This window comes from Haemorhous mexicanus, chromosome 5 (assembly GCF_027477595.1).
Source record: "Haemorhous mexicanus isolate bHaeMex1 chromosome 5, bHaeMex1.pri, whole genome shotgun sequence".
Taxonomy (NCBI): Eukaryota; Metazoa; Chordata; class Aves; order Passeriformes; family Fringillidae; genus Haemorhous; species Haemorhous mexicanus.
In genome coordinates this window covers 76258696-76330784 of record NC_082345.1, presented here as the reverse complement: position 1 = coordinate 76330784, position 72089 = coordinate 76258696, and the positions used below count along the sequence as shown (strand labels likewise).

The following is a 72089-nucleotide window of genomic DNA, read 5'->3' as shown; positions in this document are numbered from 1 at the left end:
GTCTAATTTTATCACTGCAGGGAGAATTCTGTAGGAAAGTGTCTGATGAGCAGCGACAAGGGCTTCACTCCCTGCTACGCAGCCTGCAACACCCTTGAGAGAGCAGAGCAGCAAAATCACCAAACTCTTCTTGCCGTGGGGCAGGGTAGAAGATCACTGTGGGAGGCACATAAAAAGAGGGGAAATGCTCTATAAATGCACAGACATTTGATTTCAGAAGCCCAGAGATAAGGATGTTCTCTAGGAAGCCAGACGTGACATGATATTTCTAAGATTTTCTTCTTCATTGAAGGAAATCTATGTGTATATATACACACTTACAAATGATTGCGTGAGGTTTTTTTTTTTTTTTTCTTTTGAAGCTCCAAGAATGATTTCCCATCTTGAGTCACTCAGGAAGAAATGGCCCCTGTGACTCAGGACAGAAGGGCTGCCTGCTCTTTTGATCATGACAGCTTTTGGGTGTACCCGGGAAGCAGGAGCAGCAGCCAGAGCTGAGGCTCAGCAGAGGCTGACCCCGGCCAGCCCCTTCCTCACTTCCCTGTGTCACAACCCTTCCAGGCAGAAGGACGCAAAGCAGGTTACGATTTCTCTCCTAGATATGTTTTTCGAAAATAATACTTCCAGGGGTGATCACAACGGGGGCACAGAAAAACACAAAGAATGAAAAGTACCGTGTTTGGTGTTTTAGCAAACGGTGTGTCTTCCCTACCATGTCCGGAAGCTGGATCGATGCACCAAACTTTTCACTGCACCCTTGTCCTTGCTTCTGCGCCATCTTCACCAGCTGCTCTTGGGAAGTGCTTGTATTGCCCTGGAAAGGTGATCACCCTGCACGAAACTGGAGGCTGAGCTTTCGGCCTCTGGAGGAGGGAGCTGCGCCGTGGATCCCGTCCCGATGGCGCTGCAGACGCCAGCACCCGCGGGAGGACTGGGGGGACTCCGAGCTCCACCTCTCTCTGCCCAGGCCCTGGGGAAGATGGGGGAGCTATTCTCCAGAAGCATCGCCCCTGCAATCATCACCTCCATCAACATTCTGAGAGCGCTTTTGGTTTTAACAAAGAGCAACCCTGATTTGCCATTTGCAGATCACAATGGGAATGAACCTGGAAGACAAAACACAAGATCAATTCACAGCTGGACGTTCAAATCTTTTTCTCCAAAACCCAATCAACGTGCAGCTTTTCCCTTAAGCTGAAGTACGGACCAAAGTCATAGAATCGTTCAGGTCAGAAAGGACCTTCAGGCAGCGAAGATGAGCATTTAGGTGTGGCATGAAGCTTGGGGAGCACTGAAGAAGCTGTAAAAGTCAACTGATATTCTTTGGAAATTAAAAACAAAACGAGGTAATTAACTAACAAGGAATCCTCTGCGGGGAAACGACACACGGGACGGCCTGCGGGGGAGATGCCCGAAAGCCAAAGCTGCGCTTCAGTGGCATCTAAGGTGGGAATTTTGCAGAGTGCCTGTACACAAGTTTGTTTTCACTGGGATCAGTGAGCAGTGGCCACCGCAGAGCAGGAGGTGCTGTGGCTCAGAAGACCTGGCTGTGAAAAGTACAGGTTATTGTCCCCAAGCACATGCCAGCGGTCTGGAAAAGGGTGATCCGGCTTGACACTGCCGGTGTGCTTGCTAAAGGGGGGGAGCGGCTCAGTCCTCGTCACTCACCTGATGCTCCCAGTCGGGGCGCAGTCGAACGGCACCACTTGGCCGGGCTTCACCTCCCTGGCTATTTTCTGTGCAGGGAACTGCAATGCCATTGCAACTTTTCTGTTCTCGCATCATTCTTCTAGAAAAAAAAAAACAATACGTTGAAGGGGAAACTGCCTTGTCACCGTCCCAAAATCCTTTATCGCTCGTGGTAACCCACGGCACGCTCCCTGCCCGTGTTATCTTCACCTTAACTCTGTTTACAAGTGCCGTGAATAAACCCAAATCCAACTGAGAAAGCTCCTCTTTGCTCACATTTCAATACAAGGCTGGAACTATCACCTTGCAAAGAACTTTCCTCTACCGGTGCTAGATGCAAAAGAAAAAAAGCCAACCCAGGAATGCCTGCCACACCGGAGTACACAAAGCTGCTGCTGCTGCTTCCAATGGCTTAGGCTGAGGGCTTCTCTGTTCTTCTTTTGCCCTTCTCACGGGAAGGACTGGCTTTGACTGTCTTTGAACTAGCTACAGATACGAAAGATTTAGTAAACAAGTATTCTTTATCCCATTTCTCTTAAGAGTGTTTCCTGACAGATGTCTTCTTCCTCCTGAGGTTTAGACCACTGTTTGATCTTTTTTTCTTTTCCCCCCCGCTTTTTTCCCCCCCTTTATTCCCTGAAGCATTTCACACCATGATGGGCAAAGGCCCAGCAGGAATTAGACTGGACACGGAGACAAAAGAAAAGGCTGGAAGTTACTCTTGTTCTCCAGGCTGGCACTGCCAGCTCCTGAGGGCTCAGTCAGGACAGTCAACATTTCTGAGAGTACCTGTACACAGGCGTGTGCAGACCTTGGGTCCTGCTGCGGCTCGCAGCTGCAGGCTCAGACACGCGCGCCGAGCTCCTGGATCCTCCACGACAGAGCCGCCTCTCCCTGCTGATCCCGTGCTGTGCCTGCGGAGCAGGGAGGGAAGGAGAGGCACGCAGGGTAGCACAGTGGCAGTGCACAAGCTGCCAGGCCTCACCCATCGGACCTGCACCGAAGAGGAAATCTTACTTTTCAAAACTCTCCATCGTGCCATACAAAACACTGAATCCTTCCCAATCTGGAAGGGACAGCCTGGCATGATGCCCCTCAGGTCACATCTTACATAAAGGGTTCTTCTTCTCCTGCACAATGCTCTATAGTCTACTTTTACTTTTTATCTTTCTATAGATATAAAAATACCTACAGAAACTATCGATATTCACCAAGCGACCTTCAATCGTAACAGCCAGGCCTCCGCATGACTGCGCTTAACTCCTGCTCAGCTCAGGGCATCTCCCTGTTCCTCAGGCTCCAGAAACCACTGAAACTCCCCTGTTTTCCCCGGGGGGCTGCCTGCTGGCAGCCGCCCTCCTCTCTCCAACGCGGTCACCTGCCAGGCTGTAATATTGACATTGGTGTGACTATCGAGTCATTGGAGACTCATCCACGCTTAAATAAAATAAACCCCCTACTTTTAAGCACTAAATTCCCTACCAAAGCAAGCGTTTTACTGACGCCTACACGGGCATACCGGGCAGCTTATTTTCATTCGGAAAAATAAAATAAGCTTCCCCAGTACAAAAGCCCCCTCCAGCAGCAGCAGAGGATGCACCCTGAGTACCTCGGCGAAGAGAGGCCACCACGCCAGTGCCCGTCAGCGGCCCCCCAAAACCCGCCCGCCCGCCCGCGGCGCTGCCGAGCCCACAGCCCGCCAGCCCCGCACCGGAACCACCGCGGAAAGCCCCGACGGGCCGGCGCCGCCACGGGGGCGCCGTGCGGGCAGCGCAGCGAACGGACCGCGAGCCTCGACTGCGCCCCCCTTCGTGCCGCCATCTTGGGAAGGTCACCCGGCTCCCGGCCGAGCCTCTCCCGAGTCCCGGGACGGCGGCGGCTGCGGGTCCCCGGCAGAGAGAGGCGTCCGTGCCATTGCCTGTCGGCGCCCGCCCGCCACCCGCCCGCCAGCGGCGCCACTGACCCAGGGCCCGTGTGCCCGGCGCTGCATACCTCACGGAAAATCCCGCCGGGCCGGCGGGCAGGCAGTCTGGTATACAGACCGCGGTGCTCCTTTTTCCCGCCCTTTTGGCCGCCATCTTGGGAAGGTCAAGCGCGTCCCGGCCGAGCCGCCCCCCAGGGCGCGATCGCGCGCGGGCCTCGGCACGGACGCGTCCCGGCCGCTGCCCGTCCGGGGGGCGGGACCGCGCTCGGCTGCGGGCGGGGAAGGCGGGCAAAAAACCGGTTGCCATCCCCCAGAAAATCCTCTGAAATAAACGCCGAAAACCTGCCTCTTAGCCAACAGGAACGAAACAAGCGCCCTTTCTTTAAAACCATATTTAAATCTATTTTAGATTTAAATGTTTCATGTTTACATTCACATGCATCTTTATACCGGACATTGATGCGTTAGGTAATTTGTATAATATATTACATCTACTCCGATGGTTTGTATTTATTTATGTTTTGCGTTTTTATACATATCTGTCTATATCGATGGTATATTTCTTTCTTTAGATTTCTATTTATATAATACTTCTATTATTCAAAATAAAAACCCTGTCTCTAACAAAATAAATACAACCCCCCCTTATTTTAAACGCCATTGAAGTATTTTTATTTCTACTTCCTAAAATTATATTCACATATGATTCTTTCGTTTCTTTTGATGCATTATAATAGTGATTACATATAAGATATATAATATTCTAAAAAAGTATTTAAATTATTATTTCTATTATGTATCATATCTACTGCTACAACTGATTTTTTCTTATATTTTTAAATTTTATATATATCTGTATGTATTTATGATATATTTCTATCCTTAGATTTCTACCTTTATATTATTTGTATCTAAAATTTTTACAATCAAAACTCTGCCTATTGACAAAGAAAAACCCCGCTTTACTATTTAAAAATATTTTTATATTTATAATTTTCATATTTATATTTATAATTTGTTATATAGTATACGATAACATATTGATGTACTCTACTTATATATATCCAATACACATTTCCTATAATATATTATCATAAGATATATACAGTATTACTTGTATTATGTATTGTATCGATTTTTATTATTCTGTATTTATAATTATCTTATATTGTTATATATGTCTGCATATATTTGTCATCCATTTCTATATTTATATTCTGATTGAGGCTTTGTTTCTATTTATAATCTAGATCTTTAGATATCTATAAACATATGTAATACTCTGTATTAAAAATTATAATAGCTTATTGTAATATATAATGATTCATGTTACATGTTTCACTTTTATATATTCGGTCTATATTTAAATTTTAAGGGGTTTTATTCCCATTTTTATACATCCATTTGTTTTGTTTCATTATCGTTATAGTTATAATTTTACATTTAAAATCCAATTCCTAAATAATAGGACAAAACAAACAGCATCAAATTCCCACCAATATCCTCCAAAAGCATCCAGATACCTCCACCAGCCAACCGACGGCCAGCAAAAAGCCACACAACGCTCTTTGCCGTAACAATTCTCATCACATCAGAAAAATGCAACGAATATAAAAGAAAACCCAACAGAAACGCACACAGCAAATCACAAAAACTACGAGGAAAAATTCAAACCACCTTACTAAACTCCAAACAGTGCCAATGACCCTGAACTTTACTAAAAAAAAAAAAAAAAAAAAAAAAAAGAAAAAAAATTCTACCTCTACACTAAGTCAAAGAATAACCAATACTCTGTAAAAATAACTTTAAAAACCGAACTAATTAACGAAATAGAAAAAAATCTCAACCACTACAAAATAAGAAAATAACTACCCAAATAAAAAAAACTACTTAAAAAGACCCACCCTATAAATACCCATGTTCCAAAAAAAAACCCCTGATAAACAACACCCAAATATATCAAAGGCCAAAAAAAAAAAAAAAAAAAAAAAAAAGCACCACCAAAAAAACCCAACCAAAAACCCAACCGAAAACTTAAATTTAAATAAACTTAAATTTACAACAACAACAAAAAAATCCTAACTGAATCAACCCATAGTGCCTCAATCTATCAAAATAAAACGCCGCCTAGAAATGAACACAAAGCCTAAAAAGAAACGGAACCATAAACAATATCTCCCAAATGATCCGTCACAATAAAACGTACGCTACAATCGAACAAACCAAATAAATGAAAGCCCTGTAAGACGATAAACACAAACGCAATTATCAATATCTTTAAAACCCCGCTGCTATTAACTACCTGACGCTACCTCAAGCCCACCAGAACAAACGCTACACACTCACGCTACTAAAAGCCACCACAACAGAATTAAACGCCTAACCTCTACTTCACGCTACGACCCATAAAAACCATCGCACACCTTTAGAAAACATCGCACACCCCGGCAAAAAAAAAAAAAAAAAAAAAAAAAAAAAAAAAAAAAAAAAAATCCGACAACAAAACTCCATTCAAAACAAACCTTTATCGTCACCACCTGAACCGAGATCCACAGCATTCAGGAAAAACACCCTATCCCTTAGCATCCAGCAACTGCAACCTGCGAACGCTGCGAGAGCTGGAGGTGCCCGCAATTGTACCCCGAAACGGACGCCGCGGGCGGGGCTCACCTCGCTTCAACAAGGGCGAATAAACGTGTGTTCTCCCCTTCAGTTTCATCCCCTGTCATAACAGAAAATAAGGGGTTCTCCTCAAATGAAAGCCTTCAACTGATGGCAAAGAGGGATTTTGACCCCAATTCGAACACTCGAGAAGGAGGGACAACAGGGCTGCCCCCTCAATTTAAACCTTAGGATGATGAAAATGGGGTGGCTGCCTTCAAATCAAACTCACAATACGACCACGATATTTTTCCAATTGCCCTTAAAACAGAACGCAGGGATTCCCTGTCGCCCCTGTGATACCCCTAACAGCCTGGAAAAGGCAGGTTTTCCTTCAATCAACACCCTTAAAACCGCAAGTGAAGGGGGATCCCCCCCCGGTTCAAACACAGACAATAACAGAAGAGTAGCTGCTTCCCTCTCCTTAATTTCTTTTGTCCTCATAAGCTCCATTTTTGTTCCTGGGGAACCGGGGAGGGACTGGCAAGATGAAATTGAGAAGGGAAAGGACAAAAGTCCCCGCTCCGAGTCCACACGGGCTCACCTGCTCGGCTGCCGCTTCCCGGCACAAAGCTCTGTCTCTCGGCACCTCCTTTAAGCAACGCTCCGCGTATCCAAGCGCGCATCCTGGTGCTCCCCCAGACCCCGGGAGAAGCTCTCACCGTCCTTCCACGAGACAGCCCCGGGAACGCCGCTACTCAGCAGCAGCACCATGCAAAAGGGAGCTGAGGCAAACCCTCCCCCTAAAACAGACCCCGGCAGGAGCCGGCCCCTCCTCATCCTCACACTCACACCTGGGGCTGCTCCGAGCCCTCATCATCGTCACACTCACACCTGGCGCTGGTGCCACTCTCCAACAGCGCCTCTCGGTGACCAGCGCAGAGCCCGCTTCTCACAGACCCAGAGCAAACAGAAATCTGCTACGGGTGTTGGCTTTTCTCATTCCGTCTGGTTCCACAACTAAAACGCGTTCGTGCGCTGATGGCATTGAGAGAAAGCTTTCCAGGGGAGAGAACTGTCATTCAGGTAGCACGCTTTGATACACCTTCAGAAAAAGCAGAATCAGCGCCAACTCCTAAGACCCCTGCTGAGGAACCCAGCCCTCCTTGGGACACCCAATGCACCTCGAAAAAGGAGGGGAGAAGTTCTTGTGCTGAACTCGGCACGGTTCGTCTAAACTCGGTCCTATTCGGTTCTTCGGCTGCACTCGGCAATTTTCGTCCACCCCCGGCTATTTTCGGTTCTTCGGCTGCACTCGGCTATTTCCGTCCACACTCGGCTATTTTCGGTTCTTCGGCTCCACTCGGCTCTTTCCGTCTACACTCGGCTATTTTCGGTTCTTCGGCTCCACTCGGCTATTGCCGGCTAACCTCGGGGGGCTGCAGTACCGCGCTCTGCCCACCAGGCGGCTAAAAAGCAAAAAAAAGTCAACAAAGAACAACCCAAGCCTTTCTTTTAAACAATATTTAAATATATTTTATTTTCAAATTTTTCATGTTTATACCCAAATTTCGATTTAGAATGTATATTGATGCATAATGTTGATTTCTATATTTATAATTTTCTATTGATATATACATTTATATTCTATATTTAATCGATTCCTATTACTTAGATTTATTAATATATTTTACATATTGATTATATATTTCTGGTTAAGATTTTATAATTCTGTAACAATCATATGATTTCAAATAAAACCCCTGCCTCTACCCAAATAAAAGCCAAAAAGAACCCCTTTCTTTTAAACTTTATTTAATTTTTTTAAAATTACATTTTTCATATTTATACTCCCATTTACAGTTTAAATGTGTATTCATGTATAGTGTCATTTGTGTTCTATATTACATCTCTTCCTATTATATTTATTTCTATTTTATATTTCTCTATCTATATATTTATATCCTGATTATATATTTCTATATTTAGAAATAGACAAAAATAATATCTATATTCATATTATTTAAAACAAAACCCCTGCCTCTAACCCAATAAAAACGAAAAAAAAAAAAAACCAAACCACCAACCCTTTGTTGTAAAAAATATTTGAATTTTTTTTTTTAGATTTATATTCATTTCTATTTAAAATGTATATTGATGTACAACGTTTATTTGTACATTTATGTTTATCGTTTTCTATCGGTCTATAAATTTATATTCTATATTACATACATTCCTATTGTTTATATTTATTTATATATTTTTATACATATGTTTTTATCTTGATTATATATGTCTGGTTAAGTTTTTTACTTCTGTAACACTTCTATTATTTAAAAAAATAAACCTGCCTCGAACCAAATAAAAGCCGAGAAGAACCACTTTTTTTTAACTGTATTTAATTTTTTTTTTACTTATGGTTTTTATATTTAGACTCACATTTACATTTCCAATGTATATTCATGTATATATTAATTATTTGTGCTCTCTATTACTTCTCTTCCTATTATTTCTATTGATTTATACTTTATATCTACATTTATATCCTGATTATATAGTTCTAGATTTAGAAATAGAAAACAATAATATCTATATTCATATTATTTAAAATAAAAGCCCTGCCTCTAACCAAATAAAAACGAAAAGAACCCTTTCTTTTAACCTATATTTACATATCTTTATATTTACAATTTTCATATTTATATACACATTCATACGAATTAATTATTTTGCCGCCTAATATTATTTATATTCTAAATGACACCTCTTCATATTACTTACATATATTCATATTTAAATTTAAATTTATCGTTTAGTTATAGGTGTATATCTTGATACATTTATTTTATCTTTCTCTATTTAGATATAGAAAATATTTCTAAAATATTTACATTATTTAAAATAAAACCCTTGCCTCTAACCAAATGAAAACCAGAAACACCCCTTTATTTACAACCTATTTAAAGATTTAAAAATAATTTTGTTCTGCATAATTATATTTACATGTCCATTTATAATTTTTATTCGTTATATTTATAGATGTGATATATAGTCTAGAGAAAACCTTTTGATCTATCAGATATATTATTTTTATAATAGGTATTTCTATAAGTTTAGTTTATTTATATTAGATATTTACAGGTATCGGTATATATAGTATATATTTGTATAGTCGGATTTATATTTTTATATTATTTATATTTATATTATTTTTCAAAAACTCCAGCCTATAACCTAATAAAAACCAAAAAAGCCCCAATTTATTTTCAACGACATTTAAATATTTTTCTGTTTACGATCCCTATTTCTATCTCTTTGTACAGATCTCTATCCCTCTACCGCCCTTTTTGCGGTCGCTTCCAACGCCGGGGATGGGCAGGGCGCTGGCTCGGGGGGGCTGCAGTACCGCTCTCTGTCCACAAGGCGGCAGACTTACCGGGAGGGGCGCTCTTCGATTTTCCCGCCCTTTATGCCGCCACCTTGAGAAGGTCAAGCGAGTCCGCGACATCCGCGACACTCCACTCCCAACATGGCGGCCAAACGAGGACCCCCCCCCCCCCCCACCGTGAGGCGTTTACGCAGATGCCTGTCAGAAACACGCCAAATTACAACCGTCCGCGACTCACCTGAGCTCACAGCCCGCGTCCGAGGCACTTGATACGCCACAAAAAATCCCGCCGTGGCCGCGCAGGCGTCAGGGTGCTGTGCAGGCAGTCCGGTTAGACGGACCGCGGGGCCTTCTTTTTCCCGCCCTTTTGCACCGCCATCTTGAGAAGGTCAGAGAAAGTCCGCGACATTCGCGACACGCCACTCCCAACATGGCGGCAGCGGGGATGCCCGCCCGTGCCGGGCTGCAGTACCGCGCTCTGCCCACAAGGCGGCAGCACCGCCGCGCGCCCCAGCCGGGGGCAGCCGCGCGCCTTGGGGCTGCGGGCAGGGAAGGCGGCGAGAGAGAACAGGGGCGGCCCCCGCCGAAAACTCCTCTGAAAGAAATGCCAAAAAATAAGCCGGAAGAAATTAAACCCTGCCTCTCACCCAATAAGAAACAAAAAGAACAACACAAAACAAAAAAAACCCCAAAAACCAGCCCAAACCCGAACATTCCTTTAAAACAGTATCTATTTTACTTTTTATATTTTTTCATATTTATATTCACATTTATATCTATCATGTATATATTGGTGTATCATGTAATTTAACAATTTATACTTACAAATTTCTATTTAGATAGAAATTGAATTTCTAGATTTCATCTGTTCCCATTACTTAGGTTTATTTCTATGGTTTTATACATGTTTTTATATACTGATTAGATATTTCGGGTTAAGATTTTTACTTCTGTAACACTTACATGATTTCTAATTAAACCCCTGCCTTTACCCAAACAAAAGCCAAAAAGAACCCCTTTCCATTAAAATGTATTTCATTATTTTTTATTTTATTTTTCATATTTATACTCATATACATATATATATCTTAATGTATGGTGTCATTTGTGTTCTATATTACACCTCTTCCTATTATCTATATATATTTCTAGCTTATATTTCTATATCTGTATTTTCATATCTTCTTTCTATATTTCTATATTTAGAAATATCAAACAATAATATCTATATTCATATTATTTAAAACAAAAACCCTGCCTCACACCAAATAAAAAAAGACCTTTCTTTTAAATTATATTTTTTATAGTAATATTTTTTGTATTGATTTTCCCATTTATATTTATAATTTCAATTGCCCTATAATGTTATTGATATTCTAGATTACATCTCTTCACATTACTTACACATATTTATATTTAGGTTTACATTTAGAGTTTAATTATAGTTACATATCTTTATATATTTATAATATATTTCTATATTTCGATTTACATTTCTATAATACTTGCCTTGTTTAAAATAAAGCCCCTGTCTCTAACCAAATAAAAACCAAAGACATCCCTTCAGTTAAACCGTATTTAAAAGTTTAAAAATAATTTCATTTTTCATCATTATATTCACATGTACATTTCTATTTTTTACTATATTTATAGATTATCTAGTATAGAGAATGCCTTGAAGAACAGATCTGTCTTTATACTATATATTTATATTACTTATATTTATTTTGTATTAAATATTTATAGGTATCAGTAGATATATTATAGATTTGTATAGTTGGATTTATAGTTTTATATTATTTATATTTCTACTATTTATAAAAGAACCCAGCCTATAACCTAATAAAAACAAAAAAAAATCCCCAATTTCTTTTAAACTATAGTGAATATTTTTATATTTACAATCTCTACTCATATACATTTGTGTATATATATTAGACTCTATTTTCCATATATGATAGTATGTCACAATAACATACATTATATGATCGTTTTATATATTTATCTGTTTTCCATGTTTATGTTTACAGTTATAGTTTTAGATTTCCTTTCAAATTTATTTTTATTTCTCTTTTGACCTGTCTAGTAAACCATATCAACTCACTCACCTGACCCGTCAGAACCACAGAAATCCCGACGCGCCTCGGTCAGCGCCGGCGCGCAGGGCACGCTCGTCCCATCGCAGCACATCCAAACAAAACCTATTTCTGCTACTAACAAAGAACAAAGGCCCCACTACATTTCACCCCTTTAAAAACTCACAGAAACCCAACTGGAAATAAATTTTAAAATCCCTCTATAACTAGCCCAAACCCCCCCATCCATTCCAATCCTAAACTTCCTCCCAAACCAGTAGCTCAGAAACCCAAAAAACTCAAACACACATTGAAAATGAAATAACTGCTAATAAAAACAAAAACCCATGAAAAAATAAACCAAACCGACTCACTGAACTCAAAACTGTGCAACTGACCCTAAACATTACTACAAAAAGCCCCCAAAGCTCCACCTTTATGCTAACTCACAAATAAGAACAAATAATCTATAAAAACTATCTTAAAAATTAAAAAAAACTAATTAAAAGCATACAAATAAAAAATCTAAACTATTAAAATACTAAAAATACCACTACCCAAATTTTAAAAAATGTTGCCTATAAAAACCCACCATAAAAATGCCCCTGTCCCCAAAGATAAAACTAAACAAAACCCATCACACCAGAAATAAATCGGAACTTGGGAAAGCTAAAACCGTAACACTCAAGAAGTACACCATATCCCTTCTCGTACACCAGCTACAAACAGCATAAAACAATACAATCAATTACTAAAAACCACCTTTAAACCACGACCTTTTTAAGAAAACTTTCAACAATTTAAAAACGGCTTTTAACAAAAGCCATCTAATAAATTAACACCCAAAACTCCAGCAGCCGAGCTAGCCCTACCAAATCTCTCTGTTTATACATCCAATAAACAAAACCAAAATCCCAACAATATCCCAAGTCTATTAAAGAAACCTACTGAAATTAATCCTACTCAAATACAAACCAACCCATCCATAAAGTTAGCCTCACTCAAAAAGAAAACAATGACAGAGAGTTAATAATACCAAGAAATAAAGCAACACACCATACACCACCAACGAATATAATATTCAAGGAAAAAAACCACCTTTTTTTTTTTTTTAATTTTTTTTTTTTTAACTAACTTCTTTTATTAGCTAGAACAAAGGATTTTGCCAGGACTGTAACACTGTAACAACAACTTCTTCTCCTCCTTCCTCTTCTTCTGAAACGTCCCATCTCATTCCCAAATTCCTTACAACTTTTGAGTTTCAATCCAAGCAAAAAGCAAAACTCGTGCACGTGTGCGTCGGATGCTCCTGCCAGGTTCTCCATTGCACCCCACATCTTCTTACACGTTCAGTCTTCGTGCTGTCCTGCCGGGGTGAGTTTCAGAGAAGGATTGGCACATGTGAAGAGAGGATTTCCCTCCCTCCCTCCCCCCCCAGAGCCGGTTTCCTTAGCACATTTCAATAAATTCCAAGCCTGCAATGATGCACACTCGTCCCAAGGCTCACAGCAAGCACGCAGGAGCTCAGGCTTACTTGCTTCCATGGCTCTGTGCCTGAGACAGCTGAGGAAATTTCCCGTGACCCTCTGTTGCAATAAACTGGAATGCAAACTCGGCTCCATCTCAGAGCCTCAGTGGGAGGCAGGAGCACATCTGGCTGACCCACAAAAATCCTTTCTTGGGCGGCGGCACCGCGCTGGAAAGGGGAAACACGTGCTAGTGAACAGCAGCTCAGAAACAATTCTTGTCCAATGTTACCTGCTCTACTTGGCAGCTCACTAACACAAGTCTCATTTTATCACTGCAGGGAGAATTCTGTAGGAAAGTGTCTGATGAGCAGCGACAAGGGCTTCACTCCCTGCTACGCAGCCTGCAACACCCTTGAGAGAGCAGAGCAGCAAAATCACCAAACTCTTCTTGCCGTGGGGCAGGGTAGAAGATCACTGTGGGAGGCACATAAAAAGAGGGGAAATGGTCTATAAATGCACAGACATTTGATTTCAGAAGCCCAGAGATAAGGATGTTCTCTAGGAAGCCAGACGTGACATGATATTTCTAAGATTTTCTTCTTCATTGAAGGAAATCTATGTGTATATATACACACTTACAAATGATTGCATGAGTTTTTTTTTTTTTTTCTTTTGACGCTCCAAGAATGATTTCCCATCTTGAGTCACTCAGGAAGAAATGGCCCCTGTGACTCAGGACAGAAGGGCTGCCTGCTCTTTTGATCATGACAGCTTTTGGCTGTACCCGGGAAGCAGGAGCAGCAGCCAGAGCTGAGGCTCAGCAGAGGCTGACCCCGGCCAGCCCCTTCCTCACTTCCCTGTGTCACAACCCTTCCAGGCAGAAGGACGCAAAGCAGGTTACGATTTCTCTCCTAGATATGTTTTTCGAAAATAATACTTCCAGGGGTGATCACAACGGGGGCACAGAAAAACACAAAGAATGAAAAGTACCGTGTTTGGTGTTTTAGCAAACGGTGTGTCTTCCCTACCATGTCCGGAAGCTGGATCGATGCACCAAACTTTTCACTGCACCCTTGTCCTTGCTTCTGCGCCATCTTCACCAGCTGCTCTTGGGAAGTGCTTGTATTGCCCTGGAAAGGTGATCACCCTGCACGAAACTGGAGGCTGAGCTTTCGGCCTCTGGAGGAGGGAGCTGCGCCGTGGATCCCGTCCCGATGGCGCTGCAGACGCCAGCACCCGCGGGAGGACTGGGGGGACTCCGAGCTCCACCTCTCTCTGCCCAGGCCCTGGGGAAGATGGGGGAGCTATTCTTCAGAAGCATCGCCCCTGCAATCATCACCTCCATCAACATTCTGAGAGCGCTTTTGGTTTTAACAAAGAGCAACCCTGATTTGCCATTTGCAGATCACAATGGGAATGAACCTGGAAGACAAAACACAAGATCAATTCACAGCTGGACGTTCAAATCTTTTTCTCCAAAACCCAATCAACGTGCAGCTTTTCCCTTAAGCTGAAGTACGGACCAAAGTCATAGAATCGTTCAGGTCAGAAAGGACCTTCAGGCAGCGAAGATGAGCATTTAGGTGTGGCATGAAGCTTGGGGAGCACTGAAGAAGCTGTAAAAGTCAACTGATATTCTTTGGAAATTAAAAACAAAACGAAGTAATTAGCTAACAAGGAATCCTCTGCGGAAACGACACACGGGGCGGCCTGCGGGGGAGATGCCCGAAAGCCAAAGCTGCGCTTCAGTGGCATCTAAGGTGGGAATTTTGCAGAGTGCCTGTACACAAGTTTGTTTTCACTGGGATCAGTGAGCAGTGGCCACCGCAGAGCAGGAGGTGCTGTGGCTCAGAAGACCTGGCTGTGAAAAGTACAGGTTATTGTCCCCAAGCACATGCCAGCGGTCTGGAAAAGGGTGATCCGGCTTGACACTGCCGGTGTGCTTGCTAAAGGGGGGGAGCGGCTCAGTCCTCGTCACTCACCTGATGCTCCCAGTCGGGGCGCAGTCGAACGGCACCACTGGGCCGGGCTTCACCTCCCTGGCTATTTTCTGTGCAGGGAACTGCAATGCCATTGCAACTTTTCTGTTCTCGCATCATTCTTCTAGAAAAAAAAAAACAATACGTTGAAGGGGAAACTGCCTTGTCACCGTCCCAAAATCCTTTATCGCTTGTGGTAACCCACGGCACACTCCCTGCCCGTGTTATCTTCACCTTAACTCTGTTTACAAGTGCCGTGAATAAACCCAAATCCAACTGAGGAAGCTCCTCTTTCCTCACATTTCAATTCAAGGCTGGAACGATCACCTTGCAAAGAACTTTCCTCTACCGGTGCTAGATGCAAAAGAAAAAAAGCCAACCCAGGAATGCCTGCCACACCAGAGTACACAAAGCTGCTGCTGCTGCTTCCAATGGCTTAGGCTGAGGGCTTCTCTGTTCTTCTTTTGCCCTTCTCACGGGAAGGACTGGCTTTGACTGTCTTTGAACTAGCTACAGATACGAAAGATTTAGTAAACAAGTATTCTTTATCCCATTGCTCTTAAGAGTGTGTCCTGACAGATGTCTTCTTCCTCCTGAGGTTTAGACCCCTGTTTGATCTTTTTTTCTTTTCCCCCCGCTTTTTTCCCCCCCTTTATTCCCTGAAGCATTTCACACCATGATGGGCAAAGGCCCAGCAGGAATTAGACTGAACATTGGACACGGAGACAAAAGAAAAGGCTGGAAGTTACTCTTGCTCTCCAGGCTGGCACTGCCAGCTCCTGAGGGCTCAGTCAGGACAGTCAACATTTCTGAGAGTACCTGTACACAGGCGTGTGCAGACCTTGGGTCCTGCCGCGGCTCGCAGCTGCAGGCTCAGACACGCACGCCGAGCTCCTGGATCCTCCACGACAGAGCCGCCTCTCCCTGCTGATCCCGTGCTGTGCCTGCGGAGCAGGGAGGGAAGGAGAGGCACGCAGGGTAGCACAGTGGCAGTGCACAAGCTGCCAGGCCTCACCCATCGGACCTGCACCGAAGAGGAAATCTCACTTTTCAAAACTCTCCATCGTGCCATACAAAACACTGAATCCTTCCCAGTCTGGAAGGGACAGCCTGGCATGATGCCCCTCAGGTCACATCTTACATAAAGGGTTCTTCTTCTCCTGCACAATGCTCTATAGTCTACTTTTACTTTTTATCTTTCTATAGATATAAAAATACCTACAGAAACTATCGATATTCACCAAGCGACCTTCGATCGTAACAGCCAGGCCTCCGCATGACTGCGCTTAACTCCTGCTCAGCTCAGGGCATCTCCCTGTTCCTCAGGCTCCAGAAACCACTGAAACTCCCCTGTTTTCCCCGGGGGGCTGCCTGCTGGCAGCCGCCCTCCTCTCTCCAACGCGGTCACCTGCCAGGCTGTAATATTGACATTGTTGCGACTATCGAGTCATTGGAGACTCATCCACGCTTAAATCAAATAAACCCCCTACTTTTAAGCACTAAATTCCCTACCAAAGCACGCGTTTTACTGACGCGTACACGGGCATACCGGGCAGCTTATTTTCATTCGGAAAAATAAAATAAGCTTCCCCAGTACAAAAGCCCCCTCCAGCAGCAGAGGATGCACCCTGAGTACCTCGGCGAAGAGAGGCCACCACGCCAGTGCCCGTCAGCGGCCCCCCAAAACCCGCCCGCCCGCCCGCGGCGCTGCCGAGCCCACAGCCCGCCAGCCCCGCACCGGAACCACCGCGGAAAGCCCCGACGGGCCGGCGCCGCCACGGGGGCGCCGTGCGGGCAGCGCAGCGAACGGACCGCGAGCCTCGACTGCGCCCCCCCTTCGTGCCGCCATCTTGGGAAGGTCACCCGGCTCCCGGCCGAGCCTCTCCCGAGTCCCGGGACGGCGGCGGCTGCGGGTCCCCGGCAGAGAGAGGCGTCCGTGCCATTGCCTGTCGGCGCCCGCCCGCCACCCGCCCGCCAGCGGCGCCACTGACCCAGGGCCCGTGTGCCCGGCGCTGCATACCTCACGGAAAATCCCGCCGGGCCGGCGGGCAGGCAGTCTGGTATACAGACCGCGGTGCTCCTTTTTCCCGCCCTTTTGGCCGCCATCTTGGGAAGGTCAAGCGCGTCCCGGCCGAGCCGCCCCCCAGGGCGCGATGGCGCGCGGGCCTCGGCACGGACGCGTCCCGGCCGCTGCCCGTCCGGGGGGCGGGACCGCGCTCGGCTGCGGGCGGGGAAGGCGGGCAAAAAACCGGTTGCCATCCCCCAGAAAATCCTCTGAAATAAACGCCGAAAACCTGCCTCTTACCCAACAGGAACGAAACAAGCGCCCTTTCTTTAAAACCCTATTTAAATCTATTTTAGATTTAAATGTTTCATGTTCACATTCACATGCATCTTTATACCGGACATTGATGCGTTAGGTAATTTGTATAATATATTACATCTACTCCTATGGTTTGTATTTATTTATGTTTTGCGTTTTGATACATATCTGTCTATATCGATTGTATATTTCTTTCTTTAGATTTCTATTTATATAATACTTCTATTATTCAAAATAAAAACCCTGTCTCTAACAAAATAAATACAACCCCCCCTTATTTTAAACGCCATTGAAATATTTTTATTTCTACTTCCTATAATTATATTCACATATGATTCTTTCGTTTCTTTTGATGCATTATAATAGTGATTACATATAAGACATATAATATTCTAAAAAAGTATTTAAATTATTATTTCTATTATGTATCATATCTACTGCTACAACTGATTTTTTCTTATATTTTTAAATTTTATATATATCTGTATGTATTTATGATATATTTCTATCCTAAGATTTCCCCCTTTATATTATTTGTATCTCAAATTTTTACAATCAAAACTCTGCCTATTGACAAAAAAAACCCCGCTTTACTATTTAAAAATATTTTTATATTTATAATTTTCATATTTATATTTATAATTTCTTATATAGTATACGATAACATATTGATGTACTCTACTTATATATATCCAATACATATTTCCTATAATCTATTATCATAAGATATATACAGTATTACTTGTATTATGTATTGTATCGGTTTTTATTATTCTGTATTTATAATTATCTTATATTGTTATATATGTCTGCATATATTTGTCATCCATTTCTATATTTATATTTTGATTGGGGCTTTGTTTCTATTTATAATCTAGATCTTTAGATATCTATAAACATATATAATACTCTGTATTAAAAATTATAATAGCTTATTGTAATATATAATGATTCATGTTACATGTTTCACTTTTATATATTCGGTCTATATTTAAATTTTAAGGGGTTTTATTCCCATTTTTATACATCTATTTGTTTTGTTTCATTATCGTTATAGTTATAATTTTACAGTTAAAATCCAATTCCTAAATAATAGGACAAAACAAACAGCATCAAATTCCCACCAATATCCTCCAAAAGCATCCAGATACCTCCACCAGCCAACCGACGGCCAGCAAAAAGCCACACAACGCTCTTTGCCGTAACAATTCTCATCACATCAGAAAAATGCAACGAATATAAAAGAAAACCCAATAGAAACGCACACAGCAAATCACAAAAACTACGAGGAAAAATTCAAACCACCTTACTAAACTCCAAACAGTGCCAATGACCCTGAACTTTACTTAAAAAAAAAAAAAAAAAAGAAAAAAAATTCTACCTCTACACTAAGTCAAAGAATAACCAATACTCTGTAAAAATAACTTTAAAAACCGAACTAATTAACGAAATAGAAAAAAATCTCAACCACTACAAAATAAGAAAATAACTACCCAAATAAAAAAAACTACTTAAAAAGACCCACCCTATAAATACCCATGTTCCAAAAAAAAACCCCTGATAAACAACACCCAAATATATCAAAGGCCAAAAAAAAAAAAAAAAAAAAAAAAAAGCACCACCAAAAAAACCCAACCAAAAACCCAACCGAAAACTTAAATTTAAATAAACTTAAATTTACAACAACAACAAAAAAATCCTAACTGAATCAACCCATAGTGCCTCAATCTATCAAAATAAAACGCCGCCTAGAAATGAACACAAAGCCTAAAAAGAAACGGAACCATAAACAATATCTCCCAAATGATCCGTCACAATAAAACGTACGCTACAATCGAACAAACCAAATAAATGAAAGCCCTGTAAGACGATAAACACAAACGCAATTATCAATATCTTTAAAACCCCGCTGCTATTAACTACCTGACGCTACCTCAAGCCCACCAGAACAAACGCTACACACTCACGCTACTAAAAGCCACCACAACAGAATTAAACGCCTAACCTCTACTTCACGCTACGACCCATAAAAACCATCGCACACCTTTAGAAAACATCGCACACCCCGGCAAAAAAAAAAAAAAAAAAAAAAAAAAAAAAAAAAAAAAAAAAAAAATCCGACAACAAAACTCCATTCAAAACAAACCTTTATCGTCACCACCTGAACCGAGATCCACAGCATTCAGGAAAAACACCCTATCCCTTAGCATCCAGCAACTGCAACCTGCGAACGCTGCGAGAGCTGGAGGTGCCCGCAATTGTACCCCGAAACGGACGCCGCGGGCGGGGCTCACCTCGCTTCAACAAGGGCGAATAAACGTGTGTTCTCCCCTTCAGTTTCATCCCCTGTCATAACAGAAAATAAGGGGTTCTCCTCAAATGAAAGCCTTCAACTGATGGCAAAGAGGGATTTTGACCCCAATTCGAACACTCGAGAAGGAGGGACAACAGGGCTGCCCCCTCAATTTAAACCTTAGGATGATGAAAATGGGGTGGCTGCCTTCAAATCAAACTCACAATACGACCACGATATTTTTCCAATTGCCCTTAAAACAGAACGCAGGGATTCCCTGTCGCCCCTGTGATACCCCTAACAGCCTGGAAAAGGCAGGTTTTCCTTCAATCAACACCCTTAAAACCGCAAGTGAAGGGGGATCCCCCCCCGGTTCAAACACAGACAATAACAGAAGAGTAGCTGCTTCCCTCTCCTTAATTTCTTTTGTCCTCATAAGCTCCATTTTTGTTCCTGGGGAACCGGGGAGGGACTGGCAAGATGAAATTGAGAAGGGAAAGGACAAAAGTCCCCGCTCCGAGTCCACACGGGCTCACCTGCTCGGCTGCCGCTTCCCGGCACAAAGCTCTGTCTCTCGGCACCTCCTTTAAGCAACGCTCCGCGTATCCAAGCGCGCATCCTGGTGCTCCCCCAGACCCCGGGAGAAGCTCTCACCGTCCTTCCACGAGACAGCCCCGGGAACGCCGCTACTCAGCAGCAGCACCATGCAAAAGGGAGCTGAGGCAAACCCTCCCCCTAAAACAGACCCCGGCAGGAGCCGGCCCCTCCTCATCGTCACACTCACACCTGGGGCTGCTCCGAGCCCTCATCATCGTCACACTCACACCTGGCGCTGGTGCCACTCTCCAACAGCGCCTCTCGGTGACCAGCGCAGAGCCCGCTTCTCACAGACCCAGAGCAAACAGAAATCTGCTACGGGTGTTGGCTTTTCTCATTCCGTCTGGTTCCACAACTAAAACGCGTTCGTGCGCTGATGGCATTGAGAGAAAGCTTTCCAGGGGAGAGAACTGTCATTCAGGTAGCACGCTTTGATACACCTTCAGAAAAAGCAGAATCAGCGCCAACTCCTAAGACCCCTGCTGAGGAACCCAGCCCTCCTTGGGACACCCAATGCACCTCGAAAAAGGAGGGGAGAAGTTCTTGTGCTGAACTCGGCACGGTTCGTCTAAACTCGGTCCTATTCGGTTCTTCGGCTGCACTCGGCAATTTTCGTCCACCCCCGGCTATTTTCGGTTCTTCGGCTGCACTCGGCTATTTCCGTCCACACTCGGCTATTTTCGGTTCTTCGGCTCCACTCGGCTCTTTCCGTCTACACTCGGCTATTTTCGGTTCTTCGGCTCCACTCGGCTATTGCCGGCTAACCTCGGGGGGCTGCAGTACCGCGCTCTGCCCACCAGGCGGCTAAAAAGCAAAAAAAAGTCAACAAAGAACAACCCAAGCCTTTCTTTTAAACAATATTTAAATATATTTTATTTTCAAATTTTTCATGTTTATACCCAAATTTCGATTTAGAATGTATATTGATGCATAATGTTGATTTCTATATTTATAATTTTCTATTGATATATACATTTATATTCTATATTTAATCGATTCCTATTACTTAGATTTATTAATATATTTTACATATTGATTATATATTTCTGGTTAAGATTTTATAATTCTGTAACAATCATATGATTTCAAATAAAACCCCTGCCTCTACCCAAATAAAAGCCAAAAAGAACCCCTTTCTTTTAAACTTTATTTAATTTTTTTAAAATTACATTTTTCATATTTATACTCCCATTTACAGTTTAAATGTGTATTCATGTATAGTGTCATTTGTGTTCTATATTACATCTCTTCCTATTATATTTATTTCTATTTTATATTTCTCTATCTATATATTTATATCCTGATTATATATTTCTATATTTAGAAATAGACAAAAATAATATCTATATTCATATTATTTAAAACAAAACCCCTGCCTCTAACCCAATAAAAACGAAAAAAAAAAAAAACCAAACCACCAACCCTTTGTTGTAAAAAATATTTGAATTTTTTTTTTTAGATTTATATTCATTTCTATTTAAAATGTATATTGATGTACAACGTTTATTTGTACATTTATGTTTATCGTTTTCTATCGGTCTATAAATTTATATTCTATATTACATACATTCCTATTGTTTATATTTATTTATATATTTTTATACATATGTTTTTATCTTGATTATATATGTCTGGTTAAGTTTTTTACTTCTGTAACACTTCTATTATTTAAAAAAATAAACCTGCCTCGAACCAAATAAAAGCCGAGAAGAACCACTTTTTTTTAACTGTATTTAATTTTTTTTTTACTTATGGTTTTTATATTTAGACTCACATTTACATTTCCAATGTATATTCATGTATATATTAATTATTTGTGCTCTCTATTACTTCTCTTCCTATTATTTCTATTGATTTATACTTTATATCTACATTTATATCCTGATTATATAGTTCTAGATTTAGAAATAGAAAACAATAATATCTATATTCATATTATTTAAAATAAAAGCCCTGCCTCTAACCAAATAAAAACGAAAAGAACCCTTTCTTTTAACCTATATTTACATATCTTTATATTTACAATTTTCATATTTATATACACATTCATACGAATTAATTATTTTGCCGCCTAATATTATTTATATTCTAAATGACACCTCTTCATATTACTTACATATATTCATATTTAAATTTAAATTTATCGTTTAGTTATAGGTGTATATCTTGATACATTTATTTTATCTTTCTCTATTTAGATATAGAAAATATTTCTAAAATATTTACATTATTTAAAATAAAACCCTTGCCTCTAACCAAATGAAAACCAGAAACACCCCTTTATTTACAACCTATTTAAAGATTTAAAAATAATTTTGTTCTGCATAATTATATTTACATGTCCATTTATAATTTTTATTCGTTATATTTATAGATGTGATATATAGTCTAGAGAAAACCTTTTGATCTATCAGATATATTATTTTTATAATAGGTATTTCTATAAGTTTAGTTTATTTATATTAGATATTTACAGGTATCGGTATATATAGTATATATTTGTATAGTCGGATTTATATTTTTATATTATTTATATTTATATTATTTTTCAAAAACTCCAGCCTATAACCTAATAAAAACCAAAAAAGCCCCAATTTATTTTCAACGACATTTAAATATTTTTCTGTTTACGATCCCTATTTCTATCTCTTTGTACAGATCTCTATCCCTCTACCGCCCTTTTTGCGGTCGCTTCCAACGCCGGGGATGGGCAGGGCGCTGGCTCGGGGGGGCTGCAGTACCGCTCTCTGTCCACAAGGCGGCAGACTTACCGGGAGGGGCGCTCTTCGATTTTCCCGCCCTTTATGCCGCCACCTTGAGAAGGTCAAGCGAGTCCGCGACATCCGCGACACTCCACTCCCAACATGGCGGCCAAACGAGGACCCCCCCCCCCCCCCCCACCGTGAGGCGTTTACGCAGATGCCTGTCAGAAACACGCCAAATTACAACCGTCCGCGACTCACCTGAGCTCACAGCCCGCGTCCGAGGCACTTGATACGCCACAAAAAATCCCGCCGTGGCCGCGCAGGCGTCAGGGTGCTGTGCAGGCAGTCCGGTTAGACGGACCGCGGGGCCTTCTTTTTCCCGCCCTTTTGCACCGCCATCTTGAGAAGGTCAGAGAAAGTCCGCGACATTCGCGACACGCCACTCCCAACATGGCGGCAGCGGGGATGCCCGCCCGTGCCGGGCTGCAGTACCGCGCTCTGCCCACAAGGCGGCAGCACCGCCGCGCGCCCCAGCCGGGGGCAGCCGCGCGCCTTGGGGCTGCGGGCAGGGAAGGCGGCGAGAGAGAACAGGGGCGGCCCCCGCCGAAAACTCCTCTGAAAGAAATGCCAAAAAATAAGCCGGAAGAAATTAAACCCTGCCTCTCACCCAATAAGAAACAAAAAGAACAACACAAAACAAAAAAAACCCCAAAAACCAGCCCAAACCCGAACATTCCTTTAAAACAGTATCTATTTTACTTTTTATATTTTTTCATATTTATATTCACATTTATATCTATCATGTATATATTGGTGTATCATGTAATTTAACAATTTATACTTACAAATTTCTATTTAGATAGAAATTGAATTTCTAGATTTCATCTGTTCCCATTACTTAGGTTTATTTCTATGGTTTTATACATGTTTTTATATACTGATTAGATATTTCGGGTTAAGATTTTTACTTCTGTAACACTTACATGATTTCTAATTAAACCCCTGCCTTTACCCAAACAAAAGCCAAAAAGAACCCCTTTCCATTAAAATGTATTTCATTATTTTTTATTTTATTTTTCATATTTATACTCATATACATATATATATCTTAATGTATGGTGTCATTTGTGTTCTATATTACACCTCTTCCTATTATCTATATATATTTCTAGCTTATATTTCTATATCTGTATTTTCATATCTTCTTTCTATATTTCTATATTTAGAAATATCAAACAATAATATCTATATTCATATTATTTAAAACAAAAACCCTGCCTCACACCAAATAAAAAAAGACCTTTCTTTTAAATTATATTTTTTATAGTAATATTTTTTGTATTGATTTTCCCATTTATATTTATAATTTCAATTGCCCTATAATGTTATTGATATTCTAGATTACATCTCTTCACATTACTTACACATATTTATATTTAGGTTTACATTTAGAGTTTAATTATAGTTACATATCTTTATATATTTATAATATATTTCTATATTTCGATTTACATTTCTATAATACTTGCCTTGTTTAAAATAAAGCCCCTGTCTCTAACCAAATAAAAACCAAAGACATCCCTTCAGTTAAACCGTATTTAAAAGTTTAAAAATAATTTCATTTTTCATCATTATATTCACATGTACATTTCTATTTTTTACTATATTTATAGATTATCTAGTATAGAGAATGCCTTGAAGAACAGATCTGTCTTTATACTATATATTTATATTACTTATATTTATTTTGTATTAAATATTTATAGGTATCAGTAGATATATTATAGATTTGTATAGTTGGATTTATAGTTTTATATTATTTATATTTCTACTATTTATAAAAGAACCCAGCCTATAACCTAATAAAAACAAAAAAAAATCCCCAATTTCTTTTAAACTATAGTGAATATTTTTATATTTACAATCTCTACTCATATACATTTGTGTATATATATTAGACTCTATTTTCCATATATGATAGTATGTCACAATAACATACATTATATGATCGTTTTATATATTTATCTGTTTTCCATGTTTATGTTTACAGTTATAGTTTTAGATTTCCTTTCAAATTTATTTTTATTTCTCTTTTGACCTGTCTAGTAAACCATATCAACTCACTCACCTGACCCGTCAGAACCACAGAAATCCCGACGCGCCTCGGTCAGCGCCGGCGCGCAGGGCACGCTCGTCCCATCGCAGCACATCCAAACAAAACCTATTTCTGCTACTAACAAAGAACAAAGGCCCCACTACATTTCACCCCTTTAAAAACTCACAGAAACCCAACTGGAAATAAATTTTAAAATCCCTCTATAACTAGCCCAAACCCCCCCATCCATTCCAATCCTAAACTTCCTCCCAAACCAGTAGCTCAGAAACCCAAAAAACTCAAACACACATTGAAAATGAAATAACTGCTAATAAAAACAAAAACCCATGAAAAAATAAACCAAACCGACTCACTGAACTCAAAACTGTGCAACTGACCCTAAACATTACTACAAAAAGCCCCCAAAGCTCCACCTTTATGCTAACTCACAAATAAGAACAAATAATCTATAAAAACTATCTTAAAAATTAAAAAAAACTAATTAAAAGCATACAAATAAAAAATCTAAACTATTAAAATACTAAAAATACCACTACCCAAATTTTAAAAAATGTTGCCTATAAAAACCCACCATAAAAATGCCCCTGTCCCCAAAGATAAAACTAAACAAAACCCATCACACCAGAAATAAATCGGAACTTGGGAAAGCTAAAACCGTAACACTCAAGAAGTACACCATATCCCTTCTCGTACACCAGCTACAAACAGCATAAAACAATACAATCAATTACTAAAAACCACCTTTAAACCACGACCTTTTTAAGAAAACTTTCAACAATTTAAAAACGGCTTTTAACAAAAGCCATCTAATAAATTAACACCCAAAACTCCAGCAGCCGAGCTAGCCCTACCAAATCTCTCTGTTTATACATCCAATAAACAAAACCAAAATCCCAACAATATCCCAAGTCTATTAAAGAAACCTACTGAAATTAATCCTACTCAAATACAAACCAACCCATCCATAAAGTTAGCCTCACTCAAAAAGAAAACAATGACAGAGAGTTAATAATACCAAGAAATAAAGCAACACACCATACACCACCAACGAATATAATATTCAAGGAAAAAAACCACCTTTTTTTTTTTTTTAATTTTTTTTTTTTTAACTAACTTCTTTTATTAGCTAGAACAAAGGATTTTGCCAGGACTGTAACACTGTAACAACAACTTCTTCTCCTCCTTCCTCTTCTTCTGAAACGTCCCATCTCATTCCCAAATTCCTTACAACTTTTGAGTTTCAATCCAAGCAAAAAGCAAAACTCGTGCACGTGTGCGTCGGATGCTCCTGCCAGGTTCTCCATTGCACCCCACATCTTCTTACACGTTCAGTCTTCGTGCTGTCCTGCCGGGGTGAGTTTCAGAGAAGGATTGGCACATGTGAAGAGAGGATTTCCCTCCCTCCCTCCCCCCCCAGAGCCGGTTTCCTTAGCACATTTCAATAAATTCCAAGCCTGCAATGATGCACACTCGTCCCAAGGCTCACAGCAAGCACGCAGGAGCTCAGGCTTACTTGCTTCCATGGCTCTGTGCCTGAGACAGCTGAGGAAATTTCCCGTGACCCTCTGTTGCAATAAACTGGAATGCAAACTCGGCTCCATCTCAGAGCCTCAGTGGGAGGCAGGAGCACATCTGGCTGACCCACAAAAATCCTTTCTTGGGCGGCGGCACCGCGCTGGAAAGGGGAAACACGTGCTAGTGAACAGCAGCTCAGAAACAATTCTTGTCCAATGTTACCTGCTCTACTTGGCAGCTCACTAACACAAGTCTCATTTTATCACTGCAGGGAGAATTCTGTAGGAAAGTGTCTGATGAGCAGCGACAAGGGCTTCACTCCCTGCTACGCAGCCTGCAACACCCTTGAGAGAGCAGAGCAGCAAAATCACCAAACTCTTCTTGCCGTGGGGCAGGGTAGAAGATCACTGTGGGAGGCACATAAAAAGAGGGGAAATGGTCTATAAATGCACAGACATTTGATTTCAGAAGCCCAGAGATAAGGATGTTCTCTAGGAAGCCAGACGTGACATGATATTTCTAAGATTTTCTTCTTCATTGAAGGAAATCTATGTGTATATATACACACTTACAAATGATTGCATGAGTTTTTTTTTTTTTTTCTTTTGACGCTCCAAGAATGATTTCCCATCTTGAGTCACTCAGGAAGAAATGGCCCCTGTGACTCAGGACAGAAGGGCTGCCTGCTCTTTTGATCATGACAGCTTTTGGCTGTACCCGGGAAGCAGGAGCAGCAGCCAGAGCTGAGGCTCAGCAGAGGCTGACCCCGGCCAGCCCCTTCCTCACTTCCCTGTGTCACAACCCTTCCAGGCAGAAGGACGCAAAGCAGGTTACGATTTCTCTCCTAGATATGTTTTTCGAAAATAATACTTCCAGGGGTGATCACAACGGGGGCACAGAAAAACACAAAGAATGAAAAGTACCGTGTTTGGTGTTTTAGCAAACGGTGTGTCTTCCCTACCATGTCCGGAAGCTGGATCGATGCACCAAACTTTTCACTGCACCCTTGTCCTTGCTTCTGCGCCATCTTCACCAGCTGCTCTTGGGAAGTGCTTGTATTGCCCTGGAAAGGTGATCACCCTGCACGAAACTGGAGGCTGAGCTTTCGGCCTCTGGAGGAGGGAGCTGCGCCGTGGATCCCGTCCCGATGGCGCTGCAGACGCCAGCACCCGCAGGAGGACTGGGGGGACTCCGAGCTCCACCTCTCTCTGCCCAGGCCCTGGGGAAGATGGGGGAGCTATTCTTCAGAAGCATCGCCCCTGCAATCATCACCTCCATCAACATTCTGAGAGCGCTTTTGGTTTTAACAAAGAGCAACCCTGATTTGCCATTTGCAGATCACAATGGGAATGAACCTGGAAGACAAAACACAAGATCAATTCACAGCTGGACGTTCAAATCTTTTTCTCCAAAACCCAATCAACGTGCAGCTTTTCCCTTAAGCTGAAGTACGGACCAAAGTCATAGAATCGTTCAGGTCAGAAAGGACCTTCAGGCAGCGAAGATGAGCATTTAGGTGTGGCATGAAGCTTGGGGAGCACTGAAGAAGCTGTAAAAGTCAACTGATATTCTTTGGAAATTAAAAACAAAACGAAGTAATTAGCTAACAAGGAATCCTCTGCGGAAACGACACACGGGGCGGCCTGCGGGGGAGATGCCCGAAAGCCAAAGCTGCGCTTCAGTGGCATCTAAGGTGGGAATTTTGCAGAGTGCCTGTACACAAGTTTGTTTTCACTGGGATCAGTGAGCAGTGGCCACCGCAGAGCAGGAGGTGCTGTGGCTCAGAAGACCTGGCTGTGAAAAGTACAGGTTATTGTCCCCAAGCACATGCCAGCGGTCTGGAAAAGGGTGATCCGGCTTGACACTGCCGGTGTGCTTGCTAAAGGGGGGGAGCGGCTCAGTCCTCGTCACTCACCTGATGCTCCCAGTCGGGGCGCAGTCGAACGGCACCACTGGGCCGGGCTTCACCTCCCTGGCTATTTTCTGTGCAGGGAACTGCAATGCCATTGCAACTTTTCTGTTCTCGCATCATTCTTCTAGAAAAAAAAAAACAATACGTTGAAGGGGAAACTGCCTTGTCACCGTCCCAAAATCCTTTATCGCTTGTGGTAACCCACGGCACACTCCCTGCCCGTGTTATCTTCACCTTAACTCTGTTTACAAGTGCCGTGAATAAACCCAAATCCAACTGAGGAAGCTCCTCTTTCCTCACATTTCAATTCAAGGCTGGAACGATCACCTTGCAAAGAACTTTCCTCTACCGGTGCTAGATGCAAAAGAAAAAAAGCCAACCCAGGAATGCCTGCCACACCAGAGTACACAAAGCTGCTGCTGCTGCTTCCAATGGCTTAGGCTGAGGGCTTCTCTGTTCTTCTTTTGCCCTTCTCACGGGAAGGACTGGCTTTGACTGTCTTTGAACTAGCTACAGATACGAAAGATTTAGTAAACAAGTATTCTTTATCCCATTGCTCTTAAGAGTGTGTCCTGACAGATGTCTTCTTCCTCCTGAGGTTTAGACCCCTGTTTGATCTTTTTTTCTTTTCCCCCCGCTTTTTTCCCCCCCTTTATTCCCTGAAGCATTTCACACCATGATGGGCAAAGGCCCAGCAGGAATTAGACTGAACATTGGACACGGAGACAAAAGAAAAGGCTGGAAGTTACTCTTGCTCTCCAGGCTGGCACTGCCAGCTCCTGAGGGCTCAGTCAGGACAGTCAACATTTCTGAGAGTACCTGTACACAGGCGTGTGCAGACCTTGGGTCCTGCCGCGGCTCGCAGCTGCAGGCTCAGACACGCACGCCGAGCTCCTGGATCCTCCACGACAGAGCCGCCTCTCCCTGCTGATCCCGTGCTGTGCCTGCGGAGCAGGGAGGGAAGGAGAGGCACGCAGGGTAGCACAGTGGCAGTGCACAAGCTGCCAGGCCTCACCCATCGGACCTGCACCGAAGAGGAAATCTCACTTTTCAAAACTCTCCATCGTGCCATACAAAACACTGAATCCTTCCCAGTCTGGAAGGGACAGCCTGGCATGATGCCCCTCAGGTCACATCTTACATAAAGGGTTCTTCTTCTCCTGCACAATGCTCTATAGTCTACTTTTACTTTTTATCTTTCTATAGATATAAAAATACCTACAGAAACTATCGATATTCACCAAGCGACCTTCGATCGTAACAGCCAGGCCTCCGCATGACTGCGCTTAACTCCTGCTCAGCTCAGGGCATCTCCCTGTTCCTCAGGCTCCAGAAACCACTGAAACTCCCCTGTTTTCCCCGGGGGGCTGCCTGCTGGCAGCCGCCCTCCTCTCTCCAACGCGGTCACCTGCCAGGCTGTAATATTGACATTGTTGCGACTATCGAGTCATTGGAGACTCATCCACGCTTAAATCAAATAAACCCCCTACTTTTAAGCACTAAATTCCCTACCAAAGCACGCGTTTTACTGACGCGTACACGGGCATACCGGGCAGCTTATTTTCATTCGGAAAAATAAAATAAGCTTCCCCAGTACAAAAGCCCCCTCCAGCAGCAGAGGATGCACCCTGAGTACCTCGGCGAAGAGAGGCCACCACGCCAGTGCCCGTCAGCGGCCCCCCAAAACCCGCCCGCCCGCCCGCGGCGCTGCCGAGCCCACAGCCCGCCAGCCCCGCACCGGAACCACCGCGGAAAGCCCCGACGGGCCGGCGCCGCCACGGGGGCGCCGTGCGGGCAGCGCAGCGAACGGACCGCGAGCCTCGACTGCGCCCCCCCTTCGTGCCGCCATCTTGGGAAGGTCACCCGGCTCCCGGCCGAGCCTCTCCCGAGTCCCGGGACGGCGGCGGCTGCGGGTCCCCGGCAGAGAGAGGCGTCCGTGCCATTGCCTGTCGGCGCCCGCCCGCCACCCGCCCGCCAGCGGCGCCACTGACCCAGGGCCCGTGTGCCCGGCGCTGCATACCTCACGGAAAATCCCGCCGGGCCGGCGGGCAGGCAGTCTGGTATACAGACCGCGGTGCTCCTTTTTCCCGCCCTTTTGGCCGCCATCTTGGGAAGGTCAAGCGCGTCCCGGCCGAGCCGCCCCCCAGGGCGCGATGGCGCGCGGGCCTCGGCACGGACGCGTCCCGGCCGCTGCCCGTCCGGGGGGCGGGACCGCGCTCGGCTGCGGGCGGGGAAGGCGGGCAAAAAACCGGTTGCCATCCCCCAGAAAATCCTCTGAAATAAACGCCGAAAACCTGCCTCTTACCCAACAGGAACGAAACAAGCGCCCTTTCTTTAAAACCCTATTTAAATCTATTTTAGATTTAAATGTTTCATGTTCACATTCACATGCATCTTTATACCGGACATTGATGCGTTAGGTAATTTGTATAATATATTACATCTACTCCTATGGTTTGTATTTATTTATGTTTTGCGTTTTGATACATATCTGTCTATATCGATTGTATATTTCTTTCTTTAGATTTCTATTTATATAATACTTCTATTATTCAAAATAAAAACCCTGTCTCTAACAAAATAAATACAACCCCCCCTTATTTTAAACGCCATTGAAATATTTTTATTTCTACTTCCTATAATTATATTCACATATGATTCTTTCGTTTCTTTTGATGCATTATAATAGTGATTACATATAAGACATATAATATTCTAAAAAAGTATTTAAATTATTATTTCTATTATGTATCATATCTACTGCTACAACTGATTTTTTCTTATATTTTTAAATTTTATATATATCTGTATGTATTTATGATATATTTCTATCCTAAGATTTCCCCCTTTATATTATTTGTATCTCAAATTTTTACAATCAAAACTCTGCCTATTGACAAAAAAAACCCCGCTTTACTATTTAAAAATATTTTTATATTTATAATTTTCATATTTATATTTATAATTTCTTATATAGTATACGATAACATATTGATGTACTCTACTTATATATATCCAATACATATTTCCTATAATCTATTATCATAAGATATATACAGTATTACTTGTATTATGTATTGTATCGGTTTTTATTATTCTGTATTTATAATTATCTTATATTGTTATATATGTCTGCATATATTTGTCATCCATTTCTATATTTATATTTTGATTGGGGCTTTGTTTCTATTTATAATCTAGATCTTTAGATATCTATAAACATATATAATACTCTGTATTAAAAATTATAATAGCTTATTGTAATATATAATGATTCATGTTACATGTTTCACTTTTATATATTCGGTCTATATTTAAATTTTAAGGGGTTTTATTCCCATTTTTATACATCTATTTGTTTTGTTTCATTATCGTTATAGTTATAATTTTACAGTTAAAATCCAATTCCTAAATAATAGGACAAAACAAACAGCATCAAATTCCCACCAATATCCTCCAAAAGCATCCAGATACCTCCACCAGCCAACCGACGGCCAGCAAAAAGCCACACAACGCTCTTTGCCGTAACAATTCTCATCACATCAGAAAAATGCAACGAATATAAAAGAAAACCCAATAGAAACGCACACAGCAAATCACAAAAACTACGAGGAAAAATTCAAACCACCTTACTAAACTCCAAACAGTGCCAATGACCCTGAACTTTACTTAAAAAAAAAAAAAAAAAAGAAAAAAAATTCTACCTCTACACTAAGTCAAAGAATAACCAATACTCTGTAAAAATAACTTTAAAAACCGAACTAATTAACGAAATAGAAAAAAATCTCAACCACTACAAAATAAGAAAATAACTACCCAAATAAAAAAAACTACTTAAAAAGACCCACCCTATAAATACCCATGTTCCAAAAAAAAACCCCTGATAAACAACACCCAAATATATCAAAGGCCAAAAAAAAAAAAAAAAAAAAAAAAAAGCACCACCAAAAAAACCCAACCAAAAACCCAACCGAAAACTTAAATTTAAATAAACTTAAATTTACAACAACAACAAAAAAATCCTAACTGAATCAACCCATAGTGCCTCAATCTATCAAAATAAAACGCCGCCTAGAAATGAACACAAAGCCTAAAAAGAAACGGAACCATAAACAATATCTCCCAAATGATCCGTCACAATAAAACGTACGCTACAATCGAACAAACCAAATAAATGAAAGCCCTGTAAGACGATAAACACAAACGCAATTATCAATATCTTTAAAACCCCGCTGCTATTAACTACCTGACGCTACCTCAAGCCCACCAGAACAAACGCTACACACTCACGCTACTAAAAGCCACCACAACAGAATTAAACGCCTAACCTCTACTTCACGCTACGACCCATAAAAACCATCGCACACCTTTAGAAAACATCGCACACCCCGGCAAAAAAAAAAAAAAAAAAAAAAAAAAAAAAAAAAAAAAAAAAAAAATCCGACAACAAAACTCCATTCAAAACAAACCTTTATCGTCACCACCTGAACCGAGATCCACAGCATTCAGGAAAAACACCCTATCCCTTAGCATCCAGCAACTGCAACCTGCGAACGCTGCGAGAGCTGGAGGTGCCCGCAATTGTACCCCGAAACGGACGCCGCGGGCGGGGCTCACCTCGCTTCAACAAGGGCGAATAAACGTGTGTTCTCCCCTTCAGTTTCATCCCCTGTCATAACAGAAAATAAGGGGTTCTCCTCAAATGAAAGCCTTCAACTGATGGCAAAGAGGGATTTTGACCCCAATTCGAACACTCGAGAAGGAGGGACAACAGGGCTGCCCCCTCAATTTAAACCTTAGGATGATGAAAATGGGGTGGCTGCCTTCAAATCAAACTCACAATACGACCACGATATTTTTCCAATTGCCCTTAAAACAGAACGCAGGGATTCCCTGTCGCCCCTGTGATACCCCTAACAGCCTGGAAAAGGCAGGTTTTCCTTCAATCAACACCCTTAAAACCGCAAGTGAAGGGGGATCCCCCCCCGGTTCAAACACAGACAATAACAGAAGAGTAGCTGCTTCCCTCTCCTTAATTTCTTTTGTCCTCATAAGCTCCATTTTTGTTCCTGGGGAACCGGGGAGGGACTGGCAAGATGAAATTGAGAAGGGAAAGGACAAAAGTCCCCGCTCCGAGTCCACACGGGCTCACCTGCTCGGCTGCCGCTTCCCGGCACAAAGCTCTGTCTCTCGGCACCTCCTTTAAGCAACGCTCCGCGTATCCAAGCGCGCATCCTGGTGCTCCCCCAGACCCCGGGAGAAGCTCTCACCGTCCTTCCACGAGACAGCCCCGGGAACGCCGCTACTCAGCAGCAGCACCATGCAAAAGGGAGCTGAGGCAAACCCTCCCCCTAAAACAGACCCCGGCAGGAGCCGGCCCCTCCTCATCGTCACACTCACACCTGGGGCTGCTCCGAGCCCTCATCATCGTCACACTCACACCTGGCGCTGGTGCCACTCTCCAACAGCGCCTCTCGGTGACCAGCGCAGAGCCCGCTTCTCACAGACCCAGAGCAAACAGAAATCTGCTACGGGTGTTGGCTTTTCTCATTCCGTCTGGTTCCACAACTAAAACGCGTTCGTGCGCTGATGGCATTGAGAGAAAGCTTTCCAGGGGAGAGAACTGTCATTCAGGTAGCACGCTTTGATACACCTTCAGAAAAAGCAGAATCAGCGCCAACTCCTAAGACCCCTGCTGAGGAACCCAGCCCTCCTTGGGACACCCAATGCACCTCGAAAAAGGAGGGGAGAAGTTCTTGTGCTGAACTCGGCACGGTTCGTCTAAACTCGGTCCTATTCGGTTCTTCGGCTGCACTCGGCAATTTTCGTCCACCCCCGGCTATTTTCGGTTCTTCGGCTGCACTCGGCTATTTCCGTCCACACTCGGCTATTTTCGGTTCTTCGGCTCCACTCGGCTCTTTCCGTCTACACTCGGCTATTTTCGGTTCTTCGGCTCCACTCGGCTATTGCCGGCTAACCTCGGGGGGCTGCAGTACCGCGCTCTGCCCACCAGGCGGCTAAAAAGCAAAAAAAAGTCAACAAAGAACAACCCAAGCCTTTCTTTTAAACAATATTTAAATATATTTTATTTTCAAATTTTTCATGTTTATACCCAAATTTCGATTTAGAATGTATATTGATGCATAATGTTGATTTCTATATTTATAATTTTCTATTGATATATACATTTATATTCTATATTTAATCGATTCCTATTACTTAGATTTATTAATATATTTTACATATTGATTATATATTTCTGGTTAAGATTTTATAATTCTGTAACAATCATATGATTTCAAATAAAACCCCTGCCTCTACCCAAATAAAAGCCAAAAAGAACCCCTTTCTTTTAAACTTTATTTAATTTTTTTAAAATTACATTTTTCATATTTATACTCCCATTTACAGTTTAAATGTGTATTCATGTATAGTGTCATTTGTGTTCTATATTACATCTCTTCCTATTATATTTATTTCTATTTTATATTTCTCTATCTATATATTTATATCCTGATTATATATTTCTATATTTAGAAATAGACAAAAATAATATCTATATTCATATTATTTAAAACAAAACCCCTGCCTCTAACCCAATAAAAACGAAAAAAAAAAAAAACCAAACCACCAACCCTTTGTTGTAAAAAATATTTGAATTTTTTTTTTTAGATTTATATTCATTTCTATTTAAAATGTATATTGATGTACAACGTTTATTTGTACATTTATGTTTATCGTTTTCTATCGGTCTATAAATTTATATTCTATATTACATACATTCCTATTGTTTATATTTATTTATATATTTTTATACATATGTTTTTATCTTGATTATATATGTCTGGTTAAGTTTTTTACTTCTGTAACACTTCTATTATTTAAAAAAATAAACCTGCCTCGAACCAAATAAAAGCCGAGAAGAACCACTTTTTTTTAACTGTATTTAATTTTTTTTTTACTTATGGTTTTTATATTTAGACTCACATTTACATTTCCAATGTATATTCATGTATATATTAATTATTTGTGCTCTCTATTACTTCTCTTCCTATTATTTCTATTGATTTATACTTTATATCTACATTTATATCCTGATTATATAGTTCTAGATTTAGAAATAGAAAACAATAATATCTATATTCATATTATTTAAAATAAAAGCCCTGCCTCTAACCAAATAAAAACGAAAAGAACCCTTTCTTTTAACCTATATTTACATATCTTTATATTTACAATTTTCATATTTATATACACATTCATACGAATTAATTATTTTGCCGCCTAATATTATTTATATTCTAAATGACACCTCTTCATATTACTTACATATATTCATATTTAAATTTAAATTTATCGTTTAGTTATAGGTGTATATCTTGATACATTTATTTTATCTTTCTCTATTTAGATATAGAAAATATTTCTAAAATATTTACATTATTTAAAATAAAACCCTTGCCTCTAACCAAATGAAAACCAGAAACACCCCTTTATTTACAACCTATTTAAAGATTTAAAAATAATTTTGTTCTGCATAATTATATTTACATGTCCATTTATAATTTTTATTCGTTATATTTATAGATGTGATATATAGTCTAGAGAAAACCTTTTGATCTATCAGATATATTATTTTTATAATAGGTATTTCTATAAGTTTAGTTTATTTATATTAGATATTTACAGGTATCGGTATATATAGTATATATTTGTATAGTCGGATTTATATTTTTATATTATTTATATTTATATTATTTTTCAAAAACTCCAGCCTATAACCTAATAAAAACCAAAAAAGCCCCAATTTATTTTCAACGACATTTAAATATTTTTCTGTTTACGATCCCTATTTCTATCTCTTTGTACAGATCTCTATCCCTCTACCGCCCTTTTTGCGGTCGCTTCCAACGCCGGGGATGGGCAGGGCGCTGGCTCGGGGGGGCTGCAGTACCGCTCTCTGTCCACAAGGCGGCAGACTTACCGGGAGGGGCGCTCTTCGATTTTCCCGCCCTTTATGCCGCCACCTTGAGAAGGTCAAGCGAGTCCGCGACATCCGCGACACTCCACTCCCAACATGGCGGCCAAACGAGGACCCCCCCCCCCCCCCCCACCGTGAGGCGTTTACGCAGATGCCTGTCAGAAACACGCCAAATTACAACCGTCCGCGACTCACCTGAGCTCACAGCCCGCGTCCGAGGCACTTGATACGCCACAAAAAATCCCGCCGTGGCCGCGCAGGCGTCAGGGTGCTGTGCAGGCAGTCCGGTTAGACGGACCGCGGGGCCTTCTTTTTCCCGCCCTTTTGCACCGCCATCTTGAGAAGGTCAGAGAAAGTCCGCGACATTCGCGACACGCCACTCCCAACATGGCGGCAGCGGGGATGCCCGCCCGTGCCGGGCTGCAGTACCGCGCTCTGCCCACAAGGCGGCAGCACCGCCGCGCGCCCCAGCCGGGGGCAGCCGCGCGCCTTGGGGCTGCGGGCAGGGAAGGCGGCGAGAGAGAACAGGGGCGGCCCCCGCCGAAAACTCCTCTGAAAGAAATGCCAAAAAATAAGCCGGAAGAAATTAAACCCTGCCTCTCACCCAATAAGAAACAAAAAGAACAACACAAAACAAAAAAAACCCCAAAAACCAGCCCAAACCCGAACATTCCTTTAAAACAGTATCTATTTTACTTTTTATATTTTTTCATATTTATATTCACATTTATATCTATCATGTATATATTGGTGTATCATGTAATTTAACAATTTATACTTACAAATTTCTATTTAGATAGAAATTGAATTTCTAGATTTCATCTGTTCCCATTACTTAGGTTTATTTCTATGGTTTTATACATGTTTTTATATACTGATTAGATATTTCGGGTTAAGATTTTTACTTCTGTAACACTTACATGATTTCTAATTAAACCCCTGCCTTTACCCAAACAAAAGCCAAAAAGAACCCCTTTCCATTAAAATGTATTTCATTATTTTTTATTTTATTTTTCATATTTATACTCATATACATATATATATCTTAATGTATGGTGTCATTTGTGTTCTATATTACACCTCTTCCTATTATCTATATATATTTCTAGCTTATATTTCTATATCTGTATTTTCATATCTTCTTTCTATATTTCTATATTTAGAAATATCAAACAATAATATCTATATTCATATTATTTAAAACAAAAACCCTGCCTCACACCAAATAAAAAAAGACCTTTCTTTTAAATTATATTTTTTATAGTAATATTTTTTGTATTGATTTTCCCATTTATATTTATAATTTCAATTGCCCTATAATGTTATTGATATTCTAGATTACATCTCTTCACATTACTTACACATATTTATATTTAGGTTTACATTTAGAGTTTAATTATAGTTACATATCTTTATATATTTATAATATATTTCTATATTTCGATTTACATTTCTATAATACTTGCCTTGTTTAAAATAAAGCCCCTGTCTCTAACCAAATAAAAACCAAAGACATCCCTTCAGTTAAACCGTATTTAAAAGTTTAAAAATAATTTCATTTTTCATCATTATATTCACATGTACATTTCTATTTTTTACTATATTTATAGATTATCTAGTATAGAGAATGCCTTGAAGAACAGATCTGTCTTTATACTATATATTTATATTACTTATATTTATTTTGTATTAAATATTTATAGGTATCAGTAGATATATTATAGATTTGTATAGTTGGATTTATAGTTTTATATTATTTATATTTCTACTATTTATAAAAGAACCCAGCCTATAACCTAATAAAAACAAAAAAAAATCCCCAATTTCTTTTAAACTATAGTGAATATTTTTATATTTACAATCTCTACTCATATACATTTGTGTATATATATTAGACTCTATTTTCCATATATGATAGTATGTCACAATAACATACATTATATGATCGTTTTATATATTTATCTGTTTTCCATGTTTATGTTTACAGTTATAGTTTTAGATTTCCTTTCAAATTTATTTTTATTTCTCTTTTGACCTGTCTAGTAAACCATATCAACTCACTCACCTGACCCGTCAGAACCACAGAAATCCCGACGCGCCTCGGTCAGCGCCGGCGCGCAGGGCACGCTCGTCCCATCGCAGCACATCCAAACAAAACCTATTTCTGCTACTAACAAAGAACAAAGGCCCCACTACATTTCACCCCTTTAAAAACTCACAGAAACCCAACTGGAAATAAATTTTAAAATCCCTCTATAACTAGCCCAAACCCCCCCATCCATTCCAATCCTAAACTTCCTCCCAAACCAGTAGCTCAGAAACCCAAAAAACTCAAACACACATTGAAAATGAAATAACTGCTAATAAAAACAAAAACCCATGAAAAAATAAACCAAACCGACTCACTGAACTCAAAACTGTGCAACTGACCCTAAACATTACTACAAAAAGCCCCCAAAGCTCCACCTTTATGCTAACTCACAAATAAGAACAAATAATCTATAAAAACTATCTTAAAAATTAAAAAAAACTAATTAAAAGCATACAAATAAAAAATCTAAACTATTAAAATACTAAAAATACCACTACCCAAATTTTAAAAAATGTTGCCTATAAAAACCCACCATAAAAATGCCCCTGTCCCCAAAGATAAAACTAAACAAAACCCATCACACCAGAAATAAATCGGAACTTGGGAAAGCTAAAACCGTAACACTCAAGAAGTACACCATATCCCTTCTCGTACACCAGCTACAAACAGCATAAAACAATACAATCAATTACTAAAAACCACCTTTAAACCACGACCTTTTTAAGAAAACTTTCAACAATTTAAAAACGGCTTTTAACAAAAGCCATCTAATAAATTAACACCCAAAACTCCAGCAGCCGAGCTAGCCCTACCAAATCTCTCTGTTTATACATCCAATAAACAAAACCAAAATCCCAACAATATCCCAAGTCTATTAAAGAAACCTACTGAAATTAATCCTACTCAAATACAAACCAACCCATCCATAAAGTTAGCCTCACTCAAAAAGAAAACAATGACAGAGAGTTAATAATACCAAGAAATAAAGCAACACACCATACACCACCAACGAATATAATATTCAAGGAAAAAAACCACCTTTTTTTTTTTTTAATTTTTTTTTTTTTAACTAACTTCTTTTATTAGCTAGAACAAAGGATTTTGCCAGGACTGTAACACTGTAACAACAACTTCTTCTCCTCCTTCCTCTTCTTCTGAAACGTCCCATCTCATTCCCAAATTCCTTACAACTTTTGAGTTTCAATCCAAGCAAAAAGCAAAACTCGTGCACGTGTGCGTCGGATGCTCCTGCCAGGTTCTCCATTGCACCCCACATCTTCTTACACGTTCAGTCTTCGTGCTGTCCTGCCGGGGTGAGTTTCAGAGAAGGATTGGCACATGTGAAGAGAGGATTTCCCTCCCTCCCTCCCCCCCCAGAGCCGGTTTCCTTAGCACATTTCAATAAATTCCAAGCCTGCAATGATGCACACTCGTCCCAAGGCTCACAGCAAGCACGCAGGAGCTCAGGCTTACTTGCTTCCATGGCTCTGTGCCTGAGACAGCTGAGGAAATTTCCCGTGACCCTCTGTTGCAATAAACTGGAATGCAAACTCGGCTCCATCTCAGAGCCTCAGTGGGAGGCAGGAGCACATCTGGCTGACCCACAAAAATCCTTTCTTGGGCGGCGGCACCGCGCTGGAAAGGGGAAACACGTGCTAGTGAACAGCAGCTCAGAAACAATTCTTGTCCAATGTTACCTGCTCTACTTGGCAGCTCACTAACACAAGTCTCATTTTATCACTGCAGGGAGAATTCTGTAGGAAAGTGTCTGATGAGCAGCGACAAGGGCTTCACTCCCTGCTACGCAGCCTGCAACACCCTTGAGAGAGCAGAGCAGCAAAATCACCAAACTCTTCTTGCCGTGGGGCAGGGTAGAAGATCACTGTGGGAGGCACATAAAAAGAGGGGAAATGGTCTATAAATGCACAGACATTTGATTTCAGAAGCCCAGAGATAAGGATGTTCTCTAGGAAGCCAGACGTGACATGATATTTCTAAGATTTTCTTCTTCATTGAAGGAAATCTATGTGTATATATACACACTTACAAATGATTGCATGAGTTTTTTTTTTTTTTTTCTTTTGACGCTCCAAGAATGATTTCCCATCTTGAGTCACTCAGGAAGAAATGGCCCCTGTGACTCAGGACAGAAGGGCTGCCTGCTCTTTTGATCATGACAGCTTTTGGCTGTACCCGGGAAGCAGGAGCAGCAGCCAGAGCTGAGGCTCAGCAGAGGCTGACCCCGGCCAGCCCCTTCCTCACTTCCCTGTGTCACAACCCTTCCAGGCAGAAGGACGCAAAGCAGGTTACGATTTCTCTCCTAGATATGTTTTTCGAAAATAATACTTCCAGGGGTGATCACAACGGGGGCACAGAAAAACACAAAGAATGAAAAGTACCGTGTTTGGTGTTTTAGCAAACGGTGTGTCTTCCCTACCATGTCCGGAAGCTGGATCGATGCACCAAACTTTTCACTGCACCCTTGTCCTTGCTTCTGCGCCATCTTCACCAGCTGCTCTTGGGAAGTGCTTGTATTGCCCTGGAAAGGTGATCACCCTGCACGAAACTGGAGGCTGAGCTTTCGGCCTCTGGAGGAGGGAGCTGCGCCGTGGATCCCGTCCCGATGGCGCTGCAGACGCCAGCACCCGCGGGAGGACTGGGGGGACTCCGAGCTCCACCTCTCTCTGCCCAGGCCCTGGGGAAGATGGGGGAGCTATTCTTCAGAAGCATCGCCCCTGCAATCATCACCTCCATCAACATTCTGAGAGCGCTTTTGGTTTTAACAAAGAGCAACCCTGATTTGCCATTTGCAGATCACAATGGGAATGAACCTGGAAGACAAAACACAAGATCAATTCACAGCTGGACGTTCAAATCTTTTTCTCCAAAACCCAATCAACGTGCAGCTTTTCCCTTAAGCTGAAGTACGGACCAAAGTCATAGAATCGTTCAGGTCAGAAAGGACCTTCAGGCAGCGAAGATGAGCATTTAGGTGTGGCATGAAGCTTGGGGAGCACTGAAGAAGCTGTAAAAGTCAACTGATATTCTTTGGAAATTAAAAACAAAACGAAGTAATTAGCTAACAAGGAATCCTCTGCGGAAACGACACACGGGGCGGCCTGCGGGGGAGATGCCCGAAAGCCAAAGCTGCGCTTCAGTGGCATCTAAGGTGGGAATTTTGCAGAGTGCCTGTACACAAGTTTGTTTTCACTGGGATCAGTGAGCAGTGGCCACCGCAGAGCAGGAGGTGCTGTGGCTCAGAAGACCTGGCTGTGAAAAGTACAGGTTATTGTCCCCAAGCACATGCCAGCGGTCTGGAAAAGGGTGATCCGGCTTGACACTGCCGGTGTGCTTGCTAAAGGGGGGGAGCGGCTCAGTCCTCGTCACTCACCTGATGCTCCCAGTCGGGGCGCAGTCGAACGGCACCACTTGGCCGGGCTTCACCTCCCTGGCTATTTTCTGTGCAGGGAACTGCAATGCCATTGCAACTTTTCTGTTCTCGCATCATTCTTCTAGAAAAAAAAAAACAATACGTTGAAGGGGAAACTGCCTTGTCACCGTCCCAAAATCCTTTATCGCTTGTGGTAACCCACGGCACACTCCCTGCCCGCGTTATCTTCACCTTAACTCTGTTTACAAGTGCCGTGAATAAACCCAAATCCAACTGAGGAAGCTCCTCTTTCCTCACATTTCAATTCAAGGCTGGAACGATCACCTTGCAAAGAACTTTCCTCTACCGGTGCTAGATGCAAAAGAAAAAAAGCCAACCCAGGAATGCCTGCCACACCAGAGTACACAAAGCTGCTGCTGCTGCTTCCAATGGCTTAGGCTGAGGGCTTCTCTGTTCTTCTTTTGCCCTTCTCACGGGAAGGACTGGCTTTGACTGTCTTTGAACTAGCTACAGATACGAAAGATTTAGTAAACAAGTATTCTTTATCCCATTGCTCTTAAGAGTGTGTCCTGACAGATGTCTTCTTCCTCCTGAGGTTTAGACCCCTGTTTGATCTTTTTTTCTTTTCCCCCCGCTTTTTTCCCCCCCTTTATTCCCTGAAGCATTTCACACCATGATGGGCAAAGGCCCAGCAGGAATTAGACTGAACATTGGACACGGAGACAAAAGAAAAGGCTGGAAGTTACTCTTGCTCTCCAGGCTGGCACTGCCAGCTCCTGAGGGCTCAGTCAGGACAGTCAACATTTCTGAGAGTACCTGTACACAGGCGTGTGCAGACCTTGGGTCCTGCCGCGGCTCGCAGCTGCAGGCTCAGACACGCACGCCGAGCTCCTGGATCCTCCACGACAGAGCCGCCTCTCCCTGCTGATCCCGTGCTGTGCCTGCGGAGCAGGGAGGGAAGGAGAGGCACGCAGGGTAGCACAGTGGCAGTGCACAAGCTGCCAGGCCTCACCCATCGGACCTGCACCGAAGAGGAAATCTCACTTTTCAAAACTCTCCATCGTGCCATACAAAACACTGAATCCTTCCCAGTCTGGAAGGGACAGCCTGGCATGATGCCCCTCAGGTCACATCTTACATAAAGGGTTCTTCTTCTCCTGCACAATGCTCTATAGTCTACTTTTACTTTTTATCTTTCTATAGATATAAAAATACCTACAGAAACTATCGATATTCACCAAGCGACCTTCGATCGTAACAGCCAGGCCTCCGCATGACTGCGCTTAACTCCTGCTCAGCTCAGGGCATCTCCCTGTTCCTCAGGCTCCAGAAACCACTGAAACTCCCCTGTTTTCCCCGGGGGGCTGCCTGCTGGCAGCCGCCCTCCTCTCTCCAACGCGGTCACCTGCCAGGCTGTAATATTGACATTGTTGCGACTATCGAGTCATTGGAGACTCATCCACGCTTAAATCAAATAAACCCCCTACTTTTAAGCACTAAATTCCCTACCAAAGCACGCGTTTTACTGACGCGTACACGGGCATACCGGGCAGCTTATTTTCATTCGGAAAAATAAAATAAGCTTCCCCAGTACAAAAGCCCCCTCCAGCAGCAGAGGATGCACCCTGAGTACCTCGGCGAAGAGAGGCCACCACGCCAGTGCCCGTCAGCGGCCCCCCAAAACCCGCCCGCCCGCCCGCGGCGCTGCCGAGCCCACAGCCCGCCAGCCCCGCACCGGAACCACCGCGGAAAGCCCCGACGGGCCGGCGCCGCCACGGGGGCGCCGTGCGGGCAGCGCAGCGAACGGACCGCGAGCCTCGACTGCGCCCCCCCTTCGTGCCGCCATCTTGGGAAGGTCACCCGGCTCCCGGCCGAGCCTCTCCCGAGTCCCGGGACGGCGGCGGCTGCGGGTCCCCGGCAGAGAGAGGCGTCCGTGCCATTGCCTGTCGGCGCCCGCCCGCCACCCGCCCGCCAGCGGCGCCACTGACCCAGGGCCCGTGTGCCCGGCGCTGCATACCTCACGGAAAATCCCGCCGGGCCGGCGGGCAGGCAGTCTGGTATACAGACCGCGGTGCTCCTTTTTCCCGCCCTTTTGGCCGCCATCTTGGGAAGGTCAAGCGCGTCCCGGCCGAGCCGCCCCCCAGGGCGCGATGGCGCGCGGGCCTCGGCACGGACGCGTCCCGGCCGCTGCCCGTCCGGGGGGCGGGACCGCGCTCGGCTGCGGGCGGGGAAGGCGGGCAAAAAACCGGTTGCCATCCCCCAGAAAATCCTCTGAAATAAACGCCGAAAACCTGCCTCTTACCCAACAGGAACGAAACAAGCGCCCTTTCTTTAAAACCCTATTTAAATCTATTTTAGATTTAAATGTTTCATGTTCACATTCACATGCATCTTTATACCGGACATTGATGCGTTAGGTAATTTGTATAATATATTACATCTACTCCTATGGTTTGTATTTATTTATGTTTTGCGTTTTGATACATATCTGTCTATATCGATTGTATATTTCTTTCTTTAGATTTCTATTTATATAATACTTCTATTATTCAAAATAAAAACCCTGTCTCTAACAAAATAAATACAACCCCCCCTTATTTTAAACGCCATTGAAATATTTTTATTTCTACTTCCTATAATTATATTCACATATGATTCTTTCGTTTCTTTTGATGCATTATAATAGTGATTACATATAAGACATATAATATTCTAAAAAAGTATTTAAATTATTATTTCTATTATGTATCATATCTACTGCTACAACTGATTTTTTCTTATATTTTTAAATTTTATATATATCTGTATGTATTTATGATATATTTCTATCCTAAGATTTCCCCCTTTATATTATTTGTATCTCAAATTTTTACAATCAAAACTCTGCCTATTGACAAAAAAAACCCCGCTTTACTATTTAAAAATATTTTTATATTTATAATTTTCATATTTATATTTATAATTTCTTATATAGTATACGATAACATATTGATGTACTCTACTTATATATATCCAATACATATTTCCTATAATCTATTATCATAAGATATATACAGTATTACTTGTATTATGTATTGTATCGGTTTTTATTATTCTGTATTTATAATTATCTTATATTGTTATATATGTCTGCATATATTTGTCATCCATTTCTATATTTATATTTTGATTGGGGCTTTGTTTCTATTTATAATCTAGATCTTTAGATATCTATAAACATATATAATACTCTGTATTAAAAATTATAATAGCTTATTGTAATATATAATGATTCATGTTACATGTTTCACTTTTATATATTCGGTCTATATTTAAATTTTAAGGGGTTTTATTCCCATTTTTATACATCTATTTGTTTTGTTTCATTATCGTTATAGTTATAATTTTACAGTTAAAATCCAATTCCTAAATAATAGGACAAAACAAACAGCATCAAATTCCCACCAATATCCTCCAAAAGCATCCAGATACCTCCACCAGCCAACCGACGGCCAGCAAAAAGCCACACAACGCTCTTTGCCGTAACAATTCTCATCACATCAGAAAAATGCAACGAATATAAAAGAAAACCCAATAGAAACGCACACAGCAAATCACAAAAACTACGAGGAAAAATTCAAACCACCTTACTAAACTCCAAACAGTGCCAATGACCCTGAACTTTACTTAAAAAAAAAAAAAAAAAAGAAAAAAAATTCTACCTCTACACTAAGTCAAAGAATAACCAATACTCTGTAAAAATAACTTTAAAAACCGAACTAATTAACGAAATAGAAAAAAATCTCAACCACTACAAAATAAGAAAATAACTACCCAAATAAAAAAAACTACTTAAAAAGACCCACCCTATAAATACCCATGTTCCAAAAAAAAACCCCTGATAAACAACACCCAAATATATCAAAGGCCAAAAAAAAAAAAAAAAAAAAAAAAAAGCACCACCAAAAAAACCCAACCAAAAACCCAACCGAAAACTTAAATTTAAATAAACTTAAATTTACAACAACAACAAAAAAATCCTAACTGAATCAACCCATAGTGCCTCAATCTATCAAAATAAAACGCCGCCTAGAAATGAACACAAAGCCTAAAAAGAAACGGAACCATAAACAATATCTCCCAAATGATCCGTCACAATAAAACGTACGCTACAATCGAACAAACCAAATAAATGAAAGCCCTGTAAGACGATAAACACAAACGCAATTATCAATATCTTTAAAACCCCGCTGCTATTAACTACCTGACGCTACCTCAAGCCCACCAGAACAAACGCTACACACTCACGCTACTAAAAGCCACCACAACAGAATTAAACGCCTAACCTCTACTTCACGCTACGACCCATAAAAACCATCGCACACCTTTAGAAAACATCGCACACCCCGGCAAAAAAAAAAAAAAAAAAAAAAAAAAAAAAAAAAAAAAAAAAAAAATCCGACAACAAAACTCCATTCAAAACAAACCTTTATCGTCACCACCTGAACCGAGATCCACAGCATTCAGGAAAAACACCCTATCCCTTAGCATCCAGCAACTGCAACCTGCGAACGCTGCGAGAGCTGGAGGTGCCCGCAATTGTACCCCGAAACGGACGCCGCGGGCGGGGCTCACCTCGCTTCAACAAGGGCGAATAAACGTGTGTTCTCCCCTTCAGTTTCATCCCCTGTCATAACAGAAAATAAGGGGTTCTCCTCAAATGAAAGCCTTCAACTGATGGCAAAGAGGGATTTTGACCCCAATTCGAACACTCGAGAAGGAGGGACAACAGGGCTGCCCCCTCAATTTAAACCTTAGGATGATGAAAATGGGGTGGCTGCCTTCAAATCAAACTCACAATACGACCACGATATTTTTCCAATTGCCCTTAAAACAGAACGCAGGGATTCCCTGTCGCCCCTGTGATACCCCTAACAGCCTGGAAAAGGCAGGTTTTCCTTCAATCAACACCCTTAAAACCGCAAGTGAAGGGGGATCCCCCCCCGGTTCAAACACAGACAATAACAGAAGAGTAGCTGCTTCCCTCTCCTTAATTTCTTTTGTCCTCATAAGCTCCATTTTTGTTCCTGGGGAACCGGGGAGGGACTGGCAAGATGAAATTGAGAAGGGAAAGGACAAAAGTCCCCGCTCCGAGTCCACACGGGCTCACCTGCTCGGCTGCCGCTTCCCGGCACAAAGCTCTGTCTCTCGGCACCTCCTTTAAGCAACGCTCCGCGTATCCAAGCGCGCATCCTGGTGCTCCCCCAGACCCCGGGAGAAGCTCTCACCGTCCTTCCACGAGACAGCCCCGGGAACGCCGCTACTCAGCAGCAGCACCATGCAAAAGGGAGCTGAGGCAAACCCTCCCCCTAAAACAGACCCCGGCAGGAGCCGGCCCCTCCTCATCGTCACACTCACACCTGGGGCTGCTCCGAGCCCTCATCATCGTCACACTCACACCTGGCGCTGGTGCCACTCTCCAACAGCGCCTCTCGGTGACCAGCGCAGAGCCCGCTTCTCACAGACCCAGAGCAAACAGAAATCTGCTACGGGTGTTGGCTTTTCTCATTCCGTCTGGTTCCACAACTAAAACGCGTTCGTGCGCTGATGGCATTGAGAGAAAGCTTTCCAGGGGAGAGAACTGTCATTCAGGTAGCACGCTTTGATACACCTTCAGAAAAAGCAGAATCAGCGCCAACTCCTAAGACCCCTGCTGAGGAACCCAGCCCTCCTTGGGACACCCAATGCACCTCGAAAAAGGAGGGGAGAAGTTCTTGTGCTGAACTCGGCACGGTTCGTCTAAACTCGGTCCTATTCGGTTCTTCGGCTGCACTCGGCAATTTTCGTCCACCCCCGGCTATTTTCGGTTCTTCGGCTGCACTCGGCTATTTCCGTCCACACTCGGCTATTTTCGGTTCTTCGGCTCCACTCGGCTCTTTCCGTCTACACTCGGCTATTTTCGGTTCTTCGGCTCCACTCGGCTATTGCCGGCTAACCTCGGGGGGCTGCAGTACCGCGCTCTGCCCACCAGGCGGCTAAAAAGCAAAAAAAAGTCAACAAAGAACAACCCAAGCCTTTCTTTTAAACAATATTTAAATATATTTTATTTTCAAATTTTTCATGTTTATACCCAAATTTCGATTTAGAATGTATATTGATGCATAATGTTGATTTCTATATTTATAATTTTCTATTGATATATACATTTATATTCTATATTTAATCGATTCCTATTACTTAGATTTATTAATATATTTTACATATTGATTATATATTTCTGGTTAAGATTTTATAATTCTGTAACAATCATATGATTTCAAATAAAACCCCTGCCTCTACCCAAATAAAAGCCAAAAAGAACCCCTTTCTTTTAAACTTTATTTAATTTTTTTAAAATTACATTTTTCATATTTATACTCCCATTTACAGTTTAAATGTGTATTCATGTATAGTGTCATTTGTGTTCTATATTACATCTCTTCCTATTATATTTATTTCTATTTTATATTTCTCTATCTATATATTTATATCCTGATTATATATTTCTATATTTAGAAATAGACAAAAATAATATCTATATTCATATTATTTAAAACAAAACCCCTGCCTCTAACCCAATAAAAACGAAAAAAAAAAAAAACCAAACCACCAACCCTTTGTTGTAAAAAATATTTGAATTTTTTTTTTTAGATTTATATTCATTTCTATTTAAAATGTATATTGATGTACAACGTTTATTTGTACATTTATGTTTATCGTTTTCTATCGGTCTATAAATTTATATTCTATATTACATACATTCCTATTGTTTATATTTATTTATATATTTTTATACATATGTTTTTATCTTGATTATATATGTCTGGTTAAGTTTTTTACTTCTGTAACACTTCTATTATTTAAAAAAATAAACCTGCCTCGAACCAAATAAAAGCCGAGAAGAACCACTTTTTTTTAACTGTATTTAATTTTTTTTTTACTTATGGTTTTTATATTTAGACTCACATTTACATTTCCAATGTATATTCATGTATATATTAATTATTTGTGCTCTCTATTACTTCTCTTCCTATTATTTCTATTGATTTATACTTTATATCTACATTTATATCCTGATTATATAGTTCTAGATTTAGAAATAGAAAACAATAATATCTATATTCATATTATTTAAAATAAAAGCCCTGCCTCTAACCAAATAAAAACGAAAAGAACCCTTTCTTTTAACCTATATTTACATATCTTTATATTTACAATTTTCATATTTATATACACATTCATACGAATTAATTATTTTGCCGCCTAATATTATTTATATTCTAAATGACACCTCTTCATATTACTTACATATATTCATATTTAAATTTAAATTTATCGTTTAGTTATAGGTGTATATCTTGATACATTTATTTTATCTTTCTCTATTTAGATATAGAAAATATTTCTAAAATATTTACATTATTTAAAATAAAACCCTTGCCTCTAACCAAATGAAAACCAGAAACACCCCTTTATTTACAACCTATTTAAAGATTTAAAAATAATTTTGTTCTGCATAATTATATTTACATGTCCATTTATAATTTTTATTCGTTATATTTATAGATGTGATATATAGTCTAGAGAAAACCTTTTGATCTATCAGATATATTATTTTTATAATAGGTATTTCTATAAGTTTAGTTTATTTATATTAGATATTTACAGGTATCGGTATATATAGTATATATTTGTATAGTCGGATTTATATTTTTATATTATTTATATTTATATTATTTTTCAAAAACTCCAGCCTATAACCTAATAAAAACCAAAAAAGCCCCAATTTATTTTCAACGACATTTAAATATTTTTCTGTTTACGATCCCTATTTCTATCTCTTTGTACAGATCTCTATCCCTCTACCGCCCTTTTTGCGGTCGCTTCCAACGCCGGGGATGGGCAGGGCGCTGGCTCGGGGGGGCTGCAGTACCGCTCTCTGTCCACAAGGCGGCAGACTTACCGGGAGGGGCGCTCTTCGATTTTCCCGCCCTTTATGCCGCCACCTTGAGAAGGTCAAGCGAGTCCGCGACATCCGCGACACTCCACTCCCAACATGGCGGCCAAACGAGGACCCCCCCCCCCCCCCCCACCGTGAGGCGTTTACGCAGATGCCTGTCAGAAACACGCCAAATTACAACCGTCCGCGACTCACCTGAGCTCACAGCCCGCGTCCGAGGCACTTGATACGCCACAAAAAATCCCGCCGTGGCCGCGCAGGCGTCAGGGTGCTGTGCAGGCAGTCCGGTTAGACGGACCGCGGGGCCTTCTTTTTCCCGCCCTTTTGCACCGCCATCTTGAGAAGGTCAGAGAAAGTCCGCGACATTCGCGACACGCCACTCCCAACATGGCGGCAGCGGGGATGCCCGCCCGTGCCGGGCTGCAGTACCGCGCTCTGCCCACAAGGCGGCAGCACCGCCGCGCGCCCCAGCCGGGGGCAGCCGCGCGCCTTGGGGCTGCGGGCAGGGAAGGCGGCGAGAGAGAACAGGGGCGGCCCCCGCCGAAAACTCCTCTGAAAGAAATGCCAAAAAATAAGCCGGAAGAAATTAAACCCTGCCTCTCACCCAATAAGAAACAAAAAGAACAACACAAAACAAAAAAAACCCCAAAAACCAGCCCAAACCCGAACATTCCTTTAAAACAGTATCTATTTTACTTTTTATATTTTTTCATATTTATATTCACATTTATATCTATCATGTATATATTGGTGTATCATGTAATTTAACAATTTATACTTACAAATTTCTATTTAGATAGAAATTGAATTTCTAGATTTCATCTGTTCCCATTACTTAGGTTTATTTCTATGGTTTTATACATGTTTTTATATACTGATTAGATATTTCGGGTTAAGATTTTTACTTCTGTAACACTTACATGATTTCTAATTAAACCCCTGCCTTTACCCAAACAAAAGCCAAAAAGAACCCCTTTCCATTAAAATGTATTTCATTATTTTTTATTTTATTTTTCATATTTATACTCATATACATATATATATCTTAATGTATGGTGTCATTTGTGTTCTATATTACACCTCTTCCTATTATCTATATATATTTCTAGCTTATATTTCTATATCTGTATTTTCATATCTTCTTTCTATATTTCTATATTTAGAAATATCAAACAATAATATCTATATTCATATTATTTAAAACAAAAACCCTGCCTCACACCAAATAAAAAAAGACCTTTCTTTTAAATTATATTTTTTATAGTAATATTTTTTGTATTGATTTTCCCATTTATATTTATAATTTCAATTGCCCTATAATGTTATTGATATTCTAGATTACATCTCTTCACATTACTTACACATATTTATATTTAGGTTTACATTTAGAGTTTAATTATAGTTACATATCTTTATATATTTATAATATATTTCTATATTTCGATTTACATTTCTATAATACTTGCCTTGTTTAAAATAAAGCCCCTGTCTCTAACCAAATAAAAACCAAAGACATCCCTTCAGTTAAACCGTATTTAAAAGTTTAAAAATAATTTCATTTTTCATCATTATATTCACATGTACATTTCTATTTTTTACTATATTTATAGATTATCTAGTATAGAGAATGCCTTGAAGAACAGATCTGTCTTTATACTATATATTTATATTACTTATATTTATTTTGTATTAAATATTTATAGGTATCAGTAGATATATTATAGATTTGTATAGTTGGATTTATAGTTTTATATTATTTATATTTCTACTATTTATAAAAGAACCCAGCCTATAACCTAATAAAAACAAAAAAAAATCCCCAATTTCTTTTAAACTATAGTGAATATTTTTATATTTACAATCTCTACTCATATACATTTGTGTATATATATTAGACTCTATTTTCCATATATGATAGTATGTCACAATAACATACATTATATGATCGTTTTATATATTTATCTGTTTTCCATGTTTATGTTTACAGTTATAGTTTTAGATTTCCTTTCAAATTTATTTTTATTTCTCTTTTGACCTGTCTAGTAAACCATATCAACTCACTCACCTGACCCGTCAGAACCACAGAAATCCCGACGCGCCTCGGTCAGCGCCGGCGCGCAGGGCACGCTCGTCCCATCGCAGCACATCCAAACAAAACCTATTTCTGCTACTAACAAAGAACAAAGGCCCCACTACATTTCACCCCTTTAAAAACTCACAGAAACCCAACTGGAAATAAATTTTAAAATCCCTCTATAACTAGCCCAAACCCCCCCATCCATTCCAATCCTAAACTTCCTCCCAAACCAGTAGCTCAGAAACCCAAAAAACTCAAACACACATTGAAAATGAAATAACTGCTAATAAAAACAAAAACCCATGAAAAAATAAACCAAACCGACTCACTGAACTCAAAACTGTGCAACTGACCCTAAACATTACTACAAAAAGCCCCCAAAGCTCCACCTTTATGCTAACTCACAAATAAGAACAAATAATCTATAAAAACTATCTTAAAAATTAAAAAAAACTAATTAAAAGCATACAAATAAAAAATCTAAACTATTAAAATACTAAAAATACCACTACCCAAATTTTAAAAAATGTTGCCTATAAAAACCCACCATAAAAATGCCCCTGTCCCCAAAGATAAAACTAAACAAAACCCATCACACCAGAAATAAATCGGAACTTGGGAACGCTAAAACAGTAACACTCAAGAAGTACACCATATCCCTTCTCGTACACCAGCTACAAACAGCATAAAACAATACAATCAATTACTAAAAACCACCTTTAAACCACGACCTTTTTAAGAAAACTTTCAACAATTTAAAAACGGCTTTTAACAAAAGCCATCTAATAAATTAACACCCAAAACTCCAGCAGCCGAGCTAGCCCTACCAAATCTCTCTGTTTATACATCCAATAAACAAAACCAAAATCCCAACAATATCCCAAGTCTATTAAAGAAACCTACTGAAATTAATCCTACTCAAATACAAACCAACCCATCCATAAAGTTAGCCTCACTCAAAAAGAAAACAATGACAGAGAGTTAATAATACCAAGAAATAAAGCAACACACCATACACCACCAACGAATATAATATTCAAGGAAAAAAACCACCTTTTTTTTTTTTTTAATTTTTTTTTTTTTAACTAACTTCTTTTATTAGCTAGAACAAAGGATTTTGCCAGGACTGTAACACTGTAACAACAACTTCTTCTCCTCCTTCCTCTTCTTCTGAAACGTCCCATCTCATTCCCAAATTCCTTACAACTTTTGAGTTTCAATCCAAGCAAAAAGCAAAACTCGTGCACGTGTGCGTCGGATGCTCCTGCCAGGTTCTCCATTGCACCCCACATCTTCTTACACGTTCAGTCTTCGTGCTGTCCTGCCGGGGTGAGTTTCAGAGAAGGATTGGCACATGTGAAGAGAGGATTTCCCTCCCTCCCCCCCCAGAGCCGGTTTCCTTAGCACATTTCAATAAATTCCAAGCCTGCAATGATGCACACTCGTCCCAAGGCTCACAGCAAGCACGCAGGAGCTCAGGCTTACTTGCTTCCATGGCTCTGTGCCTGAGACAGCTGAGGAAATTTCCCGTGACCCTCTGTTGCAATAAACTGGAATGCAAACTCGGCTCCATCTCAGAGCCTCAGTGGGAGGCAGGAGCACATCTGGCTGACCCACAAAAATCCTTTCTTGGGCGGCGGCACCGCGCTGGAAAGGGGAAACACGTGCTAGTGAACAGCAGCTCAGAAACAATTCTTGTCCAATGTTACCTGCTCTACTTGGCAGCTCACTAACACAAGTCTCATTTTATCACTGCAGGGAGAATTCTGTAGGAAAGTGTCTGATGAGCAGCGACAAGGGCTTCACTCCCTGCTACGCAGCCTGCAACACCCTTGAGAGAGCAGAGCAGCAAAATCACCAAACTCTTCTTGCCGTGGGGCAGGGTAGAAGATCACTGTGGGAGGCACATAAAAAGAGGGGAAATGGTCTATAAATGCACAGACATTTGATTTCAGAAGCCCAGAGATAAGGATGTTCTCTAGGAAGCCAGACGTGACATGATATTTCTAAGATTTTCTTCTTCATTGAAGGAAATCTATGTGTATATATACACACTTACAAATGATTGCATGAGTTTTTTTTTTTTTTTTCTTTTGACGCTCCAAGAATGATTTCCCATCTTGAGTCACTCAGGAAGAAATGGCCCCTGTGACTCAGGACAGAAGGGCTGCCTGCTCTTTTGATCATGACAGCTTTTGGCTGTACCCGGGAAGCAGGAGCAGCAGCCAGAGCTGAGGCTCAGCAGAGGCTGACCCCGGCCAGCCCCTTCCTCACTTCCCTGTGTCACAACCCTTCCAGGCAGAAGGACGCAAAGCAGGTTACGATTTCTCTCCTAGATATGTTTTTCGAAAATAATACTTCCAGGGGTGATCACAACGGGGGCACAGAAAAACACAAAGAATGAAAAGTACCGTGTTTGGTGTTTTAGCAAACGGTGTGTCTTCCCTACCATGTCCGGAAGCTGGATCGATGCACCAAACTTTTCACTGCACCCTTGTCCTTGCTTCTGCGCCATCTTCACCAGCTGCTCTTGGGAAGTGCTTGTATTGCCCTGGAAAGGTGATCACCCTGCACGAAACTGGAGGCTGAGCTTTCGGCCTCTGGAGGAGGGAGCTGCGCCGTGGATCCCGTCCCGATGGCGCTGCAGACGCCAGCACCCGCGGGAGGACTGGGGGGACTCCGAGCTCCACCTCTCTCTGCCCAGGCCCTGGGGAAGATGGGGGAGCTATTCTTCAGAAGCATCGCCCCTGCAATCATCACCTCCATCAACATTCTGAGAGCGCTTTTGGTTTTAACAAAGAGCAACCCTGATTTGCCATTTGCAGATCACAATGGGAATGAACCTGGAAGACAAAACACAAGATCAATTCACAGCTGGACGTTCAAATCTTTTTCTCCAAAACCCAATCAACGTGCAGCTTTTCCCTTAAGCTGAAGTACGGACCAAAGTCATAGAATCGTTCAGGTCAGAAAGGACCTTCAGGCAGCGAAGATGAGCATTTAGGTGTGGCATGAAGCTTGGGGAGCACTGAAGAAGCTGTAAAAGTCAACTGATATTCTTTGGAAATTAAAAACAAAACGAAGTAATTAGCTAACAAGGAATCCTCTGCGGAAACGACACACGGGGCGGCCTGCGGGGGAGATGCCCGAAAGCCAAAGCTGCGCTTCAGTGGCATCTAAGGTGGGAATTTTGCAGAGTGCCTGTACACAAGTTTGTTTTCACTGGGATCAGTGAGCAGTGGCCACCGCAGAGCAGGAGGTGCTGTGGCTCAGAAGACCTGGCTGTGAAAAGTACAGGTTATTGTCCCCAAGCACATGCCAGCGGTCTGGAAAAGGGTGATCCGGCTTGACACTGCCGGTGTGCTTGCTAAAGGGGGGGAGCGGCTCAGTCCTCGTCACTCACCTGATGCTCCCAGTCGGGGCGCAGTCGAACGGCACCACTTGGCCGGGCTTCACCTCCCTGGCTATTTTCTGTGCAGGGAACTGCAATGCCATTGCAACTTTTCTGTTCTCGCATCATTCTTCTAGAAAAAAAAAAACAATACGTTGAAGGGGAAACTGCCTTGTCACCGTCCCAAAATCCTTTATCGCTTGTGGTAACCCACGGCACACTCCCTGCCCGCGTTATCTTCACCTTAACTCTGTTTACAAGTGCCGTGAATAAACCCAAATCCAACTGAGGAAGCTCCTCTTTCCTCACATTTCAATTCAAGGCTGGAACGATCACCTTGCAAAGAACTTTCCTCTACCGGTGCTAGATGCAAAAGAAAAAAAGCCAACCCAGGAATGCCTGCCACACCAGAGTACACAAAGCTGCTGCTGCTGCTTCCAATGGCTTAGGCTGAGGGCTTCTCTGTTCTTCTTTTGCCCTTCTCACGGGAAGGACTGGCTTTGACTGTCTTTGAACTAGCTACAGATACGAAAGATTTAGTAAACAAGTATTCTTTATCCCATTGCTCTTAAGAGTGTGTCCTGACAGATGTCTTCTTCCTCCTGAGGTTTAGACCCCTGTTTGATCTTTTTTTCTTTTCCCCCCGCTTTTTTCCCCCCCTTTATTCCCTGAAGCATTTCACACCATGATGGGCAAAGGCCCAGCAGGAATTAGACTGAACATTGGACACGGAGACAAAAGAAAAGGCTGGAAGTTACTCTTGCTCTCCAGGCTGGCACTGCCAGCTCCTGAGGGCTCAGTCAGGACAGTCAACATTTCTGAGAGTACCTGTACACAGGCGTGTGCAGACCTTGGGTCCTGCCGCGGCTCGCAGCTGCAGGCTCAGACACGCACGCCGAGCTCCTGGATCCTCCACGACAGAGCCGCCTCTCCCTGCTGATCCCGTGCTGTGCCTGCGGAGCAGGGAGGGAAGGAGAGGCACGCAGGGTAGCACAGTGGCAGTGCACAAGCTGCCAGGCCTCACCCATCGGACCTGCACCGAAGAGGAAATCTCACTTTTCAAAACTCTCCATCGTGCCATACAAAACACTGAATCCTTCCCAGTCTGGAAGGGACAGCCTGGCATGATGCCCCTCAGGTCACATCTTACATAAAGGGTTCTTCTTCTCCTGCACAATGCTCTATAGTCTACTTTTACTTTTTATCTTTCTATAGATATAAAAATACCTACAGAAACTATCGATATTCACCAAGCGACCTTCGATCGTAACAGCCAGGCCTCCGCATGACTGCGCTTAACTCCTGCTCAGCTCAGGGCATCTCCCTGTTCCTCAGGCTCCAGAAACCACTGAAACTCCCCTGTTTTCCCCGGGGGGCTGCCTGCTGGCAGCCGCCCTCCTCTCTCCAACGCGGTCACCTGCCAGGCTGTAATATTGACATTGTTGCGACTATCGAGTCATTGGAGACTCATCCACGCTTAAATCAAATAAACCCCCTACTTTTAAGCACTAAATTCCCTACCAAAGCACGCGTTTTACTGACGCGTACACGGGCATACCGGGCAGCTTATTTTCATTCGGAAAAATAAAATAAGCTTCCCCAGTACAAAAGCCCCCTCCAGCAGCAGCAGAGGATGCACCCTGAGTACCTCGGCGAAGAGAGGCCACCACGCCAGTGCCCGTCAGCGGCCCCCCAAAACCCGCCCGCCCGCCCGCGGCGCTGCCGAGCCCACAGCCCGCCAGCCCCGCACCGGAACCACCGCGGAAAGCCCCGACGGGCCGGCGCCGCCACGGGGGCGCCGTGCGGGCAGCGCAGCGAACGGACCGCGAGCCTCGACTGCGCCCCCCCTTCGTGCCGCCATCTTGGGAAGGTCACCCGGCTCCCGGCCGAGCCTCTCCCGAGTCCCGGGACGGCGGCGGCTGCGGGTCCCCGGCAGAGAGAGGCGTCCGTGCCATTGCCTGTCGGCGCCCGCCCGCCACCCGCCCGCCAGCGGCGCCACTGACCCAGGGCCCGTGTGCCCGGCGCTGCATACCTCACGGAAAATCCCGCCGGGCCGGCGGGCAGGCAGTCTGGTATACAGACCGCGGTGCTCCTTTTTCCCGCCCTTTTGGCCGCCATCTTGGGAAGGTCAAGCGCGTCCCGGCCGAGCCGCCCCCCAGGGCGCGATGGCGCGCGGGCCTCGGCACGGACGCGTCCCGGCCGCTGCCCGTCCGGGGGGCGGGACCGCGCTCGGCTGCGGGCGGGGAAGGCGGGCAAAAAACCGGTTGCCATCCCCCAGAAAATCCTCTGAAATAAACGCCGAAAACCTGCCTCTTACCCAACAGGAACGAAACAAGCGCCCTTTCTTTAAAACCCTATTTAAATCTATTTTAGATTTAAATGTTTCATGTTCACATTCACATGCATCTTTATACCGGACATTGATGCGTTAGGTAATTTGTATAATATATTACATCTACTCCTATGGTTTGTATTTATTTATGTTTTGCGTTTTGATACATATCTGTCTATATCGATTGTATATTTCTTTCTTTAGATTTCTATTTATATAATACTTCTATTATTCAAAATAAAAACCCTGTCTCTAACAAAATAAATACAACCCCCCCTTATTTTAAACGCCATTGAAATATTTTTATTTCTACTTCCTATAATTATATTCACATATGATTCTTTCGTTTCTTTTGATGCATTATAATAGTGATTACATATAAGACATATAATATTCTAAAAAAGTATTTAAATTATTATTTCTATTATGTATCATATCTACTGCTACAACTGATTTTTTCTTATATTTTTAAATTTTATATATATCTGTATGTATTTATGATATATTTCTATCCTAAGATTTCCCCCTTTATATTATTTGTATCTCAAATTTTTACAATCAAAACTCTGCCTATTGACAAAAAAAACCCCGCTTTACTATTTAAAAATATTTTTATATTTATAATTTTCATATTTATATTTATAATTTCTTATATAGTATACGATAACATATTGATGTACTCTACTTATATATATCCAATACATATTTCCTATAATCTATTATCATAAGATATATACAGTATTACTTGTATTATGTATTGTATCGGTTTTTATTATTCTGTATTTATAATTATCTTATATTGTTATATATGTCTGCATATATTTGTCATCCATTTCTATATTTATATTTTGATTGGGGCTTTGTTTCTATTTATAATCTAGATCTTTAGATATCTATAAACATATATAATACTCTGTATTAAAAATTATAATAGCTTATTGTAATATATAATGATTCATGTTACATGTTTCACTTTTATATATTCGGTCTATATTTAAATTTTAAGGGGTTTTATTCCCATTTTTATACATCTATTTGTTTTGTTTCATTATCGTTATAGTTATAATTTTACAGTTAAAATCCAATTCCTAAATAATAGGACAAAACAAACAGCATCAAATTCCCACCAATATCCTCCAAAAGCATCCAGATACCTCCACCAGCCAACCGACGGCCAGCAAAAAGCCACACAACGCTCTTTGCCGTAACAATTCTCATCACATCAGAAAAATGCAACGAATATAAAAGAAAACCCAATAGAAACGCACACAGCAAATCACAAAAACTACGAGGAAAAATTCAAACCACCTTACTAAACTCCAAACAGTGCCAATGACCCTGAACTTTACTTAAAAAAAAAAAAAAAAAAGAAAAAAAATTCTACCTCTACACTAAGTCAAAGAATAACCAATACTCTGTAAAAATAACTTTAAAAACCGAACTAATTAACGAAATAGAAAAAAATCTCAACCACTACAAAATAAGAAAATAACTACCCAAATAAAAAAAACTACTTAAAAAGACCCACCCTATAAATACCCATGTTCCAAAAAAAAACCCCTGATAAACAACACCCAAATATATCAAAGGCCAAAAAAAAAAAAAAAAAAAAAAAAAAGCACCACCAAAAAAACCCAACCAAAAACCCAACCGAAAACTTAAATTTAAATAAACTTAAATTTACAACAACAACAAAAAAATCCTAACTGAATCAACCCATAGTGCCTCAATCTATCAAAATAAAACGCCGCCTAGAAATGAACACAAAGCCTAAAAAGAAACGGAACCATAAACAATATCTCCCAAATGATCCGTCACAATAAAACGTACGCTACAATCGAACAAACCAAATAAATGAAAGCCCTGTAAGACGATAAACACAAACGCAATTATCAATATCTTTAAAACCCCGCTGCTATTAACTACCTGACGCTACCTCAAGCCCACCAGAACAAACGCTACACACTCACGCTACTAAAAGCCACCACAACAGAATTAAACGCCTAACCTCTACTTCACGCTACGACCCATAAAAACCATCGCACACCTTTAGAAAACATCGCACACCCCGGCAAAAAAAAAAAAAAAAAAAAAAAAAAAAAAAAAAAAAAAAAATCCGACAACAAAACTCCATTCAAAACAAACCTTTATCGTCACCACCTGAACCGAGATCCACAGCATTCAGGAAAAACACCCTATCCCTTAGCATCCAGCAACTGCAACCTGCGAACGCTGCGAGAGCTGGAGGTGCCCGCAATTGTACCCCGAAACGGACGCCGCGGGCGGGGCTCACCTCGCTTCAACAAGGGCGAATAAACGTGTGTTCTCCCCTTCAGTTTCATCCCCTGTCATAACAGAAAATAAGGGGTTCTCCTCAAATGAAAGCCTTCAACTGATGGCAAAGAGGGATTTTGACCCCAATTCGAACACTCGAGAAGGAGGGACAACAGGGCTGCCCCCTCAATTTAAACCTTAGGATGATGAAAATGGGGTGGCTGCCTTCAAATCAAACTCACAATACGACCACGATATTTTTCCAATTGCCCTTAAAACAGAACGCAGGGATTCCCTGTCGCCCCTGTGATACCCCTAACAGCCTGGAAAAGGCAGGTTTTCCTTCAATCAACACCCTTAAAACCGCAAGTGAAGGGGGATCCCCCCCCGGTTCAAACACAGACAATAACAGAAGAGTAGCTGCTTCCCTCTCCTTAATTTCTTTTGTCCTCATAAGCTCCATTTTTGTTCCTGGGGAACCGGGGAGGGACTGGCAAGATGAAATTGAGAAGGGAAAGGACAAAAGTCCCCGCTCCGAGTCCACACGGGCTCACCTGCTCGGCTGCCGCTTCCCGGCACAAAGCTCTGTCTCTCGGCACCTCCTTTAAGCAACGCTCCGCGTATCCAAGCGCGCATCCTGGTGCTCCCCCAGACCCCGGGAGAAGCTCTCACCGTCCTTCCACGAGACAGCCCCGGGAGCCCCGCTACTCAGCAGCAGCACCATGCAAAAGGGAGCTGAGGCAAACCCTCCCCCTAAAACAGACCCCGGCAGGAGCCGGCCCCTCCTCATCCTCACACTCACACCTGGGGCTGCTCCGAGCCCTCATCATCGTCACACTCACACCTGGCGCTGGTGCCACTCTCCAACAGCGCCTCTCGGTGACCAGCGCAGAGCCCGCTTCTCACAGACCCAGAGCAAACAGAAATCTGCTACGGGTGTTGGCTTTTCTCATTCCGTCTGGTTCCACAACTAAAACGCGTTCGTGCGCTGATGGCATTGAGAGAAAGCTTTCCAGGGGAGAGAACTGTCATTCAGGTAGCACGCTTTGATACACCTTCAGAAAAAGCAGAATCAGCGCCAACTCCTAAGACCCCTGCTGAGGAACCCAGCCCTCCTTGGGACACCCAATGCACCTCGAAAAAGGAGGGGAGAAGTTCTTGTGCTGAACTCGGCACGGTTCGTCTAAACTCGGTCCTATTCGGTTCTTCGGCTGCACTCGGCAATTTTCGTCCACCCCCGGCTATTTTCGGTTCTTCGGCTGCACTCGGCTATTTCCGTCCACACTCGGCTATTTTCGGTTCTTCGGCTCCACTCGGCTCTTTCCGTCTACACTCGGCTATTTTCGGTTCTTCGGCTCCACTCGGCTATTGCCGGCTAACCTCGGGGGGCTGCAGTACCGCGCTCTGCCCACCAGGCGGCTAAAAAGCAAAAAAAAGTCAACAAAGAACAACCCAAGCCTTTCTTTTAAACAATATTTAAATATATTTTATTTTCAAATTTTTCATGTTTATACCCAAATTTCGATTTAGAATGTATATTGATGCATAATGTTGATTTCTATATTTATAATTTTCTATTGATATATACATTTATATTCTATATTTAATCGATTCCTATTACTTAGATTTATTAATATATTTTACATATTGATTATATATTTCTGGTTAAGATTTTATAATTCTGTAACAATCATATGATTTCAAATAAAACCCCTGCCTCTACCCAAATAAAAGCCAAAAAGAACCCCTTTCTTTTAAACTTTATTTAATTTTTTTAAAATTACATTTTTCATATTTATACTCCCATTTACAGTTTAAATGTGTATTCATGTATAGTGTCATTTGTGTTCTATATTACATCTCTTCCTATTATATTTATTTCTATTTTATATTTCTCTATCTATATATTTATATCCTGATTATATATTTCTATATTTAGAAATAGACAAAAATAATATCTATATTCATATTATTTAAAACAAAACCCCTGCCTCTAACCCAATAAAAACGAAAAAAAAAAAAAACCAAACCACCAACCCTTTGTTGTAAAAAATATTTGAATTTTTTTTTTTAGATTTATATTCATTTCTATTTAAAATGTATATTGATGTACAACGTTTATTTGTACATTTATGTTTATCGTTTTCTATCGGTCTATAAATTTATATTCTATATTACATACATTCCTATTGTTTATATTTATTTATATATTTTTATACATATGTTTTTATCTTGATTATATATGTCTGGTTAAGTTTTTTACTTCTGTAACACTTCTATTATTTAAAAAAATAAACCTGCCTCGAACCAAATAAAAGCCGAGAAGAACCACTTTTTTTTAACTGTATTTAATTTTTTTTTTACTTATGGTTTTTATATTTAGACTCACATTTACATTTCCAATGTATATTCATGTATATATTAATTATTTGTGCTCTCTATTACTTCTCTTCCTATTATTTCTATTGATTTATACTTTATATCTACATTTATATCCTGATTATATAGTTCTAGATTTAGAAATAGAAAACAATAATATCTATATTCATATTATTTAAAATAAAAGCCCTGCCTCTAACCAAATAAAAACGAAAAGAACCCTTTCTTTTAACCTATATTTACATATCTTTATATTTACAATTTTCATATTTATATACACATTCATACGAATTAATTATTTTGCCGCCTAATATTATTTATATTCTAAATGACACCTCTTCATATTACTTACATATATTCATATTTAAATTTAAATTTATCGTTTAGTTATAGGTGTATATCTTGATACATTTATTTTATCTTTCTCTATTTAGATATAGAAAATATTTCTAAAATATTTACATTATTTAAAATAAAACCCTTGCCTCTAACCAAATGAAAACCAGAAACACCCCTTTATTTACAACCTATTTAAAGATTTAAAAATAATTTTGTTCTGCATAATTATATTTACATGTCCATTTATAATTTTTATTCGTTATATTTATAGATGTGATATATAGTCTAGAGAAAACCTTTTGATCTATCAGATATATTATTTTTATAATAGGTATTTCTATAAGTTTAGTTTATTTATATTAGATATTTACAGGTATCGGTATATATAGTATATATTTGTATAGTCGGATTTATATTTTTATATTATTTATATTTATATTATTTTTCAAAAACTCCAGCCTATAACCTAATAAAAACCAAAAAAGCCCCAATTTATTTTCAACGACATTTAAATATTTTTCTGTTTACGATCCCTATTTCTATCTCTTTGTACAGATCTCTATCCCTCTACCGCCCTTTTTGCGGTCGCTTCCAACGCCGGGGATGGGCAGGGCGCTGGCTCGGGGGGGCTGCAGTACCGCTCTCTGTCCACAAGGCGGCAGACTTACCGGGAGGGGCGCTCTTCGATTTTCCCGCCCTTTATGCCGCCACCTTGAGAAGGTCAAGCGAGTCCGCGACATCCGCGACACTCCACTCCCAACATGGCGGCCAAACGAGGACCCCCCCCCCCCCCCCACCGTGAGGCGTTTACGCAGATGCCTGTCAGAAACACGCCAAATTACAACCGTCCGCGACTCACCTGAGCTCACAGCCCGCGTCCGAGGCACTTGATACGCCACAAAAAATCCCGCCGTGGCCGCGCAGGCGTCAGGGTGCTGTGCAGGCAGTCCGGTTAGACGGACCGCGGGGCCTTCTTTTTCCCGCCCTTTTGCACCGCCATCTTGAGAAGGTCAGAGAAAGTCCGCGACATTCGCGACACGCCACTCCCAACATGGCGGCAGCGGGGATGCCCGCCCGTGCCGGGCTGCAGTACCGCGCTCTGCCCACAAGGCGGCAGCACCGCCGCGCGCCCCAGCCGGGGGCAGCCGCGCGCCTTGGGGCTGCGGGCAGGGAAGGCGGCGAGAGAGAACAGGGGCGGCCCCCGCCGAAAACTCCTCTGAAAGAAATGCCAAAAAATAAGCCGGAAGAAATTAAACCCTGCCTCTCACCCAATAAGAAACAAAAAGAACAACACAAAACAAAAAAAACCCCAAAAACCAGCCCAAACCCGAACATTCCTTTAAAACAGTATCTATTTTACTTTTTATATTTTTTCATATTTATATTCACATTTATATCTATCATGTATATATTGGTGTATCATGTAATTTAACAATTTATACTTACAAATTTCTATTTAGATAGAAATTGAATTTCTAGATTTCATCTGTTCCCATTACTTAGGTTTATTTCTATGGTTTTATACATGTTTTTATATACTGATTAGATATTTCGGGTTAAGATTTTTACTTCTGTAACACTTACATGATTTCTAATTAAACCCCTGCCTTTACCCAAACAAAAGCCAAAAAGAACCCCTTTCCATTAAAATGTATTTCATTATTTTTTATTTTATTTTTCATATTTATACTCATATACATATATATATCTTAATGTATGGTGTCATTTGTGTTCTATATTACACCTCTTCCTATTATCTATATATATTTCTAGCTTATATTTCTATATCTGTATTTTCATATCTTCTTTCTATATTTCTATATTTAGAAATATCAAACAATAATATCTATATTCATATTATTTAAAACAAAAACCCTGCCTCACACCAAATAAAAAAAGACCTTTCTTTTAAATTATATTTTTTATAGTAATATTTTTTGTATTGATTTTCCCATTTATATTTATAATTTCAATTGCCCTATAATGTTATTGATATTCTAGATTACATCTCTTCACATTACTTACACATATTTATATTTAGGTTTACATTTAGAGTTTAATTATAGTTACATATCTTTATATATTTATAATATATTTCTATATTTCGATTTACATTTCTATAATACTTGCCTTGTTTAAAATAAAGCCCCTGTCTCTAACCAAATAAAAACCAAAGACATCCCTTCAGTTAAACCGTATTTAAAAGTTTAAAAATAATTTCATTTTTCATCATTATATTCACATGTACATTTCTATTTTTTACTATATTTATAGATTATCTAGTATAGAGAATGCCTTGAAGAACAGATCTGTCTTTATACTATATATTTATATTACTTATATTTATTTTGTATTAAATATTTATAGGTATCAGTAGATATATTATAGATTTGTATAGTTGGATTTATAGTTTTATATTATTTATATTTCTACTATTTATAAAAGAACCCAGCCTATAACCTAATAAAAACAAAAAAAAATCCCCAATTTCTTTTAAACTATAGTGAATATTTTTATATTTACAATCTCTACTCATATACATTTGTGTATATATATTAGACTCTATTTTCCATATATGATAGTATGTCACAATAACATACATTATATGATCGTTTTATATATTTATCTGTTTTCCATGTTTATGTTTACAGTTATAGTTTTAGATTTCCTTTCAAATTTATTTTTATTTCTCTTTTGACCTGTCTAGTAAACCATATCAACTCACTCACCTGACCCGTCAGAACCACAGAAATCCCGACGCGCCTCGGTCAGCGCCGGCGCGCAGGGCACGCTCGTCCCATCGCAGCACATCCAAACAAAACCTATTTCTGCTACTAACAAAGAACAAAGGCCCCACTACATTTCACCCCTTTAAAAACTCACAGAAACCCAACTGGAAATAAATTTTAAAATCCCTCTATAACTAGCCCAAACCCCCCCATCCATTCCAATCCTAAACTTCCTCCCAAACCAGTAGCTCAGAAACCCAAAAAACTCAAACACACATTGAAAATGAAATAACTGCTAATAAAAACAAAAACCCATGAAAAAATAAACCAAACCGACTCACTGAACTCAAAACTGTGCAACTGACCCTAAACATTACTACAAAAAGCCCCCAAAGCTCCACCTTTATGCTAACTCACAAATAAGAACAAATAATCTATAAAAACTATCTTAAAAATTAAAAAAAACTAATTAAAAGCATACAAATAAAAAATCTAAACTATTAAAATACTAAAAATACCACTACCCAAATTTTAAAAAATGTTGCCTATAAAAACCCACCATAAAAATGCCCCTGTCCCCAAAGATAAAACTAAACAAAACCCATCACACCAGAAATAAATCGGAACTTGGGAAAGCTAAAACCGTAACACTCAAGAAGTACACCATATCCCTTCTCGTACACCAGCTACAAACAGCATAAAACAATACAATCAATTACTAAAAACCACCTTTAAACCACGACCTTTTTAAGAAAACTTTCAACAATTTAAAAACGGCTTTTAACAAAAGCCATCTAATAAATTAACACCCAAAACTCCAGCAGCCGAGCTAGCCCTACCAAATCTCTCTGTTTATACATCCAATAAACAAAACCAAAATCCCAACAATATCCCAAGTCTATTAAAGAAACCTACTGAAATTAATCCTACTCAAATACAAACCAACCCATCCATAAAGTTAGCCTCACTCAAAAAGAAAACAATGACAGAGAGTTAATAATACCAAGAAATAAAGCAACACACCATACACCACCAACGAATATAATATTCAAGGAAAAAAACCACCTTTTTTTTTTTTTTAATTTTTTTTTTTTTAACTAACTTCTTTTATTAGCTAGAACAAAGGATTTTGCCAGGACTGTAACACTGTAACAACAACTTCTTCTCCTCCTTCCTCTTCTTCTGAAACGTCCCATCTCATTCCCAAATTCCTTACAACTTTTGAGTTTCAATCCAAGCAAAAAGCAAAACTCGTGCACGTGTGCGTCGGATGCTCCTGCCAGGTTCTCCATTGCACCCCACATCTTCTTACACGTTCAGTCTTCGTGCTGTCCTGCCGGGGTGAGTTTCAGAGAAGGATTGGCACATGTGAAGAGAGGATTTCCCTCCCTCCCTCCCCCCCCAGAGCCGGTTTCCTTAGCACATTTCAATAAATTCCAAGCCTGCAATGATGCACACTCGTCCCAAGGCTCACAGCAAGCACGCAGGAGCTCAGGCTTACTTGCTTCCATGGCTCTGTGCCTGAGACAGCTGAGGAAATTTCCCGTGACCCTCTGTTGCAATAAACTGGAATGCAAACTCGGCTCCATCTCAGAGCCTCAGTGGGAGGCAGGAGCACATCTGGCTGACCCACAAAAATCCTTTCTTGGGCGGCGGCACCGCGCTGGAAAGGGGAAACACGTGCTAGTGAACAGCAGCTCAGAAACAATTCTTGTCCAATGTTACCTGCTCTACTTGGCAGCTCACTAACACAAGTCTCATTTTATCACTGCAGGGAGAATTCTGTAGGAAAGTGTCTGATGAGCAGCGACAAGGGCTTCACTCCCTGCTACGCAGCCTGCAACACCCTTGAGAGAGCAGAGCAGCAAAATCACCAAACTCTTCTTGCCGTGGGGCAGGGTAGAAGATCACTGTGGGAGGCACATAAAAAGAGGGGAAATGGTCTATAAATGCACAGACATTTGATTTCAGAAGCCCAGAGATAAGGATGTTCTCTAGGAAGCCAGACGTGACATGATATTTCTAAGATTTTCTTCTTCATTGAAGGAAATCTATGTGTATATATACACACTTACAAATGATTGCATGAGTTTTTTTTTTTTTTTCTTTTGACGCTCCAAGAATGATTTCCCATCTTGAGTCACTCAGGAAGAAATGGCCCCTGTGACTCAGGACAGAAGGGCTGCCTGCTCTTTTGATCATGACAGCTTTTGGCTGTACCCGGGAAGCAGGAGCAGCAGCCAGAGCTGAGGCTCAGCAGAGGCTGACCCCGGCCAGCCCCTTCCTCACTTCCCTGTGTCACAACCCTTCCAGGCAGAAGGACGCAAAGCAGGTTACGATTTCTCTCCTAGATATGTTTTTCGAAAATAATACTTCCAGGGGTGATCACAACGGGGGCACAGAAAAACACAAAGAATGAAAAGTACCGTGTTTGGTGTTTTAGCAAACGGTGTGTCTTCCCTACCATGTCCGGAAGCTGGATCGATGCACCAAACTTTTCACTGCACCCTTGTCCTTGCTTCTGCGCCATCTTCACCAGCTGCTCTTGGGAAGTGCTTGTATTGCCCTGGAAAGGTGATCACCCTGCACGAAACTGGAGGCTGAGCTTTCGGCCTCTGGAGGAGGGAGCTGCGCCGTGGATCCCGTCCCGATGGCGCTGCAGACGCCAGCACCCGCGGGAGGACTGGGGGGACTCCGAGCTCCACCTCTCTCTGCCCAGGCCCTGGGGAAGATGGGGGAGCTATTCTTCAGAAGCATCGCCCCTGCAATCATCACCTCCATCAACATTCTGAGAGCGCTTTTGGTTTTAACAAAGAGCAACCCTGATTTGCCATTTGCAGATCACAATGGGAATGAACCTGGAAGACAAAACACAAGATCAATTCACAGCTGGACGTTCAAATCTTTTTCTCCAAAACCCAATCAACGTGCAGCTTTTCCCTTAAGCTGAAGTACGGACCAAAGTCATAGAATCGTTCAGGTCAGAAAGGACCTTCAGGCAGCGAAGATGAGCATTTAGGTGTGGCATGAAGCTTGGGGAGCACTGAAGAAGCTGTAAAAGTCAACTGATATTCTTTGGAAATTAAAAACAAAACGAAGTAATTAGCTAACAAGGAATCCTCTGCGGAAACGACACACGGGGCGGCCTGCGGGGGAGATGCCCGAAAGCCAAAGCTGCGCTTCAGTGGCATCTAAGGTGGGAATTTTGCAGAGTGCCTGTACACAAGTTTGTTTTCACTGGGATCAGTGAGCAGTGGCCACCGCAGAGCAGGAGGTGCTGTGGCTCAGAAGACCTGGCTGTGAAAAGTACAGGTTATTGTCCCCAAGCACATGCCAGCGGTCTGGAAAAGGGTGATCCGGCTTGACACTGCCGGTGTGCTTGCTAAAGGGGGGGAGCGGCTCAGTCCTCGTCACTCACCTGATGCTCCCAGTCGGGGCGCAGTCGAACGGCACCACTGGGCCGGGCTTCACCTCCCTGGCTATTTTCTGTGCAGGGAACTGCAATGCCATTGCAACTTTTCTGTTCTCGCATCATTCTTCTAGAAAAAAAAAAACAATACGTTGAAGGGGAAACTGCCTTGTCACCGTCCCAAAATCCTTTATCGCTTGTGGTAACCCACGGCACACTCCCTGCCCGCGTTATCTTCACCTTAACTCTGTTTACAAGTGCCGTGAATAAACCCAAATCCAACTGAGGAAGCTCCTCTTTCCTCACATTTCAATTCAAGGCTGGAACGATCACCTTGCAAAGAACTTTCCTCTACCGGTGCTAGATGCAAAAGAAAAAAAGCCAACCCAGGAATGCCTGCCACACCAGAGTACACAAAGCTGCTGCTGCTGCTTCCAATGGCTTAGGCTGAGGGCTTCTCTGTTCTTCTTTTGCCCTTCTCACGGGAAGGACTGGCTTTGACTGTCTTTGAACTAGCTACAGATACGAAAGATTTAGTAAACAAGTATTCTTTATCCCATTGCTCTTAAGAGTGTGTCCTGACAGATGTCTTCTTCCTCCTGAGGTTTAGACCCCTGTTTGATCTTTTTTTCTTTTCCCCCCGCTTTTTTCCCCCCCTTTATTCCCTGAAGCATTTCACACCATGATGGGCAAAGGCCCAGCAGGAATTAGACTGAACATTGGACACGGAGACAAAAGAAAAGGCTGGAAGTTACTCTTGCTCTCCAGGCTGGCACTGCCAGCTCCTGAGGGCTCAGTCAGGACAGTCAACATTTCTGAGAGTACCTGTACACAGGCGTGTGCAGACCTTGGGTCCTGCCGCGGCTCGCAGCTGCAGGCTCAGACACGCACGCCGAGCTCCTGGATCCTCCACGACAGAGCCGCCTCTCCCTGCTGATCCCGTGCTGTGCCTGCGGAGCAGGGAGGGAAGGAGAGGCACGCAGGGTAGCACAGTGGCAGTGCACAAGCTGCCAGGCCTCACCCATCGGACCTGCACCGAAGAGGAAATCTCACTTTTCAAAACTCTCCATCGTGCCATACAAAACACTGAATCCTTCCCAGTCTGGAAGGGACAGCCTGGCATGATGCCCCTCAGGTCACATCTTACATAAAGGGTTCTTCTTCTCCTGCACAATGCTCTATAGTCTACTTTTACTTTTTATCTTTCTATAGATATAAAAATACCTACAGAAACTATCGATATTCACCAAGCGACCTTCGATCGTAACAGCCAGGCCTCCGCATGACTGCGCTTAACTCCTGCTCAGCTCAGGGCATCTCCCTGTTCCTCAGGCTCCAGAAACCACTGAAACTCCCCTGTTTTCCCCGGGGGGCTGCCTGCTGGCAGCCGCCCTCCTCTCTCCAACGCGGTCACCTGCCAGGCTGTAATATTGACATTGTTGCGACTATCGAGTCATTGGAGACTCATCCACGCTTAAATCAAATAAACCCCCTACTTTTAAGCACTAAATTCCCTACCAAAGCACGCGTTTTACTGACGCGTACACGGGCATACCGGGCAGCTTATTTTCATTCGGAAAAATAAAATAAGCTTCCCCAGTACAAAAGCCCCCTCCAGCAGCAGCAGAGGATGCACCCTGAGTACCTCGGCGAAGAGAGGCCACCACGCCAGTGCCCGTCAGCGGCCCCCCAAAACCCGCCCGCCCGCCCGCGGCGCTGCCGAGCCCACAGCCCGCCAGCCCCGCACCGGAACCACCGCGGAAAGCCCCGACGGGCCGGCGCCGCCACGGGGGCGCCGTGCGGGCAGCGCAGCGAACGGACCGCGAGCCTCGACTGCGCCCCCCCTTCGTGCCGCCATCTTGGGAAGGTCACCCGGCTCCCGGCCGAGCCTCTCCCGAGTCCCGGGACGGCGGCGGCTGCGGGTCCCCGGCAGAGAGAGGCCCTCCGTGCCATTGCCTGTCGGCGCCCGCCCGCCACCCGCCCGCCAGCGGCGCCACTGACCCAGGGCCCGTGTGCCCGGCGCTGCATACCTCACGGAAAATCCCGCCGGGCCGGCGGGCAGGCAGTCTGGTATACAGACCGCGGTGCTCCTTTTTCCCGCCCTTTTGGCCGCCATCTTGGGAAGGTCAAGCGCGTCCCGGCCGAGCCGCCCCCCAGGGCGCGATGGCGCGCGGGCCTCGGCACGGACGCGTCCCGGCCGCTGCCCGTCCGGGGGGCGGGACCGCGCTCGGCTGCGGGCGGGGAAGGCGGGCAAAAAACCGGTTGCCATCCCCCAGAAAATCCTCTGAAATAAACGCCGAAAACCTGCCTCTTACCCAACAGGAACGAAACAAGCGCCCTTTCTTTAAAACCCTATTTAAATCTATTTTAGATTTAAATGTTTCATGTTCACATTCACATGCATCTTTATACCGGACATTGATGCGTTAGGTAATTTGTATAATATATTACATCTACTCCTATGGTTTGTATTTATTTATGTTTTGCGTTTTGATACATATCTGTCTATATCGATTGTATATTTCTTTCTTTAGATTTCTATTTATATAATACTTCTATTATTCAAAATAAAAACCCTGTCTCTAACAAAATAAATACAACCCCCCCTTATTTTAAACGCCATTGAAATATTTTTATTTCTACTTCCTATAATTATATTCACATATGATTCTTTCGTTTCTTTTGATGCATTATAATAGTGATTACATATAAGACATATAATATTCTAAAAAAGTATTTAAATTATTATTTCTATTATGTATCATATCTACTGCTACAACTGATTTTTTCTTATATTTTTAAATTTTATATATATCTGTATGTATTTATGATATATTTCTATCCTAAGATTTCCCCCTTTATATTATTTGTATCTCAAATTTTTACAATCAAAACTCTGCCTATTGACAAAAAAAACCCCGCTTTACTATTTAAAAATATTTTTATATTTATAATTTTCATATTTATATTTATAATTTCTTATATAGTATACGATAACATATTGATGTACTCTACTTATATATATCCAATACATATTTCCTATAATCTATTATCATAAGATATATACAGTATTACTTGTATTATGTATTGTATCGGTTTTTATTATTCTGTATTTATAATTATCTTATATT

The 72089-nt window shown here is 41.5% G+C and overlaps 5 long non-coding RNA genes across 5 annotated transcripts; all 5 read right to left on the bottom strand.

The window, feature by feature from the left end:
• Positions 1-12929: 12929 nt before the first annotated feature.
• Positions 12930-13429, bottom strand: LOC132328146 (uncharacterized). The gene is made up of 2 exons (XR_009486704.1): positions 13212-13429; positions 12930-13043 (listed from the first exon to the last, which is right to left on the bottom strand). It is a non-coding gene; the product is annotated as an uncharacterized LOC132328146 (long non-coding RNA).
• A 12961-nt stretch (positions 13430-26390) lies between these two features.
• LOC132328144 (uncharacterized) lies at positions 26391-26890 on the bottom strand. The gene is made up of 2 exons (XR_009486703.1): positions 26673-26890; positions 26391-26504 (listed from the first exon to the last, which is right to left on the bottom strand). It is a non-coding gene; the product is annotated as an uncharacterized LOC132328144 (long non-coding RNA).
• Positions 26891-39850: 12960 nt separating this feature from the next.
• Positions 39851-40350, bottom strand: LOC132327977 (uncharacterized). The gene is made up of 2 exons (XR_009486660.1): positions 40133-40350; positions 39851-39964 (listed from the first exon to the last, which is right to left on the bottom strand). It is a non-coding gene; the product is annotated as an uncharacterized LOC132327977 (long non-coding RNA).
• Positions 40351-53312: 12962 nt separating this feature from the next.
• Positions 53313-53808, bottom strand: LOC132327976 (uncharacterized). The gene is made up of 2 exons (XR_009486659.1): positions 53591-53808; positions 53313-53426 (listed from the first exon to the last, which is right to left on the bottom strand). It is a non-coding gene; the product is annotated as an uncharacterized LOC132327976 (long non-coding RNA).
• A 12960-nt stretch (positions 53809-66768) lies between these two features.
• On the bottom strand, positions 66769-67268 carry LOC132328143 (uncharacterized). Its single transcript, XR_009486702.1, has 2 exons — positions 67051-67268; positions 66769-66882 (listed from the first exon to the last, which is right to left on the bottom strand). It is a non-coding gene; the product is annotated as an uncharacterized LOC132328143 (long non-coding RNA).
• Positions 67269-72089: the final 4821 nt, after the last annotated feature.